The sequence below is a fragment of the Pelmatolapia mariae genome, linkage group LG18, assembly GCF_036321145.2.
Source record: "Pelmatolapia mariae isolate MD_Pm_ZW linkage group LG18, Pm_UMD_F_2, whole genome shotgun sequence".
NCBI classification, from domain to species: Eukaryota; Metazoa; Chordata; class Actinopteri; order Cichliformes; family Cichlidae; genus Pelmatolapia; species Pelmatolapia mariae.
The window spans coordinates 19,662,716-19,734,804 of NC_086243.1; the positions used below are offsets into that span (position 1 = coordinate 19,662,716).

Consider the following 72,089-nt stretch of genomic DNA (forward strand, 5'->3'; position numbering starts at 1 on the left):
TGCCTTGCAGATTTGAAAGCATTGGCAGTGCTGGACTATTCTTGATTAAAAGGAACTACACTGGGAAAAAAAATCACCAATATGGTGTTTGTCAAGTTCTCCTTTCCTACATCAGCACACCTTTTTCATGCTCGCTACGGATATCAACATTATTGCCATCATCACAACTATCCATCCATCAGGGTGATGTTCGTGGACTTTGACACCTACTCAGCTGTTTCAGTTAATTTAGGCAGAGACTCACTCTTTGTAGCATCAAAACAAAAACACGAGGCAGTTGTGTCTTTGTCCGCGGACATGTCACAGAGCTTTACAGTCTCTCTGGTCTTGCAGGTGAGAATCTGCATTTGTTCTTCAACCCAGTGAAGTCATTATGTTTTGGTGAGAAAAGACGAAAACCTCTCTATTTGCAGGTGTGCACATCGTACACCCTCACGCACTCTTGACAGCTGACATAGCAGCACCAGTGGAAAATACAGTGACACTTCTCCTTTCTTTTCTCAGTCCTCGTGTTGTGACCTCTGCCGCAGCACAAGAGGTCACACCCGTCTATGCCGTGGGACGTCAGGTTGCAGATGCGATCCCGAGTGCCAAAGGAGCCGGTCTCAGGATTGGGGTCACAGAAATTGGGTGAACTTTCATAATAAACCAGGTCGCGCTCTGTAGGGGGTTTGAAGTAGTTGTACTTGGGTCTCAGGGTCTCCACCCATCCACGGGACTCCTTATGTTTCTCAACCACCATCTCAGAAGCGCTGTCATACTTGTCCTTCATGTAGTCCCCAACAACTCGGAAGTCAGGCTGAGACCACCAGCATGTCTTGACCTCGCAGCTGCCAGAGAGTCCATGGCACTTACACTTCAGAAACATGTTGTCGTTGAGAGACTACAGATTAAAAAAATAAAGTTTAGTTAATATAACTTTTAAAAGCAGAAGAACTGCTACCACAGACATAGCAAAAACACAAATAAGAGAACTAACCATTCTCCCTGCTTCGTTGTTATGGCGGTTCATTGCTGAGCGTGCGTCAGGCCGATTCTCTCTTGCATCAGCAAACTCCCGGGACACCATGCTTCCAAACTCCAAATCCTCACTGCAGCCACCCCACTTCCAGCCCTCACCAGGGGGGCCTTTGTGACGTGTATCACATCCACAGATGTTGGCTGAACCCTCGGCGCAGGCACGGGTCACCGCAAACGCCACTCCCGCCGAGGCAATAGCGTGAACAAAAGCTGACTCTCGAGTGGCTGGAAAGACAAAGACAGACAAGGATCACTTGGATAATGTATCTCTTGAGTACTTCCAGAATTAAATTTATATTAAATTTAAATAAAAATTAATAAGAAAGATATAGCTTTAATACATAATATATAATATATACAATGTGTAAATTTAATAATATGTAACATATGCTGGCATATGTTTATTTTGATATATTCTTATATAATCTTGTCAGCAAACATCTTCAACCAAACAAAACAAGAAAGCATCAAACAAACTAAGTAGATCTTTACTCCTGTCTGCTGCTTGTATTTGGGTTGTATCTACTATATCGCAACAGTGTGTGGGTTAATTTAGCCAGACATCAATCGTCCTGTCTCTAAATAAGGCTAGCAAGGCCTCTGCGTCTCTGTCTGACATAGCTAACTGATGAGTCAGAGGGATCAGGATCTTCCAGAGAGATGAGAGGAAGAGACGGGCCTGACAGGCCTATAATTAAGAGACTCAATTAAGCTTTTGAAAGGTTAGGAAACAGCCTCACACTGAGGGGACAGCTCATAGACACAACATGGAGATGGGTCTTTAGCGATCAGATATACCATTCCAAAAAGGGAAAGACTTTCCTTCTATCCTTTCCTTGTCAGCTGCTTTAACATGAATCATTAAGACGGAGTGGTTGCTTTGAATATATGTACTTGTATGGTCTTGCAAAAACACAAGCAAAGACAAAGAAAGAGAAGAGACGGGATGAAGTGGAAACTTCAGGAGTAAACATGAACTGAACACACTAAAGAAAAAAAAAGAGTAAAAGAAATGGTTTAAGGTCAATATTGAAATCTTGCACTGTCTGCGTGAGATGTGTTTGAGTATGTGTTTGATAGAAACAGTGCACGTTTCTGTCTGAAGAACAAAAAATGATAAAGAAAGAAAGAAAGAAAAGAAAAAAAAGTAAAGGCATATAAAGCTGAGGGGAGAAGGAGCTCCTCCCTTACAGCAGGTTCCAACCAGTTCCAGGACTAAAGGGCATTAGAAACAATGATGCAAGAGAAAAGGTCTACTGGCATCCCTCACCACCCATTTCATTACCACTACTGTATACACACAAGGTTACTAATGTTCAAATACATTTGAACTAATGCTCTCCTTCCTCAAATCCCACTTTGTGAATCCAACACGTTTCTTTTTATTTGGTGTTGTTTCATTTTCATGAAAAGTCAAAGTGGCCAAAGACTGCGCCATGAAGGAACTGTCTACAGTGATTAATTGCACATTACTATGCTTCATCTAAAGCTGACTGAGCATGAGCTTTGTGTTTTCAGTTTGAGTGAATATCTAAGGTGTTTGGCTTACATTAAATCTGAAGTGACTTAGAAATCGGATTTAATTTCAAATGCCGAAAAAGGATTTTGGAACTAACATTTGTGTCTGAAAACATCTTTGAACATACTTCTGTGCTACTAAAAAAAAGGGCACAGTCATCAGCATAGATATTCTGTGAACTTGTCATAAAATTATGTGAGGGGAGTGAAATGTTGTGGTAAAATAGTAAATGGAGAAGGATTGAAGCACATGAAAAATATCCTGGCATTTCTGTGTGAAATGATAGATTTTTTATATAATGTCGACAATTTTTCACAAGCTGCTTTACAAGATCTTCACAAAGCCTGGTGTTATCAAATGAATATGCATTCAAGAAAATGGAAATATCTCAAAAATTTTGAAGACCTTTGCTGAAATTTTCCCCATTTGCTCCACCTGTAAGCTTCTGATTCATCAGATTACCTTTTTTGTTGATATTGACTATAAACATACAACACCTTTCACAAAATTGTCTTACATTCTAAATTTAGTTTCAATGGTATGGTATCACGGTTTGTGTGTGGCTCATTTATACATGACAGTAAAAACTCACTGGAAGGTACTAATGAAAACTTAATCGGCCTAGAACAATAACCCATTTTTTTAAACGCATGTTTTCATTTGGATTTAAATCCACCTGTGACCGCATTCACTGTACCTGGAAACTCCACCTGTGACATTAGCTCCACTGCTTTTCCTTAGTTTTATGACCAATTTGTGGTATTTCTTCTCAGACAATGCTTTTCCACCAAACTTTGCCAGACTCTGGCAGGCCAAGTGGTCCCTACAACCTGCTGGGGGGTTGAATCCCCTATTGTGTTGCCACTGTCACGCTGTGTTAGTCCCACAATAGCCCCAGATATTTTATATGAAATTTGCCCTGGCTAGTGATTAGTGGGGACCAAGTTAAGTCATAGCAACAGAGAACTATGCATTGGCTGGACCCTGCTTGTCGGCAGACAGGGAAATCCCTATTCAAATGGTTTAATAAAACAATCTAAAGGGCGTGTGAATGGGGAAAAGCACTTTTTCTCCTGCTTAATCTCATGGTTGCGAAGATATTGTGCTCTGAGCAGTGCCCAGCAGGGAGTGGGGCTAAGGTCCCCCCATCAACTCCATTTACCACATCCCTTCTTTCTTTCTTGCACAGAGTTAATGATATACTGGTGAGCCAGCTTCCCTCCCCCAGCATGGAGAGACATACGTCTCATGAAATGTAGGGACCTTTTGGCTCATCCTAAATAGTTACTCTTTCTCATCCTCAGGTCATAGGTCACAACCCACATCCCCTGGCCTTTTCCTGGTTAGTTTAGATGGCACTTAATAATTTAGATCAATTTATGTATCTGTATTTCCTGGCAAACAAAGCATCCTGGCCAGTGCAAACGTGCCCACAGTGAATGAAGACAAGCTAGAGCTACAATAGTGTCAAACTTTTCAGTATCCTTAACAAATTACATAATAGGAATTTCCAGTGAACTCCATTATCTTCAAAAAGAAAAGTGACGGTGCATTGACTTCCTGTACGGGTGTTAAGACTTGTGAAATGGTGCCTGTCCACTTTTTATAGCAAAGAAACCTTTACTAATTCCATCACATGAGTCATAAACTGGAGACTGATTATACCCATATAGCAGTCAGGTTTTCTGTAAATACCAAGAATGCCGAAATAGCTCTGGGATTGGCTCTGCAGACTGAGGAACACCTGTGCAGCTTTCTATTACCTTTCATCACAGGCAGATTCCAGTGGTGCATGTTTTGACACTTTAGTTAATGTAAATTAATGAGCACTGACGCAGACATAGCCTGGAGGCAGGGGTGTGGAGAAAAAAGAGGTTTAGACCATGTGTAAGGAGAGAACATGATATAAGATATGCCTTTTTCTAAAGTAATAATACTCTTAGATGAGTGTTTGTGTGGTCAACTAATGTATGCTCACATTGAGTAAGAGCATTTTTATGTGCATATAGTTTAATGTAACCCATTAAACTTATCTTCAAAATGCAAAACCTGTTCATTTCAATTGATTTTTTAGTTGTAGTTCAACTGTGTTTACTACATTGCCTTCTTTTTTGTAAAGTCTTTACTCCTTTAGTCCCTCTTAATCCACTTCTTTAAAACAAACTTCTAATGTTCTCAGTGGAGTTGAAGTGGACATGGGCAGTGATGCGCTGAACTGACAGTAACTAAGCCTCTGTAGCAAATAAAGGTGCCTACTCTTCCTTTCAAATCAGGCAACAAAAAGGAAGGAGGAAACTGACTAACAAGAATCTGAATTTCAGACAAACTGACACCAGTGAGGACAATGGCCTGGTTGCATGGACAAACACTAGCATCAATCAAATCCAATGAAATGGAAGCTCTCTCCTACTAAGCCCTATCAAAGGCCTGTGAGCCCCTGAGCTACTCTCCTCAGCCTTTGACAAAGGCACTTAATCCAGCCACTTTGACCTCTCACATTATTAAGGGCCTGAGTGACCTTAATCCAATCAAAATGATTTACTAGAGCCCAGTAGCCGCCTTCTCTTTCCAGTCAGTACCCCTGCAATTTAGGCCTGGGAGGGGATGCAAAGGGAAAGACGTGGTGGCATTTTGCACCACAATAGCAGTGGGATTGAGAACCCCTATCGTTAGCCACCTACTTCAACTCCAGCCTCTTCTATCAACTGGCTCAAGAGTTTATTAAAAGCAATTGCCCTACGTGACCCCCGGCCCCCTTGTGTTTACATCAGTCTTCCGTAAACTAGATGACGAGTTTGGATCACGACCCTCAGCCACTGGGGCCTGCATGCATTCTTGATTTTAACTCATTTCAGAAGTCAGGAAGAAGAATTCATCTATCCAATCAAAGTGTGAATCTGATGTTTTGGGAAACAGTCTCATTTGCTTTCCTGCTGGGAGATGGAATAAAGTAAAAAGATCACACTTATGTCTGCACACTAAATATTGCACTAGCCTCTCATAAATTACTAAGAAATATTTCACTCTTCAAAATTTTTATTATGATCAACTGCATTAACTATTAAATATACACATATATCATCTTTCTTTCTTTCTTGGTTTTATGGCTAGTTTTCTGGGCAATGGGGATTTCTCTTGCCTGAGCTCACGATTAGACACATGCCTGAAAGTTATCACTGCATAAGCTAAAATGTATTTTGGAAAACCTCTATGCTTCAGTTCAGTTCATCTCTTGGGTAAAGTACATCAGAAGAAAATACCAGCAATCACAGGGGATCCCCTCCTAAAGAAAACTCCAACAAGACAGAACTCACTCGACTTAGGCTAATCGTGTACATCGTTGCATGCACGCAGACCCCCGAGACTTGTTCAGTCTAAAGTCTATTTAAACAAGGATTTGAATCAGCATAATGAATGATGCATGCTGGGAGTGCAGCTCTTCTAATGCAAATATAAGACAAAGGGAATATAGACTTGTTAATGGGAGAGTTAATCAGGAGAGAGACATAATAAGTCACTTTTATTGCTCTTTTTTTCAGTCGGTTTAAAGAGCTAAATACTACCAAGAACTTTGCAGAGATTAAGACATTCTCAAATACATATTCAAAGGCAGTGGAGTCATCATAAGCTAATAATACTACTTTACTCTAGTCATCTTTTCCTGTCAAAGAACGGCATAGTTTGGTTTTCTTTCTGCAAAAACTGTTGCCTACTTTTTACTGATAAGTGGCATTTCTTCAAGAAAATATCTTTATAGACTTAAGGACTCTACAAATTGTTGTTTTTTTGTCAGAAAAGTAGCAGGAAAGAAAACTCTGTGTGCTTTGTAACATTACCTTTATCTAACACTGGACCAAAAATGGCCAGACTGTCATTGATCGTGGTGCAGTTCCAGCGTCGGCCTCTGAACTGGTGCTGACACTCCTGGATCCCAATCTTCACCCCCTCAGCCACACTCGGCATGATTTCCACATAGTTCCGGCAGAAACGCAGCTGCTTGGGCACCAGGCCTGGTATGCTGCCACAAAGGATAGGTTGAGTGCCCAGTGATGAGTACTGGTGGCCGACTGCTAGTGACCTACAAGCAGAAAGGAAGTCGTGTTGTCAGTGCATTTGGATAATTATATCTTATCTACCTATCTGTCTGCATCTTTATCTACTGATATAACACCACTCAAGTGGGGGACTAATTTCCCTCCTGGTGCAGTGTAATTTTACGTCTGAGTACGTTTGATTGTGTGTGTTTATTTTTCTGTATCAGATGCTACCATTAGACGTCCATTCTTTATCCCTTCAACTACCCTCTCTGCAGGCACCTGGCCTTTGTGTGTATTGAAATTGCAGCCCTGCAGTCTCAGAAGCAGGCAGTGTTTCTGTTTAAGATGAAAGTCCGTTATGCATCCAGAGGTCTTCATAGACCTTAAGCTGACAACTTGGAAAACTGCACCTTGTTATTAACTGTCCGCACACTTAACAGGCCTTCAGCTTAGGGTAATAAGAGTGCAAACCCTACGCTGAAACTTCAGAGAGTGTATTAAGAGTAACGCTGAACCTCCCCTCCTTTTTTCTTTTGAGGAAGGTATTCTGGGATACAACAAGTGCAAACTTGGTTCACTGATTACATCTCTCTCTCTCTCGCTCTCTCTTGCTCTCTTTGTGCCTGTATTGCTTTCTCTTTGTCTTTATTTTCTGTGTCCTCTCAATTAAGACTTTTAGCAGGTAGTAATCATAGATATTGGATATCCATTTTATGAATGACCCATTTTTAAGAAGGACTTAAAAAGATGCTGCAGGGTGCTTGTATGGCCATGTTTTGGAATTTCCACATCGCACAAAAGGCATACTGATTTATGCCATTTTGTTTAAAGTTTTATATACTTTTCTTAGGATTCTAATCAAGCAGTGCAAAAAGTGTGGGAGGCTGATTCGATTTGTCTTTAGCCTAAAAACAGCAAAGCTCTGCCCCTCAATGACTTAAAAAACAGCTGAAAGCACTATTTTCTTTTCCAAAGCAAATCAAATATTTACTTCTGGCTTTTAATACTTCTCTTCTACCAATATAAAAGCAGTTAACAGGTTTGAATTTGGATTCTGAACTCTCCATTCAAATACATTTGATTATATATATCTATATAAATTAATAAATTGGCTGCAGAGTGGTGCAGAAGTCAGCCGGGATAAGCTGGATAGAAGCATGGATGGAAAACAGATGGATGAAAATGACATTTTTTCTTTTAATGCATGAATAACTGGCCTGCAGTAATTGCCTTCTATGGTAAATTATCAAATCAGCACTTTGACTCTTTCATAATGGCACAGAACAGCCAAATTATTGAATAGCACAGTTCCTGTTATCTTTGGCAAATACCTTTTGGAGTAGCTACAAAGTAGCTTGCTGGCAATCAAGACAAGCCCTTAATTTACATCAACTGTCTATTAAGGACTGAACGCTGGAAGGAGTGTTCAGTTTGTCATCCCCTGGGCGATGCTGGAGTCATAATGGTTAATGTAGATTCTCTATAAATGCAGCTTAAGAGCAGGTGTGCAGTGTTTTGCTTTGCAGTTAGCTCACTATCTGCCGACCTGTTCACTGCTGTTCAAGGACTAATCGCTGATCAAAACAAGATTACCAAATTCCTGACTTTGGCCCTCAGGCAGTGTTTTTTTTTAACCTGAAGAAAAGAAAGAGCCTCACAGTCAAATGACCCCACATGCTGACGGTTTCTGATGGCTTTCATCGTACTGACCTTTAATACCTCAATTAGGTTTTACATTCAAAGGTTGATTTTCAGTTCTCTGTAATTATTAAGGATGTCTGCCAGGTGTCAAAGGTGCTCCTGAGCCATGAGCTGACCCAATGAGTTACTCCTGTTATTTCTCCCAAGAAAACATCAAAGCAATGAGTCACATTGGTTTCAACAGAATTTCTTGCCTAATTTCTACAGACTAGACCAGCCTAATTCATCATAAATGAGACAGCCAGTAAGTGAGCAATGGCACGCTAAAAACCTCTTCAGAACATATCGCATTTGTCTGCCTTTTGTCTGCTACAAACAACAATACATAAGGCAGTTTCCTACTACATTTGTCCCCTTTTTTACTGGTGAAAGTTCATCAGCCAAAAAGCAGAGTTCTCTTTTTTTAATGGATATGAAGGGAGTTGTCAGTTGTAGTTCTTTCTCTGTCTCTTCTTGAACCTGCATTCAATTTTTTTTGCAAGTGTGCATCTCAACAGCAGGTAATCATGAAGGTCAGTGGCAATATCATCTTGGGAAAACCAGCAACTTTAAGGGTCCTTGTACTCACACCTATGAGGGTCAGCTTAGAGGTATTTCTGCCCTGTCACTGTCTTGAACTGTACCCCACAAGTTCAGTGTGAGTCAGTGTGCTTAGGCTGCTCGGCTCAAGAGTCTCCATGCCTGTCTCATTGGGGCTGAGTAATCCCTGCCACCTCTTTTCTGTGTTAGGAAATGGCCCGTGAGAGGCGGCGGGGCATGTTTCACCATGGATGATTTATGATTTTTTAAGAAGTTATTGCACAAAAGACTGTGTTGTTGGATACTAATTCCAACAACTATTTTAAAATACCTGCTGTATTATTTAGATTTTAGGTATTTATTGAGTCTTGGCAACTTTAATCTCTTTAATTCTTTCTAAAAAAAAGAAATCCACTGATTTTCTCAGTGTGCCTGCTTTGCAGAGATGTTGCACATGTGATGTTTAGTGCAACTAATGAGGAAACACAGGATTCACTCATGCTGTTAAGGCTGATGTTTTCAAAGGAGCACCTTAGTGATAACTGTTACACATAAATGCTTAAGCAAAATATATATGATGTATATGACTTTTTGCCTCAGTACAAAGTTTCCCCCACTCATCTAAGTTTATCCAGTACAGGTTTAATGCATATTTCAGCAAGCCCAAGCAGGGTGCCTTAGAATTACCACTTTACTTGTGGGCCCTGAGGCCTTGGAGCCGACTTTGACATCAAGAGAATATGTTTGGGAAAAGGAATGTGCGGCAAGCTTTCACCTCCAGGTATTTATCTTCTAAGGTGGGGTGGACTAGTGAAGAAGGTGGTGGGGTGGCGGGTGCAGCCAGGCTATGTCATGGCAGGTCGAGAAGAGACAGACATGAACCTGTCTTAGTGCAGAGCTGTATCCCCAAGAACGACTGCGGTGCAGGGGTTGAGAGTGATGCAGCTCCCATGGCTGCTTGAAGGCAAGCTTCTGTCAGCAAAACATCGTAAGCTGCTTTTCACAGAAGGTCTAGATCATAGATGACTGGCATGCTGTTAGCAAACGGAAAGACAATGCAGGCATACTGAGTGCAATTCCAAAGGAACCACATTATTTGACTTGGGATGAGTTGCCATGAGACAGAAAAATCACTCAAGTAATCTTTCAAGTTAAAAAAAAGTTCAGCATTGTGTCAGGAATGAAAGAACTGAAAAGTGATTTCATGAGTTACTTTTGCAGTTAGACATTATTTGTATAGGCGGGAGTGATGCAGCAAAATTTGCTTCCATTATGTTTACCTCTGTTGTTAGACCCTTCAATCACTGGCACCATCCAAAATCAAACAATCAACACAGAAGTTAGCTCTGGGCTTGCTGCAGGGTTTCAGCTATGACAGAATGGAAAACTGTTCTTCCATTGTGTCATTCATAACAAGCTCCACAAAAAAAGAAGAAAGAAAACTCTTATGAAGGGTGAATTTCAAGGTTTTCCCTGGCTGTGTTTGCCAAAGTACCAAGAAAAAAAAGGCAAAACTTTATCTTGCACTGGCATCAAATAAATAAAGTAAACTAAACATTCAATTACGCTGGAAAATAAAAATAATAATAAAAATGTAGTTTGTGCAGCCCCCCCCATCTCTCCATCCCGAGGGCCCACTTTTATATCAGGATTTCCTTCCAGCTGAGCATGTAATTAGTTTCTCATCAGTCTTACCACCAGGGGACCCATTAAGAAAAGTAGATTAAGCGTCCTCCAAATATTGAATGATTTATTAGAAATCAGGCAGAAATATATATATATCTATATATCTATATATATAGATATATATATAAGTATCTTATATATATATAAGATATATATATAAGTGCTTTGATAACAGCTAAGACTGATGGATGAAGCTGGAATATTACAAAACAGCACAACATACCAAAATACAATCATCCTGTAGTTTTTTTTGTTTTTTGTTTTTTTTACTACAAACTAATTACGCTATCGTAATTTTAACGCAGCTCTGCTCTGCTTCATTAATGTCAGCGTCACGCATTTGGTTCTTTTTGGCATTTACAAGGCAGAAAGACTGAAAAAACGAAGTCGGGAGGTAAGTGCAAAAATGACAACACATGGCAGCATACAATGACAACATCACCACGCGCGCGCGCGCACACACACACACACACACACACACACACACACACACACACACACACACACACACACACACACATACACACACACAGGACGCACGCGCACATAGACACACGCTTGCAAGCACATCAAGTTTGCACCTGCTGCATTCTGGAGATCAAAATCGCTCCCGATTTGCAAAGTTGCACGTTTCATTCATCTCTTGCATTTACAATTCAGCCCATCCTTTCGCCTGTATACTTTCGGTTTCCATGGGTTACTAAATGTCATTTTAATGACCTGATTAGAAAGTCACACTGTGCATGTCTTATAATATTTTAAAAAGTAACGTTAAAAGATCACCGTCACCACACGCTAAAGCTCTGCAGCTGACAGACAAGCAATCACAACTATAACAACTCAAAATTACAGGTCATCTACAATCCCCGCATGTTTTTTAATTTGCCACTATTTGTCCGGGAAATAATGAAAATTAAACTTACCACCAGATAGGATAGCTTGCCATGACATGCGTAAGCCCACAGAGCAACAGGAAACATCCAAGGTATATCATCCTTAAAGTTTCGTAAAACATCTCCAGCAGAATGCCTACATGCGCACTCATCCGCGTACGGATTTTAACCGAAGTGCTAAGAAAAAAAAAGAAAAACAAAAGAAGAAAACGAAGCTGCACTGGCACTTTTTTTTATTTCTCTTCTCCAAAAGAAAAAAAAAGAAAGAAGAAAAATCAGAGGCAACTCTCTCTTTCGCGAGTGCTCGTGGCAGAACTCTCGGAGCCAAATATTAAAAGTTAAAAGCCGCTTGCTTTTTTTTTTTTTTTTTTTTTTTAAGGACCCAATCAGCAGGTATTGCCAAAGGGGGAATTCTGATGATATGTTCCCTCTGTTGCCTTGTCAGGCAGCTTGAACTCAAACACCAGAATGAGCTAATTTTAAGATGTGTTTTAGTGCTCACTGAGAATTGCTCGGCATTAGCATGCAGCGTGTGTGTGATATATAATGTTGTTTAAAGGAGAGAGGGAGGGTCTGAAGGATTTTAAATAGACATCGGAACCCCTGTGGATTGCGTAGCTATAACAACCTGTCCGGATTTCACTCCCTGGCTTGAAGCTTCTAAAATGCAGAAATAAATATGTGTGAATTGCTTCAGACCATAATTAAGCCTCTCCAGTCCTTTATGTGCGCCTCTTTGTCATGAATGTAAAATTAGAGGTTTGGAAGTGCTTCTAACAAGCTGAAGGGTTGGCTTAATTTAATAAATCTGGTCATAATAAAAAAAAAAAAAAATAATAATAGCAAAAACAAATGTTTTTTTTTAATTCCCTACAAATAAACAGCTAATATCTTTTTTTATATAGTTTAAAATCTGAAAAATATATAAAACCTCAGGATTTCTGTCAGCAGCCTATAGTTTCTGAAATTGTAAAATGTGAAAACGATGCTCTAATTTTATTATTTTCTTCATCAGCCGGTAAATTAGGCGCATCTTGGCGTTTAAAAGCCACTAATTAGCAAAGTTTTGTTTTCTTTTATTCTCAAAAGGTATTACCTCATCCACTTCTAAGGCTACACACTTAAGGATATTACTATCTGCATGATGAGCTGTCAGACTGCCATTCCAACGAAAATATCCGATAAAATTGGCCGCAACACTGACTCTAAAAAGCTGACTGTCGGTTTTTCCCTTCTCAGTGTCAAGTGACTGTTGATAGCTGATATGAGGTGGACCGGTCTTTTATCTACAGGCAGTGATGCTTGTCGTTGGAGTTAAAAAAGAAAGAAAGGAAAAAGCTGCCTGTTGTGCAATATCAGAGACTGATGACGCGATACAGAGGGGGGAACAAATTCACTACTTCAAGTTTTAGTTAAGTTCAGTCACTTCAGTGTTTTAGTCAGCACCTGTCCTTGCTATGAAGATGACCTTAACTACGAGAGTAGTGAGTTCAGTTTCAGTAAACATCCACATGCATTATTATCGCTTTTTTTGGAATTTGGGGGGAATTTGTTCAACAACAGGAAAAATTAAAAAAACTGGATTAATGTACGGCAGCTTCAGCTGCAGCAGCATCAACACATGCCCAGTCATGGATTGTTTGATAGCTGTGACTACCCTGTACAGAAAATACGCTTGCACAAAGTGAAGGTTTTATTTGCTTTACTGCACAAATGCAGCTGTTCCATGTGCCTCTTGCACACTTTCTTACAGTCTCCACACCGTCATACTTGGTCTGCTGCAAAATACGGCGTTCATTTTGCCGTTCCCTGGCCGGTTCAGTGACTCGTTAATTGGCTACACAGTGGCCACTCAGCCTTGCCTGCCATTATTTTCTAATTTCCTCACGTTGCTGGCAAATCGAAGGCGCAGAAGGCTGAAGGCCAGCGCAGAACGAAAAAAACACTTTAATGGGGTCAAAGACTAGATGTTACCGCCATCTAGTTGACATCGTTGTACATTGCAAGTCAAGCAAAGGGTAATCGCATCTTTTCAAATAAAACTAACTTTACAACATCTACTGCAATACCATTATCACGGAGCACTGAGATTCAGTACAAATTTTAAAGCTCTTACTCACCACTGCACGTTAGGTTGGATTGTCTGCATTGTCGCGTCATAGACTCAACCACTGGTTTATTCCTATTTAGAAGGCTATTCTTGATTTACTCCCATCTTATTTACAGACTTATATTCAATAAGTGTGGGAAGTTATTGTCTTATATACCCAAGAGTTATTCCTTCTATCTGCTCCAATGAATTTGGAAAAATAGCCTTAAGATTTGCAGCTCCTTCCTCCTGGAATCAACTAAAACTAAAGGAGCTAGTCTCACTTGATGAATGTAAGGCAGCTTTAAATGACTTGAATGGTTTTTCATGGTTAAAATAAAGGTCATATAAAAGCAAATTGAAAATTACTAAACAAAACAAAGTAAGGTCATTTTTACATGTTATACTGACCTGTCTCCAAGATACCCTTTAATGTAAACATGCTGCTCAGATGTATTCATTTTTAGTAATATGCTGAAATATAACATTTAATAACAAAGTTAAAACAGCAATGATGCCACAGAAGAAGTAATTGTTTTTTTTTTGTTATTTTAAGTACCGCATGTACTTGCTAACAACACATGTACTACAGGAGAACTTTCTCATGTTAAGTAAAAATCTTAAACAAGAGCAGAGGATATATTTCACCACAGTAACTGAAGATTGCTATTTCTTTGGACATTAATCAAAATTGTATTATTACTATTATCATGTTGTTATCATGTAGTATTAGTCATAATAGTAGCAGCATTAGTCTACAGTATGTATTCACTAGTCACTTTGTTATGTTCAACCACTCATTAATGCAACTTTGCAAGCAACTGTGTGCATGTAGACACGGGCAAGTTGACCTGCTGAAGATCAAACCTAGCATCAAAATGGTGAAGAAAGGTGATTTTACTGATTTTGAACGTTGCATCGTTGTTGTTGCCAGGCTGCCTGGTTTCAGTATTTCTGAAACTGGTGATCTACTGGGATTTTTCACAAACACAGTTGGCATAAACGCCAAGACAGCACAGATAAATCCAGCCTTGTATCAAGGGTTCAGGCTGGTCGTGGCGGTGCAATGGTCTTTAGGATATTTTCTTGGCAAACTTTGAGCCCCTTAGTACAAAGTGAACACAGTTTAAACACCACAGCCTCAAATGACCTCCACAGTCTCCAGATGTCAGTCCAATAAAGCACCTCTGGAAAGTGGTGGAAAATGAAATTCATGTCATGGATGTACAGCCAACAATCTGCAGCAACTGTGTGATGTCATCACATCAATATAGAAAATCTCTGAAGTATGTTTGCAGCACCTTATTGAATCTATGCCATGAAGAATTAAAGCAGTTCTTAAAGCAAAACGATGGCAAACTGTCGGATAAATGTTGCCAATCCTACTGTCGTTGTTGCTGCTTTAAATAACTCATCTACTATTACTATAAAGATAAATGTTCACTGTGGCCACTAGATGATCATAAACATGATTAGCATTTACATATTTGTTTGCTAATAAATAAATAAAACCAAAAACTAAATAAAAATGGGAAATGCACAGTAAAGTCAGTGGGTTTTAGGCAACCGCAGAGGTGGAAATCTGGAATTTGGAGCAGCTATGGACTGAGTCAGTAGCTGTCAGCACTGGTACTGAGGCCAAGCCAGTGAATGTTAAATACATGAGAAAAATGTGATGCCTGCTAAACTTATGGCACCTGAATATACTTTGTAGAAGACTTACCAGGAAGTGGAAATAGCTCCTTAAAGATTTGAGTGCAAACATGTTGTTATTTCTACATATAACTAGTCACACGATCAACATGTCTTCTTATAATAACCGGCTCACTAACAAAATGTAAATGAGCTTGTGTTCAGTTTCTTTTCTCCATCTTTCACAGCTCTACTTCATTCCCTTTAGCCCATCTAGTCAGGTTTTCCCCCGGAGCGAGCAGAAGGACATCAGGGCACCTCTGTGTGCCCATGGTGACCTCACTCTGATGGTGATGACATTTAGAAAAGCACCCTTAGCAGGGAGTCGTGTCTGACAAGTGAGTCTTGTCATTGCTCTGCATCATCGGCCTCCCCCTGTTTGACAAAACACAGCCACGCTAACATCATGCCATAGAAAAATATCTGAACTAATCACATTTTCATTACTTCACTCAATTTTCCACAAATATTTTCCTGGTGTAACATGAAGCTGTTAATGCTAATTCTTACACTAAAGTGTCTACATAAGATGTAACAAATATACAACAAGGATTTAAAGGATTTTAAGGATTTAAAGCAGCTACTGCACTCAACTACCGAAGGTCTGTGCTACGTGAAAATGCAAAAGCACCACTAGATGTCACCACTGTAGTGGAATTGTGATCCGCTCTTCTGTCACTGCTGAGCTTTTAATAGAAAAAAAAAAAATCTAAATTTGAAGCGTGTATGCACACATTTTGGTTGCTTTTGTAAAGATCTGAAATGTAAAAAAGGCGAGCACTTTTATAGCTCTAAGGAAGGGAGGTTGATGTCAAGCAATATAAAAGAAGATAAAATCAAAGATAAAACTATTCAATAAAGTTAGATTAAAAAAAACCCTCAATTGGTTGGAAATGCAGTAACAGATAACAAATACATGTTAAACGTCAGGAAATAATGAGCTATGTAGCTGCGTCGTTGACATTATTGAATATTTCTATCAAAGCAGACTTGATCTGTGGTGGTTCACTTTGATAATGTTTTCTGATTGTTCTGGCGAGCACAGAAGAAAACAAACAAAACAGATGTAAGCTGAGCATTTGGGACGGCCTGCACTGATCTCTCTCATCATCATCTGCGTCCTCATCTGTTCTGCTGTGTTGCAACCACAAATGCTCTTTCCTGTAAATGATCATTAAAAACAATACCACATGTTTGCTGTGTGCTGCCTCAATAAGATGTGACACGCCCCACGAGCTCACACCTGGAAACAACTCATCACTTTCCCTTGTGCTTCTCTGACGATCTCCAGACATGGGAAACAAAGCTAAGGCTCTGCCCCTGCTTTGACTTTATCTTCAGGATGGGCATTACCACAGGCGTTGACGTTTCTATCTGCCCTGCTTGCCTCTTGGCAATACAGGGTGTAAAAAGCCTCCTGATAAGGGAAATCAGGAACTTCAAACTCACGTTGACGTCACATTTGCTGTGTTTAACTACACACCTAAAGCACGTCATTTATTGTAATATGGCATCTTAGTCGATCAGTAGAATGGAGGGCCAAGCAGATGCAACGAAAAGATTAAAGACATTTTTGAAAGGATAAAGTAACAGAAGGAAACATGAGTGAGAATACTGTGTGTTATAGCCTTCAGTCACCAGATCTCAACCTAGAAGCCAGTTAGAAATATAGTGAGGGAGGAATCTGCTTTGCAAATTGGAGAAAAATTGGACAAGTACCTTCAAATGAATTAAAATTACTCTAGTTATCAGATGTCACCCAGAAAGTTCATGCTGCAAAGTTTGAGGATTTTGACTGAGTGTAGAGTCACAAATCTAAAACTAACTGCTTAGTTTGTCTAAAAGACATTATTAGAGCTTCAAAGAGAAGTGCTTTTGAGAAGTATTAGCATAAAAGGGAAACATATGTAATACTTTCTGAAATACTGGATTAAAATCGCCAGAACAATAAAAGACAAAAACACATCGGTGAAAGGGGTACTACAGGATATACAGGGTTCTGTTACACACATATGTATACATAGAGTTAAAGTCAAACCGAAGGAGATCTAAATGTAATAAAACAACTCCCTAGGAGGTCATGATCTGAAACCTTGAGAACCAAATAGATGATTGTCTCTCTGTGTGGGTCAAAGCAAGTCTAAAACAGTCTTTGGTGGAGGTCTTTGGTCATAAGATTTTTCCTCAGAGTGACTCAGATAATTGTCTGAGTGGTGAAGTCACACATTAGGGCAGTGAGATGAAGCTCTGGGGGCCAGAAAGCTTGAAGAGACAAAACAGCTTTCGTTACAGGAACAGCCTTGCATGTCATATCAGGGAGCAGTGTTTTTTATCAGCTGCTGAGAAAACGACAAAGTCTTCATTTCTCCTCTGTCTTCTTGATCTTCTTCACTCATCTTTTCCCACACATTTACACTTTTTCCTGGGGTCATCCCAGGTCGCAATCAGCAGAGGGGGAGACTTGCGCCGGCTGCAGCTGCTCGGCTGGACTCTGTCTTGTTTCATTAATGCTAAGCAAAGCAGATCATACCGTTCCATCAACAACACCTGCCGGTCAGGACCGCGACCCATTCACTATACATTTACCATCCCGTCTGTCTATGTACAGCAACCTGTAGTTTCCTGGCACAGAACTGCTGACATGTCTTGGCTTTTACTGTTGAGACTGCTTTGTGTCATTCTAGGTGCTCTCTTCAGTCGAATGAAGTCAACCTGGATGAATAGCAATGCTTGTTCAAGGGCAAATAGAAAACTGCAATTCTGCAAACACCTCTCAGGCTGGGTGTTTCACACGTGGCTGGAAAACCATGAGGTGGATTGTTTCAAGCTGCTTGGGCAATAGCAGCCTGCGGTCTGATATTAATGTCATTGTTTACAAGAAAGCATAATGTAGGCTTGCGTGAGCAAAACTGTTTTAATACAGCTGTTACATAACAAATTTGTTATACAATGAAACAATCCAAAATATGCCTTTTGGAAGGAAAGTATCCATTATGCAGTTGCATGGCAGCAGTGGCTTAGATGTGCATACTTAAACATTTTCAGGAGAGGACAGGCCACCACACGCTCGCATACAATTTGGTTCAGGTGTGTCATAACACTTCACTAGAAAATGTGCATGGATGATAGGTTAACTGCCACAAATGAAGGACCGGGATTAAGTTCCACAACAGAGAGAGCAGCTACTGTTTTGTTTTTGCACAAGAAATCCAAGAGTGAGAATTAGACAACAATCATGGTGTCTCCTAAATTAAGAGCGGCGTGTTTTTTAGTGGGGCTTTTTGCTCCTTTATTTTTTAACTTGCAAAAAAAAAAAAAAAAAATCTTGTTAAATGTATTGATCAGTAATCCCCAAACTGTTGCTGTCTCAGATGCGATTGGAGGTTTCCAGAGCTCTCGTGATAGCCCACAAAGACGGACTCTTCCTGTATGTATCCTGAATGCTGAGAACTGCTGCAGATGGTGCGCCGGTTGTCTGAAACAGCAGAGTGGCGCAGACGCACCGTCAGCCTCCAAACCTAAGCCACAAATTATGTCTGGTACATGGAAAAGATCATGTGGCCCTGCAGCGGAGTAGAGGTGGTGAGAACGAGGAGTTTGGTGGTAACTGGGTTGGGATTGGACGGATACGATTTACATTCCTCTCCAGGGATGTGATATCAAGACAAGGTCAGACCAAGGCTAATACACAAGTCTCCGAGGAGAGGGAGGAGGAATCTAATCTTTGCTCTTTACTCAAAATGACATTTTATATAGAATGCAAAACCATATTTCTGCATGAACTTTGCATACCTTTTTCGAGATGCAATCTGCCTTGAATTAAGCTAATTGCCTTCATCTTTCTAGATCACCTCCTATTGTCTAATTTGCCTTGTATACCGCGTTTCTTAAAATATGTGCCGTAACGCTGAGATGTTTTGAACGCATTTGCCTTCTCAAGGAAATACCCCAGACTCGATTTACATCCTACAGTACATTCCAACTCATTTCAATAGTCAGACTAACCTCAAAGCCCAAAGGGAACCTCATTGTAATTGCAAAGAAATGTAACACTGCAGTCTAACACTCTAATCTGAAATGAGTATTCTGGTCACACTTGGAGCTGAAACAAAGTTGACGGAATTTTTTTGTGTGCTTTTGATTCTTTTTCTACATTGTATTACTTGTCTTAATCTATTAAAAAAATGCATTTAGTTCCCTTATATCCATGTTTTCCTCTGAGAGAGGGTCTGTGAAGCAGGAGGAGGCCTAGCTACGGGATCTGCAACAGCAAAGAGAGGAATGCTCCAGACAACCTGAAGAGATTAGGGTCCATTATCAAACAAATTTCTACTACCACCTACAACACTTATGACAGCCTTCAGTTCAACTCTCATAGGAGCTTTAGGGGAAAAAAAGAAAGTAAGAAAGAAAAAGAAAAAAAAAAGCACACGCTTTTGTCCTCATGGCGGTGTTCCCTCGACGCCAGAATGAAACAAGCTCTGTTTTCTCGGTTGCTCGGTCTGAGAAGAGGGGGCGAGCATGTTTTAAGAAGGGTGTGGGAATCAATTATCCCACTCAAGAGACATGCAGGACCAGTGGGTATTGCTTGGGATTAGTGTCCATTCTTGTCATGTACTGACAAACCGTCCCGCTGATCTCCTTAACACCAGGTGTTATTAAGAAGCAAGGCCCTTACAGGGGGCCTATAGGCTTTTGAATAACTGCCCTTTAGGAAGGACTGACAAGCTTATAATGATGAAAAAAAAAAGCGCATTCCTGTGCTTTCATGTGCTCACCTGTGCGAATTTTCAGATTATATTGAGCACTGTCCAAACTGAAAGGGAAATCATGCAAAAAATAAACTTGTAAGAACTACATCTTGAGCTGTCTTGATTAACCTGCTTTGACAAAGTGACTAGAAATATGCATTCTGATGGGCAGTAAGATGAGAAGATCAATGCTCCACGCCTTTTTTTTTTATCTTTATATTCAGCATCGCCTAAATAAAAAGGGTGGAAACAGGGAGGTATATTTTAAATATAACACAATCTCCTTCTCTTTCTGAAGCTTTAGCTGATTGCAAAAACTAGAGTGTAAAAACATCAACACGCAGTTTTAATGTGGACTGTGGTGGTGTTCTTCCAACACATAAATCAATGTAAAATGTCAAACTACCTTGATTTTTCTATGGATTGTTAAACCAATATGTGATATTTAGAGGTGCTGGTAGGTGGATTTAAGAATTTTTTTTTTTACCTTTGGTCAGCCAAATGTAAGCTAAGCTTGTATTCTGTTCAGCTAAGGTAACCAGCTGCATATTCTCCTAGAAAGCTAATAAGCATTTAACCCAAAATACCAAAGTTTTGCTCATAAATACTTTTCCACACTAGTTCAGTCAGTGCTTGAAACCTCTGAACGAAAAATTAATTACGCAAAAAATTTGAAAGATTAATAACTGCTGATGTGTCTTTTTGGGGAGTGATCAGCACAGATCCAATATCACCCAGAGCGTGCAACGATAATTTTAAAACTTGCTGGCTTTAATCTTTAATTTGAGGTGCTGTTGTGTTTACACACAGTAAGTAGAAAGTTGGCTCGGTGAAGTCACTTGGCCCATCTGCGCTGAATGCGCTGGATATTGTTTGAGATTGGGAATGAATAGACTTCATCTTGAATGCTGGCAGGAGTGCTCCCCAGGTGTAGCTGAGCAAAACCTGGACTCGTCCCAAGTTCAGATCCCTCTCTCTGTTTACGTGCCAAAAATCAAGGTGTGTGTGGACACAAAAGATGTTAGTTGGTAGCTGAGCGATTGAAAGGTGTTTACACAGGAGTTAAGGAGGGTTGTCCCTGCCTAAAGACATTCTCAGCTGGCAAACAGTAAGTGGATATAATTTACAAATCAAGAGGTCAGCTATGTCAACCAGTGCTGCTTCTCACTCCCACTGTAATTGCACTGATTGTGTAGAAATCTATGAACGCTATTGTCTTACCAGCCGGGTGTTTCTGGGAAAAATAAATAACAACCCAATCGTGTACCGTCAGAGGATAAAATGTGCATTCATTAAATAAAGCTTTGCAATTGTATATGTTTATGGACCATATATGTTCTACAAGCATACATGTTTCAAACATCAGTGAGGCAGGGGGGATCGCATGTTAAAGAAGGCATTCTGTGACAATAACCAAAACTTTTGGTAATCTCAAAATCTTGAGCAATCAGTGCGTAGGAAGAGTAAATATTTTTCAGGAGCAGGCCTGCCAAAAGGTTCACATTACTTCCTTGAATGATTGATAGCTTGCCAATTGATTTATGATGCTCAATATGATATTTTGCAAAGCGATTAAAGGTTTCATCTTCTGCTTTCAGATTTCTTGTGAAATCGCCTACAGTTATATTTGCGGACAAATTTACTTCATTGTGAACTGCGGGTGAACTTACCTCAGCGCAGCTGGTTTAGGAGAACTGATCACCGCGTCTTGCAAAAAGGCAAGACCTGACGGATATTTAACTTCAGTAGACACTCTTTAGCCAAGATCTACAAAACAGGAAGCTGTATATGTGTGAACTACCCCAAAATCCTGATTCCAGAACCAAGGTATGACACACTTTGGAGGATAGAAATGTCTACAGAGGGATGCACACAATCTTTTTCTTATACAAAAAAGAACAAAACAACAACAACAACAACAACAGTAGTATAATTGATTGTTATTGTAAGTAATAATCTGAGTAAAATTATACTTGTAAAGTATCAGAAATGAGTGTGAGTGACTGTGAATGCTGATGCATTACAACGAATTGCCTGTAACAACAATATAAAACTTCTAACCTAAACAAATCAAACATGAGTTTATAACACAATTGCCATGCAAAGTAAACTTGTAATAATAATAATAACAATAATAATAATAATAATAATAATAATAATAATAATAATAATAATAATAATAAAAACACTACTCCAGAAGCTGCTCTGGTGCTTTCAGTAAAATCACATGATCTTCTCTGCCCTTGTAGTAAGGGTTTTTCATCAGCTGTGCATACTTAAGTATACTTATAGTATTTGAGTATCTGAGTAGAGTACTTGTAACAATAACCCTCAGCTAGTTTCCAACACGTGCATATGTAAGACATTTTAAAACACTAAATCCAAAACAAAAACACACCTGGACTTCTATGTAGGGCAGTGTATAGACTACAATAACACTGATGCGATATTTCAGTGCTGCTTGTGCTGCACTCAAACCAATTCTTGGTTTGCCATTCTGGAAATAAACAGTCACTGAGTGCAGGTATTTTATCACACCGTCCAGTCCGGCTCAGAGCGACTTCAATCTGCACAAACACCGACTGCGTGGTGCTTAAAACGCCCACAGAGGAGAAGCTGTCACACCAATCATAAATTAAGACGCACTGAGATGAATAATCTTTCTGAAACATGAGAGGGGAATTGTGAATCAGTTGGGTTGTATGTATCGCGGTGCTGCGCGCTCCCTCTCTCTCTCTCTCTCTCTCTCCCCCCTCTCTCTCTCTCTGCTGATGGGAGGAGCGCAGAGCAGCTCCTCTCTGTATAAGAAGTGTTGAACGTTCAACAAGGGATTTTACACAGCTACTCAGGAGAAACGAAATGATCTGCCCTGGAGCCGCAGCAAAATGCTGGATGGACACCTACTCCTGGGATGGTTATCGTTCACAGTTATAGTGTATCTTCTCAACTTGCCTGGACCCACCATAGCATATTTCGGGTAAGAGATGACAGACACACTGTTAAGTCCATGATGCTACTTTTCATTGATTTGATTGGTTCAAAGCAGGTAATTTTTTTTAAATGTCGTAAGTCACTGAAAACTCTTTAGTGAGTTTAGAAAGTGGAATAAGGAAGTTTATTTTTTTAAAGCACTGACTTCGGGTCAGCGAGGTATCACCTGGAGGCCTCACAGCTGGTGTGTGCAGCAGGTTGTCTGCTCAAGAATTTACCTCAGTGAAGGTGCTGGTAATTAAAAAAAAAGTAGCAGTGTGGGGGTTATCTTAGAATGAAATTAAATCAAATATAATCTAATATAATATAGGTGGAAGTATGTACCCGCGGAATGATTTTGACCGGTGAGAGCCCCCTCCTCTCCATTCTTTCCCTGACAATTGAGCCAGCGCCCACTGTACAGTGAGCGCGGCACGTTTGAGTGGCAGGTAGCGGTCAAGGGGTTATTTTGCTGAAACACTTGTAAAATCATATCCTTAGTCGACTCTGAAAACAGCCGTGGAGCCGAAAGGTGAGTGTATATGCCTCAGACTCAACAGCTGGTAACAATAAAGCGATCTGACTGACTGAACTGGTGGCCGAAACGTCTGCTCAGCTTGCACAGAAAAAATCCCCCCATCCAGCAAAAACATCACACAACTCTGGCAGTTTTTTTTCTTCTGCTACCTCCATCAGATAAAAACGGGAGAAACGAAAACAGCTGGAACACGTGTCAGGAAATTAATCTGAAAAATTTAGCGTTTCGTGAATCGTGTCCCGCACTTAACATTGTTTCATTTAGAAAGCGCACACGGGTGTATATTTCAAAGTAAGTCATTCCCAGGGAACGCCTTGGATTTTAGGTGTAGCCCACTATGACCTCCACTTCAGAGTGGCTACTCATGCTGCACTTTGCTTGCTCATACGCTCTGCACTCTCAGCTTCCTTTTCTGTCTTAGTTACAGAAGAACATTAACAGTGCTGGGAAGCCAAGGTCATTCAAATGAGGTCAGCATGTCAGGTGGGACCGCAGCCATATTTCACCTGGAGCTGGAGAGCTTTAATCCGAAAAGAAACCCACAGACTGGAATGTACCTGTGCAAGTGGAAATGCACATTAAACACAGTTAAGATCTTGGTGCTTTTCTGTATTATCTACAAATATCTCTGTTGATGGGTGCTGTTAGTGCTCCCCTACAGGGTAGACACACACACGGACACACAGAGACAAACGGTTGTAGACTGCAGAGTGATGACACTTGAAGCTTTGCCAGCAGAGTCAAATTTATGGTAGGTATGGGTGTTGTGCAGGATCCAGGAGTGTTAGGCGATCTGGGAACTGATGTGAATCTGCAAGAGAGCACAAGAACTGTCCCCTAAGGGCCCATTAGCCTAGTATGTCAGACCTGCCGACCTGTTGAAGTGGGTTTTACATTCTCCTGGAGGCAAATGTTATCTGAATAGTATGTATTCGCTACTGAGTCAAGGCAAAAGAAGTTTTGGAAGTAGTAAAATGCTATGTATCTCACAGTAACTGTTTTTCAGATCTCTGGGTAATATTTTTTTTCTTTGTTGGGGGGTGGGGGTGGAGTGTTGCACAAAGTGTTGGCACTAATTTTGGAAACTGGGTGATGCAAGCAAGTTGTATGACACCTGCAGTAGTTCCGTGTGATGGAAATATCTCAGCCCCTTCTGAGCAAAGCATCATCATGTCTAATACTCATGCACGTATCAAGTAGTTTCTCTCTCTGCCTCTTGGTCTTTGGTTTCAATTCATTTCTAAAATTGCATTAGAAGGACAAATGTATCACTGCTCTCTGTTTCTGTCTCCCCTCCTGTTGCAGTGTCGCCCTTTGGCAGGCACTTGTATTAAAGATGACGTGCCAAATTGGCACCAAAATCAGCCCTAATGGTTCTAATGGTAATGCATATTTACTTATTCAGTTAGCACTTGCTTTCAATTACCTCTGTCAGTCTGTTCTCTATCTGTGGCATGTGTAGTGCAGAGAGACATGTGGTATTACAATACTCCAGATTTATTATTCTGTGGCCCAGGGAGAAAGGAATATGAATGAGTGTCAGTGAATGATTTAGCCTTGCTGCTGAGGAACATGAAACATACTGAAAGAGCCTGCGCAGGTGACACAGATACAAAATGTGACTGCCCCGTGGCTGGCTTCCCAGAAACTCGACACCGGTGACACTCCAGCACAGTCTTGCTCAGCTTTGACCGGGGGACATACTAACACAAACCTGTTCAAATAAATATTCCATGAGCACGAGGCATCTTAGGGCCCCCTGGGTACTGATTTACTCAAAATAGAGGGTCAATGTTGCATACCCAATTTCCAAAGTGCGGTGGAGCATAAGTGTAACATAAACACAATCTCTCCTGCCTGTAGTCTGCTGTAGCTGAGGGTGGGGTGGGATTCCTGGCGTAGCCAAGCACCCGCTTAAATTGTCATCCTTTGCCACAAGAATGTGAACACTCATTTTCTTTCCCTCAGCCTGTTGTGGCAGGTGCTGGTTCTGCTAAATCCGTTATCATTAGAGCTTGAATTGGAGATGCTCGCTGAGCTCGCCTTACTTACCTTAAGGTTACAGCACCTTGATCAGATATGGCGTTAACTGTCAGCAAAGGGGATGATTTGTTTGCTCAGGTGACCCCGCGAGGGCTTAGAGTGCTCTCTGAGACGACTCTGTTGGTTTAAATTTAAGTTTTGGTAAAAGGCTTGTCATTCTGCGGTCTTGTAAACTGTGCTGGATGTGAGTCCTTACACTGAGTCAAGGGTTTGTTTTTCTTTAGCACACATGCGACATATACAGGAAGGCTGCCCACAGTCATGCAACTGGGATTCACTAATCACAGACGCGCCGCAGCATCCGGAAGAAGCAAATATAGCGGTTGCTATTTAATTGCTGCAATATCCTTAAAATCTCTATCATCGGTTTGATCCTGAAGAGTAGAGCTCCTTTCAGATGCAATTATTGTTTTCAGCGCTCCATTAAGTGAGGCAGTAAGCCAAGAGCAACAGGATAACAAATGGGATGTGTGTAAATTTATTGAGGAGGAGTGATGTTTCTTTTCTTTTTTTTTCAGTGTGCAGCCCGTCTGAGGATTTTATCATTTTGCTGACTTAGTTCCTGGCATGTATCAAACAGCATTTTTTTTAAAGTTTCAAAGGAGCCTTACTTCTTGAGCACAGTGCAAAAATGTTAAAATTTGTTTTTTAAGCAGCTCCATCTAACCATTTCCTTTGGTTCCCTCCTCCCCCCCATCCCTCCTGTCTTCTGGCTTGCCTGCCTTATGTGCGTGCTGGCATCCCTGCAGTGGTTTGTGGGGAGCTTCTGGGTGATTACCACTCATTAGAAGGAGCAGAGTTAGTGCGGGCTCAGGCTGGCGTTGCCTGGCAGACAGTGGTGGCAAGCGTCTCATTACCAGGCCTTAAGGACTGATTAGCCCTGACGTGCAGCAGGGCGGGGAGCACCGTTGATAGAGGGATTTCCCAACTACATAGGATATCCTGTGGCTATAGCCACACCTCAAAGGGTATCACTTTAGCATGAGCCAAGAAGATAGGATTCTCTTGACAGTGTAGTGTAGTGAGATCACGCGAACCTGGAAGCTTAGATAGCTGACCGCTTGTCCCTCTTAAAAGAGAGTTTTGTTTTCTTTATATTTCTGTTTGATACATCCAGATTTGAGCTAAGCCAGGCTTTGCTTTGAGCTCTGTACCCTGTTACATCCTTCTGGAGTCCTGCTATGTTAGTGGGTACCACATGGTGGTGCAGTACTGTCTGAGAGTGCAGGATGGTCTTCCATCAGCTCTTTCTTGTGTATAAATAGGAGACAAAATGTGAAAACATTAAATGTAAATGTAGTGCAAAATTTACTTGGCTTATGCCCACTTGTGGTCATCCTGCATGATGGGTTCAAAATGTCTTTGAACTTAAGCTTATAGAGCAAAGTTGTACTTTTTTTTTTGCACAAATTTACATGTCTTTAAACTGGAAGATGCATAGTGTAGCTGCTGATTTTATGGGTTGAACCATCAGTAATTACAGAGCTTGGTACTCACCTTTGTTAAGAAGAGCTCGGTGGCCCCTGATGTGGGCTGTTATGGGGCTCATACTGTGTAATAACATGGTTGTGATGGATATTTTTGAAGATTGAATGGTTTGGAGAGGCTTTTAAAATGCGTTTGGCGTGCTCACATTTGAAGGAGGTACAGTTCTTGTGTCATCAGGATGCCAAACAGACCACAATTAAGAGACGCTTGATTATAAAAGGGCAGCAGGTCCAGGCGTACATTTCATTGATGGATAGCTCGAAGATACGGAGAGGAAAATCTTCTTGGTTAAAATGCAAACATATGATGATCTTTGCAGATGGAGCTGGAGACATGGGCAATTTGCAAAACAGGAAAACTAATATAGACTCAAGATACTTTTAGTGGTCAGGCATTGATGAGATGATGCTAGTTAGTGTGACCACTATGTCCTGTGTTTTCCATCCTTGACCACAGGCGAGTTTTCTCTGCCTAGTTTGTGGGAATAGAAGAGACATGGCACCTCACACGTGCCAAGATTAGCAGACTGTCAAAACCCTCACTTAAAACTTTGGCCTTCCAGAGAATATCTGCTTTTATCACATCCAAGAAAAATAGATTTTGATACATTTAGTGTCTTTTTAAAAAAAAAATCAAAAAGATTATTTCTGCAGCAGTCAGCATAAAACCCTTTTTTCAGTATCATCCACCTGTTTGCAGGGTAACCTGAGTTTATCTTGCATAAACACGATCATATAGAAGACTAAGCTGATGTGCACTCAGATGCTTCACTAGGATGGGTGTGCTTATATACTCTAAGCTTCTCCCAAAAGGCTTATTTATCCATAAAGCCAGAATATTAGTTTGAGAATGGACACAGTGAGACACACACTGACGTGAACAGGCCAAGGCACGGAAGACGTTCTGCGATTCACCCTGGGGCAGATTTCATTTCACGTTGAAAATGGCCCATTTGCATGACGTTCAGCTGCTTTTTTAATCATCAAGCACTTGTCAAGAGTCAAACTTTTCTCACTCCCGTTGATATACGAGTCGCGAGTCAGCACAGCCGAAAAAATCTTTGTCAGACGCGGTCAATCAACACTTTGCGTCTTTAACTTTGGAAAATGCTTTGACAAAAGGTATTTGGGCTTTAATATTTGAAATGAGAATTAAAGGAATAACATGTTATATGTGGGTAAAAAAGTACTGTGTTTGTATCTGCTTTGCTGAATTTCTCTGACCTTAAAGTCTCACCAAATAGCCACAGTGTGGTTCAGCACGTGGAATCGGTGAGAGCCGAGTACAGTATGTGTGCCTGAGTGTGTTTGGTGTGTCGGTGCGCTGGTACAGGGCTACTCTGTGCCATGGTGTGGGCTAGAACTGGGGAGTCATGCGGACACTGCTGCACGCCCAATCTGTGCCAGTCACACAGTGACTATAACTGAGCTGCTGACCTTAGAAGCCTCGAGTTCTCACATAGCAGTTAAACCTCTTACCATGCCCCGCACTCCCATTCCCAGGGCCAGATCCTATAGTGCTGCCACTCGGCTACCAGTTTTCACATTCACAGTCGTGGATTAAAAAGTTAGGCTGGACACTAGATTTTTTTCCCCCCTTTTCCTACTTTTTTGACCTGTAAAACAAAAGTATTTTCTAGTGAAACTTATTACCCATGCGTAGTATCATATACATTTAAAATATTAGAGTCCTGTCTCCTTCAGCTACTTTATGGGAGTAGTCTGACATACCCTCTGTGGGTTGTAAATGACCAGAAACGACAGCAGATGACATAACTTTGGGTCATATCCTGTTAAGTCATACAAGATAGTGGACTTCCCCCCTAGCTTTGTGAACAGCAGTACTTCTAGACATTGCACGACATTCCCACTACGCAGAAAGGGTCATTACTCAACTAATAATGACTTACTTAAGTCCCAGGCCAGTACCACTTTGTTTTGTCGTGTTACTGCACTGTGTCAGTCACAGCTTGTTAGAAGCAATCACAACACCCAGCGCCTTCAACTAGGGACTTATCTTATCTTAGCCATATACACAATCGTTTACTCTTTCCCCCATTTTTTTTGTTTTTGTTTTAATGATTCGGGGAATTAACAGTTTCTTTCACCATGGAGAAAATGCCTGAGCTCAGTGCAGGATTTCTTCTCTTACACTTCTTCTTGGAGGTGGACAACAGCAACCAGAGAGTCATTCGACACTGATTCATGGTTTCTCCAATTATTCATGTCTAAGCTGTGGAGCACATTGTCAGCAATGGTTAGAGAGGGCCAGTGGGAAAACACTACACACGCTCACATTCCTACTACCTCTGGCATGGCCTGGGATACACCAGATGGGACTTGGGCAGGGTGGTCTGAAGTTCATCCAACATTTCTGAGAAAAGCACACAACTTTCTCCCCCCGAAAAGGAGCATTTTTAAACGCTGTTATGGCAGCAGGAAAAAGTGAAAGGAAAAGAAAAAAGGGATCGCCGATGGTAAGCCTAATTTACTGCAAAAACTCAGAGTTTCAGAGTAATATGTTTTCTTACGTTGCACATATTAATATCAGGTGAGCACAGCAGTTTGTCTTCATCACAGTTAAACTTTTCCAGGACACATGTTCACGTCTATCATTGTCTTGTGTAGGTTAAGGTCGTAGACGGCAATAGTTTTGTCTAGAGACCGTTTTGTTTTGAGCCAACAGCTGGGTTGGAATGATTGACATTCGTTTAGAGTAATTGACCAGTGGGAATAGGGGAAGTTTGGAGAAAAGGGGAAAAAAGGAGGAGAAGAAGGAGGGGGGTTGGTTGTGATCTAGGAGACAGTAGACCACACAACCTGCAAGTAGAGGCTGATGGAGAAATTGTGGCTTTTGTGCTTTTTTTTTCCTGTCTGGGCGCATTTAGCCACAACTTGTAGGTGTTGACTTAAGGTTGTAAGACTCCACGTGCGTGTGCACATTGATCCATGCGTGTAGCCGCGTACGCCATTGTGTCCAACGCTACGGCGGCTGATAAACAAACGCTGGCTGGAAATTACCAAAACACTTCCTCCTCTGTGTTTGAATTCTTGCCACAAAAAACAGAAAACTGAAAGTTTTTTTGTTTGTTTTACTGTATTAACTCGTTGTTTTAATTAAGAAAACATGTTTTCAATGATATTGCTCAACAGGTGGTTTTCTTATCTCCAGGGGGTGATTACACAGTAGGTCAGCAATCTGTAATATCACATGTTTACTGAATATGGATATCTCCTACAGAGGCTGCAGATTCTAACATAGAAAGCATCCACACAGAGCCGCAGCTCGAGCCCTGTACATTCTCTTAATTCTTTAAGACTCATCCCTTCTTATGTATTGTCAGCAAAAATTTCTGTTTGACCGCCAACTATTCAAAATTCAAACGCACATTAACAAAAAGGAGAAAATAACCTCTTATTTAACAACCAGATGTTTGGCGTGTTTGCTTGATTTAGATTTACTTTTTCTAAGGTTTTCAACTTTAGACTCTCGAGATTAATGTCTATACAGAGACTGTTAATATATGTCTCTGTGGGCACATGAGCACCACGAGTAATTAACAAGCTGCGTTTGTAGTCTGAGAAAGAATTTGTTTAGGCCTAGCACATTTAAGTAATAGGCTTTTTTTCTGACTATGACAGATAGTAGGTATCCTTAGCTGTCTACATACCTTACTAATAAAGAAAGAGCAGAATTACCAGCTGAGGGTCACTTCCAGGAGTGCAATGTAAAGTCAGAGAGCGAGTGATGATGGCAAAGTTTAGAGTTAGTCAATGATTTCCTTGAGGGATTGACTGTCGTGCTCCGCCGCGTGAAATGAGCCGTTTTCGCTGAACCCGCTGCATTGGAAAATGTATATAAAGTAAATGTCACGGGCAATGGGAGGTGCTGACAGGTGGAGAGAAAGGACTAAACAAACTGCACTGTTACTAAGTGAAAGACAGTGGAGGAGGTGCAGCGTGAGAGTAGATCAGTGATGTCTGCACAGTGTGTAGAGGCAAGAGTGTGAATGGAAAAAGCAAAGCTGAGCAAACATCAGCAGGAATCCCACCTCACATGGGATAATAATGAGTTTTATATGTTGGTGTTATATTCCGTGTGTAATTGGTGTTGCTGTGCCAACACCTCAAACAAAAACACGACAGAAAATGGACCGTGATGTGAAAACACATGTTCGTGCTTTCTTATTCACTGTGGGGAAGATACTGCGAAGATGCATGCGCATTGCTTTAAAGCGCGCACGTTTTGTGATTATCACGTGGATTCAGGATGGATGCTTTTAATGGACGTGATATAAACGACATGTAGGAGTGAAAACTGTTGGATGTGTTGATGTGAACACGAATCAGACAAGGTTAATTATACGTAACTTTAAAAATTGGATATCTACACGGTATATTAGCAGCTGTCTTTGCGTTGTTCACCTTTGAGCTTTTCTGTGAATTAAATTTATTCTAGAAAAAGTGGTCCCATATTTTTTAAAAAACGCTCTCATGGAGCGAGCGATTGTTGTCACCGTTGCAGGAAGACTCCAGTTATTCCTTTTTGTCCGAGTCTCAGAGTCGACTTTATGATTGACCCAGGGAACTCTTATCCAATTCTTTTCCTCTTAGCGAGTTGAATGAGTTCATTCTTCAGCAAACAGCAGTGTGATTTATTTATTTATTTTTTTTCTCCGATCATCTTATTGGAATGTGTGCGACCCTTTTGTGTGATAGCAGGGGTCACTGTCCTTCATCCAGGGAAAATATTATCTTGAATCCAGCGAATTTGAATCGGATTAAAATGAACAACTCCTCTCCTCAAGTATTAAAAAGTGCATCCATTTGTAAACATTTTTTTTAAATATAGAAGAAAATAAAGCACGGTACATCTGTGATACTATTTGACTGCGTTCTCGTCTGCCACAGAGTGGAAACATTGCACAAGAGTGAGCTTTGGCCAGTAGTTTCTTCTCCAGAGATGTGAAGAAGTATTTCTCTGCTCGAATGTCCCTCTCCTCCTCGCTTTGCCCTCAGGCTTTCTTTGCAACTAGCTAGAAAAAAACCCCACCTTTCTTTGAAAAAGAGACAGCGGTGCTGAGATCAGTGTCGTGTCATCTTTGGCTTCCCTCCAGCTTCAAGCAGAGCATCGTTTTTGTCTCAGACAAGTAGACGTTACCGAGGCATCTGAGGCCTGTCGTTCTAATACTTGCAGGCATGTGGGGGTTTGGGGAGGTCTGAGCTGATACGTGTTACTGCGCATGTCTTTCTGAGGAATGTCCACAGCATATTGGTATTCGTATAGTTCAGCTACCATTAGCAGTTGGCTATCTTTCCAAAGCAGTACACTTAATCGATGTCTCTGTGTTCATTTGCAGACATTTGCATGAGCAAAATGTTGTGTGCATTAAAAAAAAAAGTCTTACATGTTCTTTAACATGACAGGTTCTTTGCTCCGCAGCGTCATTCAATCCCTGACATTCGCTTGCAAGAGAAGTGCTGAGGAAAGGTTGGCAGTCGTACGCGACATGCCGGGCCCGTTGGATTTGTTTGTTTTGAGACTTTATGTTTGTTTCCTTGACATTGCAATCAGAGTGTCTTAACAAAGCGTGAAACAATTTAGAGGAAAATGTCAGTTGTTCAGAGAAAGACACCCTTTGCCTTGCTGCGTACACCTCAAACCATACATTTTTCTTATTCTCCAAGTGTGTTGGGAGGGCGATCTCTGTCAAGACACAGCTTGCCAGGTTTCCATTTGAACTTGCTGTCAGACAAGTTAAGAATAGGCAAACACACTTTGCAAAAAGAAAACCGTTCGACCCATTCTGAAAGCAAACCCCGAGGACTCCTTTTTTGATTTGACTACACGGATTCTCAACCAGACTATGAATTTATTGTAAAGAAAAATATCAAATAACATCTGTGAACTATTAAGTTCACTGATATTAAATTGAGCACTCGAGGGGAAACATTTCAGTCGGTTATTGGACTTAATAAAACAAATCTTGTGTTGAATAAATCCTGTGACCTTCTGTTCGTGACTCAAGTGATCATGAGTGGTGACAGAATATTCTCTGAAAAATAATAAAGAAGTCTAAAATGTGAGTAATGCGAATCAGCGATCATCGCTTCTGGTACATTAACTAACCAGGTGTAGACAGTGAGCAGGTGCTCTGCATCTTTACAAAAATATTGCAGAATTTATTTCCATCTTCTTTTCAGACTGCTTGGCTGTAGTAAACTGTGAGGCAACGTTCCCATTTTCTGCGGTTACGCTTCACAGTTATAAAGTTGGACTTCTTTTAATTGGTTTGGCTGTATGCATACTTTTAGCAACCAGGAACGGATGGACAACAATTTATGACTGTTGGTATATTAGTGCTGTGATAGTGGAAATATGAAGGATTAAAGTGTTAATCTTAAATGCTAAATGTGTTTTGTCATTACAGCTGAAAGCAGCAAACATTGGCCCAAAAAGTAAATGCAGTTCTGATTGCTCTCTTTTCAAAATAAAATAATTCTTCACTGTCTCTCAAGTACGCTTTTTCAGATGTTGTACCTTGGTGTTGACATGTGCAAGCTGTAATCCTTAGTGCCTTAGTGCACTGGGAAATTCAGCCTACACTGAATGCCAGGAGTCCAGATCATTGATAAATAATCTCATTGATAAATACTGTGTCGCTCCTTGCACGAGTATCCTTCAAAAGTCTGAAGTCCGGCTGCAAAAAGCACACAGGCCAGAGAGCTTGTGCATTTTGTGAGTTCAGTAAATCCATTTATTCTTCAGTTTCACTTTAACAGTGTAAAGGAGGCCAGAAATTACACATAATGAACAACTAGGGTGCCAGTCCTGTCAGTTGGTGTGACCAAAATGGTCACAGGCTGACAGTCATGTCCCCCGTGTGTGTTTATGAAAGTAATGCCCTGCGCTCTCCATCACAACCTCAGAACGCTGGTTATAGGTTTTGCCAGCTATGTGGCAGTCCCCGCTTTGTGTGTTTTATATATGCATCCCTTAAATAAACTGACGAAAGGAGTGCAAGTCTGCCACATGTTCTCCATACCATGTTTAGAATCGAAATTCTTACTTGCTGTATTTAAAGTACTTTGCAGCCGTAGGATGAATACAGGTGCCTCGTTTATGCAGTTGTTCTTAGAGTCTTAAGCTCATTCCTGATGGTCTGCCTTTGTCTGATTCATAAATGTTGCTGAGCGTAATAATAAACAACAAATTTTGTTTAAGCATTATTTAAAAATATAATTTCTAACTTGTACTCGCTTCATCAAGAGCACTGGGATTAACTTTAACCATTGGCTGTCTGGAGCACCGTGTCATTTCCCAGTAGCCTAAGGGCCACTTTGGGCTACTGTGAACAGTCATCTTGACTGTTTGCTACAGGAGTGAGTTGACAGACCTCTCAGACACCCTTGACTCCCGCAGACTGCATGCATCTCCACAGCATGCTTAGCATCAGAGTTCACACCCCAAAGACTTGCACAGATGTGCACTTGAATCTGCTCATTCTCGCTTTCTGCAAGGGAGTGCTTCTTAACAGGTGTTACCTGTTAAGAAGACCGTCAATATAAAAGGTTTAAAAAAAGGTCTGGGTCTGGGTGGACTGTAGCTTAAACACACACATTTCTTGTGGCGGTGTATCTTAAGTTCAGTTTCGGGGGGTTTTGTTTGATACTTTTGTTTGTCAAAAAATAAAGCTGCAGAGTTTAAGGTTTTCTTTGTGGGCATTTTGAGCACTGTTAGCATACCTGAAAACCTCAGTGTTGAGATTGGCTGGTTGGTCCCATTGTGTTTATAATGTTGTTAACATTTATTCCAGATAAGTGGCCCAGTTTCAGTGACGAGGTTTTGCTACATACCATAATTAATGATAACCGTGACATTATGTCAAATCAGATAACGATATTATGTCAACATCACATAATACAAAAGAGCACATGAATTAACTAGTTGTTCTTTTGTAGCGTTTATTTTATTTCATTTGTTTCTTTGTAGATACCGACACTTTCACCACCAACATTCTTTCCAGTTTCCAAAGTGGATGTCCAATAATCTTTTGACATAATAATTATGTAGTAAAAAGCCTGATCACCAGGTAGTACTTGATTACAATTTGCATGAACAGAGTGGCGTGGGATGGAGTCAAATTGTTGTTCCAGTCTGCCCCTAAGTGAAACCCCTCGATGACATCATAAATCAGAGTTTATCCCAGAGTGAGGTGGAACAGAAACACAGAACTAAAAAGATCACCACGTTTTATGTCCCCTACAGAAAGTCTAGATTTTCAGATGTAAAGACTTTTATACGATATTTAAGACTTTTTATAATGACAGCAGCAATAATGTGTGCCATGTTTAAATCTGTACAGCGAGGTACAACCTGCCACCCATCTGAAGGATCTGGTATAAATATTTAACCAACCATTTGCTGGCTACTGTTTTACGTCACGTAACACGACAGACACGATCACAGAATACAAATGTTTAAAATGTCCCCACACTAACTGAATGCCTTGTTATCTGCACATTACAACCTCGTACTGCAGTATTAAAGTGGTCAGTATGCAGCTGATGCTGTAAGTTTATTGCTGTAAAACGGAAAAAAATTGATTTCAGGAACTTTTGGTAGAACTTCAATATACAGCCCATAACCTACGGTCCAGTTGCCCATGTAAATCTTTGTGAATAGGTTGCAATTTTCAGTACAAAGACTTGTGTTCCTACTGGTACTTGTCACTACAGTAAAATAACATAGTAACTAACCTTTTTTCAGTTTTAAAGGAGAGGAGAAACTAATTACAACTACAGGTATTTTTAAATAAAGGAGGTCTGAATAATCTATAATACAGCCCACACCACTAATAATACTGTGTACTTACATTGTAAGGGGCAGAGATATTGATTTCCCTCCTTCTGAAATAACCTAAAGTTACTGAGTACATTTTCTTTTTTGAAAGTACTCCAAAGGCACTCTTACATTAAGTGCCCCGTTTCTTTTAAATTTCCCCGTGGATAAAAACTACTCACAAAAATGCTAACAAAATTCAAAAGAATTACATGGTAAACCTGACTTTTCCACCACTGCAGAGAATTTGCTCTTTACTCAGACACACCTGCACCGAGATGTGATCTCAATCTCCAGCAAATGTTGAATTCCCCTGAACATTAACCACTGAACAGCTGAATTCATTTGAACATTAACCAAACTTTTGAGCATTATATGAGCAGCTGTGCTTCCTGTGCTGTTTATGCAGTATAGCTTTGCTACTTTTATTGTTTATTCAGGAAGGTCAGTATCCTGTTGTTCTGGCTGAATACTTTATCAAGACAATCCCAGTATCTTTCTGTTTCCAAATGGCTTGTGATGTTTTCTTCCAGGTTGACAGGTAATGAACCGTTGTCTGTCCTGCCACTGAACTCTTTACCAGAGGAGAGCATAGGCAGGGCCCACTTCAAGCTGTGTGACCGGCTCAAACTGGAAAAGAAGCAGCGCAGGATGTGCAGACGAGACCCGGGCGTGGCGGAGACTCTAAGAGAGGCCATCACCATGAGCGCCCTAGAATGCCAGTACCAATTCCGCTTTGAGAGGTGGAACTGCACCTTAGAGGGGCGCCACCGAGCCAACATATTAAAAAGAGGTGATTATTACTACTTTTCTTCCCATTTGAATATGCATTTTATTCTTGTGCACTTAAAACTTAATGTCTGAGTGAGCCAACTCTTTAGAAAACCCTTTATTTTCCTGTCTCCCAATTGCCACTCTCCATCGGGCTTCTCTAGGATTTAAAGAGACGGCCTTCTTGTACGCCATCTCCTCAGCGGGTCTAACTCATGCCATGGCCAAAGCTTGCAGCGCAGGACGCATGGAGCGCTGTACATGCGACGAGGCCCCCGACCTGGAGAACCGTAAGGCGTGGCAGTGGGGAGGCTGCGGAGACAACCTCAAATACGCAAACAAGTTTGTCAAGGACTTCCTGGGCAAACGCTCGAACAAGGATCTACGTGCACGTGTGGACATGCACAATACGAACGTGGGCATGAAGGTAAGTGCGTCAAATGGTCATGACGTACCGACCGATAGCACTATTTACTTACTTGGTCTAACCAAAGACACGATCTAGCTGCACCATGGGAAATGGGGGATTCATTCGTTCTGGAGCTTGACCCGTGCTTCGAGCCAAAAGTCAGCTGACGCAACAAAAGCAAATATCTCAACATCTGCTGCTTTGATCTCAGATCTCCAACTCCTTCTACGACATTGTTGCCTCTTAGAGGTGTATGATGGGCTGTGACAGCAACAATATTAGCTAATAATTTATTGAAAACATTAAATTCGACTTCATTTTAATTTGGGACAGTTATTCATCTACATGTCAGCGATGTTGGAAAACTTTTAAGGAGTAACAGTCAAAGAAAAAGAAAGATTTATCAAACTGTAATTTCATAGCAGTATATTTACCCAAAGTGTCAGCTTCACTCGCCTTTTATTAACGCTGCAATTTCTACAGACTTTGAGTTATTCCATACACATGAATCTAACTAGGAAACACACTTCAGTTTGAAGAGGGTCAGAGTTCATATGGCGAGACAGACATTATGTAAACAGAAAGGTTTGCTAATTGCTTGTATGAATCATTTAAACGATGGGAAAATAGCATTAATACAATATACTCTGAGTTCTTTTTGTCGGCAAACATCAATGTGAAGTACCGATTCATTTTGCGCCATATCCCGGATACACTGCATTTCCATATCTTGGCTTTTGCTTTGTACTGGAGTTTAAACATTAGAGCACTGCTGTTTGACTCAAAGGGCTCCATCTTAACTGTCTCCAAATATGTAATTAGGATCACCAGATGGGACGTGAACTTCCCTACACCTGGATGATGTTAACTGGGGCATTTTGGGAGAGCAAAATCAATTGAAAATTGTGAAGTGTTTCAAAAATCCAACACACAAGTTTAAAAGAAACCCAGAGTAATGCTGCTGTAAATTTTAGTGAAATCTGAAAGTGTTCATTAGTCAATATTTGGTTTTCTCTCTCAGATTAGATAGGCTAAGAGTCTCATTTGTGCTCTGGTAGAATTCAGTGATTGTTTGTGGTGAGCAAGTACGGGTTTTTCATCTTGGAAGTGTTTTTAATAGCAGAATAAATGCTCCTAATATGTCAAGCCAAAGCAAACTAATGGTCTGGAATATATTTCTTTTACTGTGCTTTGTGCCTATTGTGGCCTTTTTCATTTTGGTTTCAAAATGAATTACGGCTAAAGCACACTTCCCAAATATTAACAGATATAAAACTCTCCCCCAAACGAATGCGAGCTCTTCCTTTTCAACTTGGCTCTCCTAAATCCAGTCTCCTTGGAGATTTTATTTGTGATAAAAGATTTACAACATTGTTTTGGCTCTTTCTTTGTTTTTTTCTTTTCGTAATTTGCACATGTAGCGAGGTGTATCGCATTCGCTCAGGATGAATTCCCACGCCGAGGACAAAATTGGAATGTGCTAGCCTCTGCATCCCCCCGACATTTTAAAGGCTGACCTATCAAATTTTCTTGACCTGCTGGTGTGATGAATATGCACTTCCTGCTCCCCGATCTCTCTCACAGTCTGAGAAAAGATTTGTAAATTGTTTCCAAACCCCGTATAAGACAATATGTTATTGTCATTGATTCTCGCGCACACACTCTGCTTTACACAATGTGGTGGATGCAGAAATGAACTCTGGCTGACTGCTAGGGGGTCAAGTGATATTAAAGTAACGTGTTGTGGTCTCTTTAGCTGATAATTCCTCTGTTTCACTTGCAATTATATGTGATTTTGTGTAAGACAAAAAACGGCTACTTCGGTATTCTTTCTCTTCCCAAACGTTTGCGTGACTTTGCTCTGGGTTATGCCAAAATTACCGCACTATAGCGCTGGGTTGATCAACTCTGGGCTTAAAAAACACATTTTAGTAAAGTACCCAGTATAGGAGGAGGTATGAAGGGTTCCCATAGTTGACTGAATGGATTGTTTTGTGGCTTCTTCTTACCCATAACCTCCCCACACTTATCATAATAACCACAACTGTTTAATCAAAATTTCATCTGTGGTTATTATAACAAAATCAATCCTCCCACAAACTATAATTCACTTTTTCTTTTATACAAGAAGCCTCAGACGCCATTGCTCTCCTTTAGTTCACAAGCAATAAGTGAAGTTTTTCCCCTTTAATTATGATATGAAAGAGAGCAATGAATGTAAAATATATGTCTATAACCTTCCCAAGCTGCAGTACTCCACCCAGTTCATCTAGTTGTGAGAATACTTTAATGAATTGGCTCTTTTAAGTTCTGTTTGCTAAACAAAAGCTTGTTAAATTGCATACCTTTCATTATGTGCCTTCAATGGTTCTCAGTGGCTAACAGTATTGCTCTGTCTCTGGTCCAGGTAATCAAGGCTGGAGTGGAGACCACTTGCAAATGCCACGGCGTCTCTGGCTCCTGCACCGTCCAGACCTGTTGGAGGCAGCTCCAGCCCTTCCATGAGATCGGCAAGCAGCTGAAGCAGCGTTACGAGACCTCCGTCAAGGTCGGCAGCTCCACCAACGAGGCCACCGGGGAGGGAGAGATCTCCACGGGCCGCAACCAGCAGCAGCAGCAGCAGCAACAACAACAACAGCCCCTGCCCGGCCTGAACGATCAAATCCCCCGCACTATGGACTTGCTCCACATCGAGGACTCACCCAGTTTCTGTAGACCCACCAAATATTCACCGGGCACCGCAGCCCGCAAATGCTACAAGGACAAAAACTGTGATGCTATCTGTTGCGGGCGAGGCCACAACACTCAAAGCAGGGAGGTGACCAGGCCTTGCCAATGCCAGGTGCGCTGGTGCTGCTACGTTGAATGCAAGCAGTGCACACAGAGAGAGGAGGTCTACACCTGCAAGGGGTAAACCGGGCACCGCTCAGCCTTTTCAGTCAGAGGAAGGTGGTTGTGTTGAAGAGGAGCATTTTTTTTCTCATGCAGAGTTTTGCTTTCTGTGTCGGAGCAGCGTTCTGCAAGCAAAAAAGGAGCGAGCCAAGAAGCAATAAGCACTTTGAGGGATTTCTGTGGGTTGGGTTTCAGAGGTCCTGCAGAATAAAAACTTTCTCAGACAACTGGGTCAACATCTCAAGCTCTTTATCACAGCGTTACCTTGAAGAGAGACGCTTTCACTTTCCTTTAAGAAAAACAAAAATCTTTGTCATCAATTCACAAGAAAACCGATTAACGCCCAGTTAATGAGGATACAACACAAGGACAGTTACACCAACAGACTGATTTCTGGGGCTTTGCCCAAAGAGGAATGATGTGTGTGTGTTTGTCAATTTTTACGTGTGTACAGTATTTGTAAGCATGTGAACATGAGGTAGATAGCGAGGGGGGGAGCGGAAAAATTAAGTGACGACTTTTTATGGCGATTAAAAACCATATACGGAAACTGAAAAAAAAAGACAGGGTGTAAGAATTACTCTACACGCACATATTTACACTCACACACATTGTGTGTTTGCATATATATGTACATAAATTCAGTTATATTGTAATGATATTATATAAGCCACTTATCTAACTATGTTAAAACAAACCACTAACCACACAAATGTTTTGTTGTTTGTGTGCTCTTGCTCATTTTTCTTTTCGATTCATGTTGACAAGGCCCTTTGGAAAGCAGCACGCTTGTGTCTGACGTCTTTCTGTGGATAATTTATAGATCCTTTGGGACTACTCCTTCATGGGGAGGAACAAAAATATCTTTAATTTTTTCTTTTTTTGTAATATTGTAATATGAAGCTGTTAGTACATACATTAACAGAAGATAACTAAACCAGTCAGTTTAGGCTATTCTCGGCCAGTGTTCAGGGAATAACTTAAACCACTATATGTGTTTGACTAAACCAGAAAGAACATACGAATCCAAGGTGGAGATGACAGCGGCCTTGTTATTACAGTCAAAAGCATAGCAACAGGTGATCTCTTGATCAGCAGAAGGCCCACGTGAGACTCGGATCAAAAATTGTAGAGCTTTGTGAAGCTTAAATCTACTTTGAAGGTCTAAAGAAAACTGTGGAGAACTGGAGGAATTTAACATGCCATTTCGTATTCTTCCTTCCTATTCTGGTTCCACAAATTTGATTGAGCCATATGAAATACACTGACACGCAGTGTGTACAGTGGAAGTTCAAACAGTATGGGGCGACTGACTTTTTGTTCAAGTGAAGATGAAAGCATAAGCCTCTTAGCTAATATAAAGATCTATTATAAAACTAATATTTGTGTAATTGTTCCGCAAATTTATGTCTATGTTTTACTAATCGGCTGTCTTCTTTCTGAAGTCAGTGAAGTTGTTTTTATAAGTTAACTTTACCTTTTCATCTTGTTGCTGAGCACCTTTGGACACAGTTAACACAATGCAGCATGCTGACCCCACCATACAAGAGTGACGGTTTGACACTGCAGGAAGTACTGCGTGGTATGAAATAATAAACTTCAGTCTGGTTTTTTCTTAGCCTATCATAAAGAAACAGAGGAAACTGCTACTTTTAACAAAATTAGCCCATCAGCACCTCTAAACTCACTGTTTGGCCTCCTATATCTTGTTTGTTTAATCCAGGAAGTTAAACTACGCCTCGTCTTTGTTACGCTTTTTTATACATATTAAACAGACAGGATGTAACTTGTTAATCAGTGAACCTTAAAGGTACTGAAAGGTGGCTTTTGATACCTTAGGGCACATTTCAGTCTCGCTGTGTCCAAGTTTGCGGCGTTTATGCAAAGCTAACTAGCTGACTGATAACTTTAGTTTCTGTTCTCGTGACCTAGAAGAACATGCAAATTGTTTCCATTACAGTTTTATGAGAAATGCCTCTGTGCACACAAACAATGCAGACAAAATTTTGTCATATTCTCAGCACTTAGTGCTTAGAAACATTATATTTTATCAAATACAGGACCTTATAGGCCATATTTTAGATTGGTGTGAATTAACTACTGAGTGAGGGACCCAGCTTTGTATTATAGCACCATTCACGCACTGACGCCCAAAAGCCCTTTAAAGTATTTAAAGATCTGTATTTATGGATACAGTGCAGTGCAGAATCTTTTTTTTCTTGTTTTTTATTAAAAAATGTAAATAGCAAAGGTTTCTTCTCCTGTGGTATATAGACAAAAGTGAGGCACATGTTCAACTCTCACAAGCATCTGAAACACAAATTGAAATTAAATAAATGAGTGAAGCATTTGCTGAAGCGGCATACAGCTGCTGAAACGAGATCGTTATGGATTTCAATCATCAATGCTGCACAGTGCATTTTTAAAAAGGAGTTTCACAGTGATTTAAATCAAAGCTCCCTCTGATAGGAAGAGAACCGTGCATGGCTTATTTGTCTAAAGGAGATGAATTCCAAGCATTTTGATATGAGATGGCATGCCAAATAAAGACTGGTCAAAACATATACATAGAACTTTGCACGCTACATGGAAACCATAATAGCTATGCAGAGACGCAAAGCACAAATGCCTGCTCGCCACAGCTTCTGGTGTGTGTTTGCGCCACACACTCCGCCTCGGCCCAAACACGGTGAGGTTCTCTACTATTGAATGGATTCAAAACAGACACGACAGGAAATGCAGACAGATTGCATTTTTGTTTGTTTATAGATTGTACATAGGCGTAGAAATTTATTCCAGAAAAGAGGAGCATGATGCAGCAGTCCGCCGGGTTTTTAGATGTCACAGTCATCCACGCTCTCAAATCCAAAACTCTGCACTGTTTAGTCATCAGTGGATCATGTACAAAATTCTATGTTGTAGAGAAAAAGAAAGATAAATTATTTTTTAAATATATTAAGAGCATGTGTTTAGTGTAAATAACTTCAAAGTCTAAATTGATTTTATATCCTGTATTTTTTACTCTGTTTTCTTTTTGGGTGTTTGTTCCTTTTGGGGTGGAGGCTTCGAGAAGCAGTGTATACTATCAACATATTTCATTTTATATCTCAAGATTGTTATCTAAGCACTAACAAATCCTAACAAAATTCAAATCAGCTCACTTTTAGTTGGTTTAATTCACTCACGGTAATGCAGTTTCTGAAAGCATGCAAAGAAAATCACAGTTATCAAGAATATTTTATAGAACTTAATCTTGTATAATCAGCGGTTTTGTGAAAGGACTGATGATCAGTATGGACTTGTTCACCTTTGGGTCACTTTACATGTACATGTACTTTTTGTTAGGATTTGTGCTGTGCTTGTAAAACAAAGATAAAATACACCAGCTATGTATTGTCCTTTGTGATAATATTACACCAACAAAGCTTTGTCCATGTTCACTTATTCATGTCTTATGGGAACTCTAAATTATTTTCCTCTACCTCATGTGTATAGCTTGTAGGTTTAAACAGATCACAAATGACTGGTAAGAATGTATTTAAGTTATTTAACATCTTTGTATAACAAAGGCGGAAAAAATCTGAAATAATAAATGGATTTTTAAATTATTTAATATGTACTTGCATTATTTGGTAGCATTGATTAATTTTAATTAGTATATCATGCCTTGAATTTAAAGTTCTTCCATTATTGATGACACGTATTTGCTGGATTCAGCCTCTGAAAATATGAAATTAATATGTTCATTCCTGGCTCCTTTCTTAGGTACACCTGTTCAACTGCTCATGAATGCAAATATGTAACCAGCCAATCACATGGCAGCAGCTCAATGCATTTAGGCATGTAACAAGTCAAGACAATGTGCTGAAGTTGAAACCTGGGGAAGAAAGGTGACTTTGAGTGTGACATGGTTGTGACATGGTGCCAGACCGGCTGGTCTGACTATTTCATAAACTGCTGATTAACTGGGATTTACCCACACAACCATGTCTAGGGTTTACAGAGAATGGCCCAAAATAGACCTGGGTTCAAATCCACCATCTAGCAGTAGAGTTTGCATGTTCTCCCCGTGTCTGCATGGGTTCTCTTCATGTACCCCACTTCCTGCCGGAGTTCAAAGACATGCAGTTAGTAGGGTTAATTGGTTATTCTAAATTGTCTACATGGTTGTCTGTCTCTCTGCGTTGGCTGTCCAGGGTGTACCCCACCTCTTGCCTTATGGTAGCCGGGTCAGGCTCCAGCCCTGCGCGACCTTGATAAGGATAAGCGGAAGCGAATGGATGGATGGATAATTCAAAATAGAGAAAACTTCCGGTAGTTGATCATGATCAGCAGTCCTCCAGAGGCCAAAGGAGAATGGCAGTAGAAAGCCAGTACTAACCCAAATAACCACTTATTACAGAACAGCATCTGTGAATGCATGTCAAAACATGTCGAACTTTGAAGCCTGTCTACAGCAGCAGAAGACCACACTGGGTGTTACTCTTGTAAGCTAGGGACAGGAAACTTAAGCTACAATTTGCACACAACCACCAACATTTAACAATAGAAGATTGAAAAAACATTGCTTGTTCTGATGAGCCTCAATTCCTTCTATGCCATTTAGATGGTAGTGTTAAGATATGGCATAAATAAAATGAACACATGGATCTATCCTGCCTTCTGTCTCCTTTCAGGCTGCTGATGGTGGTGTAATGGTATGGTGTATATTTTACATGCACATTTTGGGCCCCTTATTATCAAATGAACATTCACATCATCAGTGGTGTGACACTATCATGTTAATATGGACCAAAATCTCTGCGCAATGTTTCTAGTACCTCACTGATATTATGACGCAAAGAATTAAGGCAGTTCTCATTGCCTAGGAAGGTGAGTGCAATTTTTAATTTTAAATGTTCAGTTACATTTGAGTGGGTGGCTTTTCTCGGGCATTAAATTGTAGCAATTTCAATAAAGATTTCTTTAAATGAATGGTATTGGCTTAAATTTCCAAAAATGGAGAAAAAAGAGAAAAAAGAAATAAAGATGCAATTAATTGTTTGCTTTTTTTTGGTATAAATATTATCTGTGAGTAGTCAAAATCAAGCCCGTATTGAGAGCTTTTCCTCTGTTCTACAACAGCAAATAACATGTGAGACCCAGAAGGTCTCCATCTGGGAACTGTTGGGAAAATAAAATCTCTGAGACCAACCTTTTAAATAAGAAAAGTGCTTTTGCCACGTAATAAGACGTCACGGTTGAGGTTAGGTGTTTTTGGGAATCTGATACAAACCTTGCTGGATCGTCACTGTTTCATGCTGTATCCCCCCTTTGCTATGACATTTTATATTGATTTAGGGTAAACTGATTATCAAAGCCTCTGACATATTACACTGTATATTACCGTAACACTGATGTTTTTACATCAACTCCAAACAATGTAACCATTAAAACTATTGAATGCAAGACATAAACATTTCTGTTTTGGATTTACCGTGTTCGGACATTTGCTATGAGCTGGGGAATCACCGTGTCGAACTCATATTATTTCAACAGGCTCTATCCCCCGAGCAGAGTGGAGATTTCAGCGTTTTCTCTTTCAACAATCTTTCAAATATGTGGAGGCCTCATCATGTAAGTCTTAAAGCTCAATTAATCCAAGAGGAAAGTGGTTCTGTGATCTTAGGCTAATAGAAGCTTCACATACAGTAGTGAAAACAAAACACAATTACGAGAGTATCTGCTCTAACACCTAAAACATCAGCGCAAAAGCCTTTGATATGTCTGACATGTGTACCTAAATTAGCTGCGTGGGAGCAGCACCTTCTTGGTGTTAGCAATTCGTCCCCTGGGTCCTAGCTGCTTTGCTTTGAGAAACTAGGAAGCTTTAATGTGCCCCGCTTGCTGGACTCCTCCAAACTTCCTGCCCTGCACCAGCCTCTAATATGAACTGCAACTCTGCGGTCTGCTGTAATAAAAAAAAACGTTTTGACAGCTGTTAGCATGAAGGAAGAGGGTGCAACTAAAGCACAAGGTGGAAAAAAAGTAGAAAAGAGCGTCATTCCCCACCTCCTCCTGACAACCTACCATTCCCACTGTCATCCTCCTAGTCTGCTCTGGTTGTGGCTGTCAAGCAGAAAGGCAGAGACTATTTTTGAACTGCTGAAAGTGGCAGATGAGTTGTTTTTCCAGCATCACCTCTCTGCGCACGGTGCATTTATGCTGCCTTGAAGGGGCGTAACTAAAAGGTGTTGATTGTGGAGTGGTTTTAATGGATAAAGAAATAGGATCAATAAATACGAACGTCACAAATAGTGATGTGTGATAATGCAAATTTTGGTATCGATCCGATACCAAATAAGTACAGGGCCAGTATTGCCAATAATCTATAAGGGCAACTTTTATAAGGGAGAGAACACTTCTTGTCATCAGTTTGCAAATTCTACTTTCCACTTTCCATTTTACTTTCCACAATAATTAGTTAATGCAACAAAAAACACCTTTCAGCTCTTTATGTATTTTAAAACTGGGTTTTTAGAGACCTTAAATATAAATACGCCTGCCTCTGAAGTACTTTGGGTCAACCTCTGTTGTTTAAATGTGATATAGGCTATAAATAAAAAACCACAAAACTTCAGGATAGAAATAAAGTAACAATCCTATAGTGATGTATCAATCCAATACCAATAAGAGCATTGATATCAATACTGTTGAGATTTGGATGTAAATAGTATTAACATCAATAGTGACCCTTAGTCACAATATTAAGAGCCCGTTCTCCACAAAGTTGTATCCATATGCAACTAATTTGCAACACCAAGTACATTAATTTTTTTCAATTTTTAATTTTTTTTAATAGTTAATTTTAAGTTGACGTTAAAAATATTATTAAAGTGTTTGACCCTTAGACAAGGGTCAACTGTATTGGCTACAAAGTCATACTCTGAACAGTTTCATTGTACTTTAAAAGGTAAAGGCACTCGAAATCAGTGCATAAAGGAATATGAGATTTACTATAATTAGTTAATATTCAAGCATTAGCTTTATAAACATCAAAACATTGCTTTAACATATGTGCTGAGCACTGTGAAAACACCTTAGCTCACAGCTCCGGTCTGAGCAACTCACAGATTTCTGTTTTTTTTCTTTTCAGTAAGTTGGGAAAAAGCGAGTTCCTCTCTGGAAAGTGTGATAGGGGTCTAAAGAGTATGTGCCTCTTGCCTTCTTCCTGCACCCTGCCCAATAGCATACCCTGTTTATAACTGTTTTTGATTGTTGTTAAGTACCTGTCAAAGCTCCTGCTTGTTCCTCATGCTGGAAAAACATGTGAGCTCAGAATCTCTCAAAACATTTGCTTTTTTTAAAAAAAAGCACCATAATATGGAAAAATACTCAGTATAATGTGTACTGAACATCTTGTGGTGTAGATCTGTTGTTTGTACAAGGATGATTTTGGTTGAATTGCTTGAAGAATTTCAGTTGAGACAAGTGAAAAGGTTTAGAGAGGCTGTGTCCTCAAGCAAGGCAGCTTACATAAAGATTAACACTCCATATAAAATGAACCAAGTCTGATAAAAGATTTCAACTCACCCTTTACAATCAGCAGTACATTTAACAAACCTGTGCAACCACAGGAAAATTTTCTTCACTGGAAGTTGAGGTCAGTTGAAATTTTGTGGGTTTTTTTTAAACTCTTTTCAGCATTTTGTTGATCCCCCCTAACTTCGCAAATACAGAAGATATCTACATGAATACAACAAGTTTAAAAAAACCCCACAGATCTGAGCTCTACAGTAAAAACTGTAGCCAAACTATGGCAACTATGAGGTTGTCAAGTCATGAAACTGTGGATTTGCTACCTGAGTAAAGGATGAGTTCTTGCCTGAAGTGGAGGAATTCAAATCCTGCACGAGAGTGCAGCACTGGTGAAATTGTGGTTGTGGTGAAGACGTGACCTTGAAGGTGAAGCTTTTATTTTACCCATGGATTTATGTTCCTACCTTCACCTGTGGCCGTAAGCTGCGGACACTGAAAGAGTAGGACTGTGGATACAAGCTGCAGAAATTAGTTTTCTCTGAGGGGTGTCTGGCCTAAACCTTGGAGACAGGGTGAGGATTTGGGATTAGGTATTCGGGAGGAACCAAAAGTAGTGCTCCTGCCTTTCCACATCCAGAAGCCAGGTGAGATAGTTTGGGTATCTGTCTGTGAAGCTTCATCGTATGGTTTTTAGGGCAGGACCAACCGGAATAGACCCCGGACAGACACGCTGGAGATATCGCTCTGCTGGCCTGGGACCACCTCAGTATCCCCTCCGGAAGCAGCTGTGACTCAGATTCAGATAAACATTAAAAAAAAAAAAAACCATTGAAAATGAACCGGCTGTACAAATGACTAAGCACCATCATGACCGCTGACATGTAATATATCTTTAATATGTCTTGTGATACTATTTGCTGTAAAAACTATCAGTGTTGTTTTTTTCACTGGAATGAATCACTCTGTACTGGAGGTCCCCATGCTTTTTTTTTTCAAACCTCTGAGTAGGGGGAAAGCTCATAGACCATGACTGAGGCCTCTCCACAAACTGCGATGGATAATGATGATAACTGGCTCGGGAGGTTTTCAACACTTGCTCACAATCATAAAAATGTCAGCTTCACATGACTAAGCTCATTTGTCAAAAAACACTCCTTCTGTTATAACATGCTCCACTCCTACCTCTGCACAAATGAAGAATTTAATATGGCACATAAATTGTAAATAATAAAAAAAAAAGAAAAAAAGAAAAAGTGAGCAGACCTGAGTTGACATTCACCTTCTGGAAAAAATAGAATACTAAACAAACAAATAGTTCTATAAATAATAATGGAGCATATGTTTCTTACATTGGCAAACATACTTGAAGACCAGGGAAAGCCCCAGAGACCCCATAGCAGGGTTTCTAGGGGGATGGGATAAACATAGATCTGTTGAGATGCCTGTTTTTTTTTGTGTGTGTGTGTGTGTGTGGGGGGGGGGGGGGGGGGGGGGGTTGGCCATCTTTCCTGCTTGCTGTTGCACCAGGAGAATTGTATTGCTAGCCAGGAGAGGTGCAGGGTTAGAAACATTTTATTCTTGAGGAAATTCCTCCTATTACTCCATTATTCATCATAATCTCGGAGGAGATGGATGCGCTAACTGCTCTAACAGAGACTGTTTTCAGGAAAACAGTTCATCAAAGTAGATATCCTAGACAGGACAGTGTTCTGATGTATTACCAGTAGGATGTATGCGATGGATATATACTCCTCAGTCCATCAATTCACCTAGACAGTAAGTACTTTGGAGATCAGTGAATGGATATTCAATACCATAACTACATAACATTAAATGTCAGAATAGAACAGTCATTTACAATTGTGAAGGAGAAATTTCTTTTAACCAGGTCACCACCTGTTTTGTGCATCAGGGATGTATGAAATATTAACAACTGGGACAAATTCTGTTTAGTTTTTCCCCCCAAAATGTTGATGTTATATAAGCACATAAGGGAAAGTTGTACAACTGCAATTTGAAGAAGACCTGGAAGTTTCTATCAGCAGCTGCGCTGACCTTCGAAACACTCATTTGTGCGTGTGTGTGGGGCGATGTTAGGGAAATTAGGTGTAGTTGCGGTGACTATGTGTGTGTTGGTGGATGGAGGGTTAAAATGGCAGGCCGATGAAAGCGTGGGGGTTTACAGAGATGGGCCATGAAGCTGCTGTCCAGCTCATGCTTCAATTGTGCAGTAAAGATTCCCCAGCTGTCCTAAGGATTAGCCTGTGCGCTTATGTGATTAGGATACATGGCACCGTGGCTAGACCAGGCGCCTCTGACCCGGAGAATGCAGAATGAGATGAGATGGGAGGAAAAAGGATGGACGGGTGATGCTGTGGAGGCCAAAAACATCCAACGTAAAACATGGGTTTGTTGCTACCTTTAGGTATTAAAGGCTTAGATATTGCACCATTGCAACACAACACGAACATGTGCTAAATTACCAGAAGGGTTGAGTGATGATGATTAAAACAAAGGTTTCCTGATAACCCAGTGCATAATGCTGATACTGGATAACTGCAAAGTCAGCGGTTGGATTCTGATGACTTACATTACATGCTGCCCCCATCTTTCTTCATTTTACTTGCTTACCTCTATAACACAATCAGGCCTCCATCTTTCGGGTCATATGTAGCTGTGGTCTTAAATAACCAGTAATAATAGTATTCCTGAAATGACTTATGGAAAGGTTTCCTCTTCAAAAGACAGAAAACAACCAACCCAGGAGGCATAGTGGTGATGGCAAAACAAACATGACTTAAGGTTTTAGCACTCAGTGTTTGCTTTCATTTTCAGTCTCATTCTTCCAGAAGTCTCTTCCTGTTAAAAGAGAGTTCTTGATTCCCACTGTTGCCAGGTGCTACCTCATAGGGGATTGACTGATTGTTGGGGGTTTCTCTGTGATATTGTAGGGCTTAAAGGATTTAAAGCACCTTGAGGTGACTGTTGTTGTGAATCGGCTGGTTGTACAGTTGAGATTGTATGTGTTATTTTTTTCAATTAGAACAGCACTTCACACTTAATAGAACAAATATGACAATTTAACAAGGAAGCAGGACTTTATTTACTCATCTTGATGTTTCATTCACTTTGTGCTATAGAGTGTTGGCTTAATTGGCATCATTATCCACAGCTGCTGAATGGATAGAAACTTCATGTTTAGCTTTAGCTTTCTAGGATGTTTTTTTCTTATCAGGGATGGATTACAAAGTACGAGTGAGCTTCAGTTTCCTATTAATTTTTCTAGCTTCATGCATCGTCCTCTAATTACAAGATTATTTACAAGACCACTTTAATAAAGCAGACTAATTATGCTCATTAGTATTATATGGAGATGTTCTGTAATGAAAATTGCTATTGTATACTTTGAAATCATATTGCTTCATTGCAAAGTTAAAGAAAGACCCGTCAGAATCAGAGAATTAAGAACCATACAGTCACCTTGCTATAATGGATTGGACCCCCTTTTGGCTGCAGAACTGCCTTAATTCTTTAAGGCACAGATTCAACAAGGTGTTGGAAACATCCCTCAGAGATTTTGTTCCATAATTACATGATAGCGGCACACAGTTGCTACTGATTTGTCAGCTGCACATCCATGATAAGACTCTCCTGTTCCACCACATCCCATTGGATTGAAATCAGATGACTGTGAAGGTCATGTGTAGGGATGGGTATCGTTTAGGTTTTATCCGATACCGGTGCCAAACCGGTACTTTTGAAACGGTGCCGGTGCTTAAACGGTGCTCGAACCGGTGCTTAAAGAATGAAGAACACACACTTTGGCCAAAAACCTCTCATGTTTAGCTGTTTTTTGTAAAAAGATAACAATGTTAGCCTTTTCTGCAGTTATAGGGCATATATGGTATCACTCTTGGCTGGAAGCAGTGCTTAAACAATGGAAAAAACACAAACTTTGTCCAAAAACCTCTCATGTTTAGCTGTTTCCCACTTTTTCTTTGGTCATTTTAGCCTTTTTGGCCAGAGTGAAGGGAGTATCTGCCATCAAACAAGAAGACAGCCGCATGTAACTACGACGATGTTTGCTAGTTCACCTTACATGCATTAATTTAATAACGTGGTTAGCCTACTTAACGTAAATTACACACGAACAACATTAAGCTACTCACGCAGAGAAGAACAGCTGCTGCTGCCATCATCATCGTCATCATTTCTGCTACACTGGCAGGGCTAGGGGCCAGGACTCTACTCTTCAGGTACTTGGGGGATGTTGCTAACTCCGGGTCCGATAACAGGCACCACACCCGCAGTAGATGTGCTGGTGTGAGGTCTCGCAGCAAGCTATCAAATACGGTGCATTTCTTGGCTTTTAACAAAATGCTATACGTCGCCAGGTTCGTCGTCAGATTCGAGGTGTTACCTCCTTTGCACAGTATCAGCTTAAAGCACTTGTTGCAGGCTGCTGAGTTTGCATCTTTTGCTGTGAAGTACAGCCAGACTTCTGACCGCTTCGCCTTGGGCATTTTTAATCTGTAGCTCTGCTCTAAAAGAACGTACGTACCTGGGCCCGCCTACTATCCTTGCAAAGGTAAAATGATTGGCTAGAATCCAAAGTGTATGACATCTCAGGAAAAAAAAAGCACCGAAATAAAGCACTGAAATGTGCGCTGCTTTTCGGTCTGGTTACTACCTTTTATGTAGGAACCGGTGCCATACCGGTACCCATCCCTAGCCATGTGAGTGCAGTGTACTTACTGTCATGTTAAAGAAACAACTTTGAGTTGATTTTACCTTTGCCACATGGTATGTTGTCCTGTTGGAAGCAGCCATAAGAAGATGGGTACGCTTTGGTTATAAACAGACTTACTTACAATACTCAGGTAGGCTGTGGAGTTCAAGCCTACATGTTCAAGCAATTGGTACTTCAAGCCATTAGTAGCTTAATTGCTACTAATGTGTACCAATCACAGCACTACTTCAGGTTAATTATAGCACACCTCAGTTGTAATAATTCTTTATTTGAGCTACTGTTGCTTTTCTATCACCTAAGTGTACCTAATAAAGTGATCAGTGACTGTGTGTTATAGCATGCATTTTTACGTGTGCTATAATTGCTTATTTGTTTATTTATTAAAAAGCCTAACCAACCGCATGTATTCTGTGTCATTAGGGTAGGTCTTGGAGTATTTGCCTGTGGGAAACACTGATGCAGACACAGGAAGACTCAGTGCTTCTCCTTTTGCATCATCTTACTAAAATGTGTTCCTGTTGGCTTCAGAGACCTCAGTATGACAGACATGTGGAATGACAAACAGTGTGACAGCATGGTGTGTGTGAGTGGCCCTCCAGCCCAGAGTCCTACACAGCTGCACATTGCCCGCTTGACTGTACCAGACGCTGTGGCACGGGTTCAACAGTAACGCTGACCTCATGGGTCACAACCAGCGTAGCTTGCTAACAGGAGGCGGTGAAACCGCTGCTATTGGATATAAATTAAGACAGAGTAGCACAAATAGGGTAAAAGCGTGAGGCATATGGAAAGGCTGCTCATTCATTCAGTCATCGCCTCAACTGTTATGCCACAAACGACAAATTTGGTGTGGGAATATGAGCTAAGGAGATAGTAATCCCGTCTATAAATGCAAGATAGTTTGCTTTAGTTGGATTCCCACCCTTGCTGTTTTTGTGACAAGCATTTGCCAACTAAATTGAATCCCAAAGGATAGTGGGGTTTCGTTTAAGAGTGAGGCACTTGAGGATCTGTCACCACAATCTCAACAAGTGTGGTTGGCTGCTTCAATAGGAGCCTCTCATAAGGACAGAAGAAAGGAAAGACCACATTGTTGACGGGGGCGGGTCTTCATTTTGTGTGAATTTGGTCATTTGTTGGCTGAGGTCAGCTCCTTAAGATTAGTATTGGTGGTGCTGAAGGTGCGTGCGTGTGTGTGTGTGTGTGTGTGTGTGTGTGTGTGTGTGTGTGTGTGTGTGGTGAGGTTGGACTAAACTGTTAATCCACTGATTTAGCTGGAGTTAACATGCTGGCCAGGGTCCAACAGAGACTTAAGTCACAATTGGAGCGGGGCAGATATATTGAGAGGAGATGGTGGGAAAGTTGAAATACTGCTTTTCTTTGACAAAAAGAGGGAATTTGAAGAGGAAATTGAAGCAACAGTCTGCGGTAGGTTTCTTGAAAAGTCATTTACTATTTTTCTACACTAAACTTTGTAATTTGCTTTTAGTAATATTTTGATATTTCACAACAGAAATACAAAACAGCCAGCCCCATTTGGAAGTATATGTACATTTTTTAGGCAGACTTATTGAAAAGACAAATTGCAAAAACTTCACAATCAACGCCAAAAATCTTACACAAATGTTTTGCTTTATATCGCACTGACAGGCCAGTATTTCGTTGGCAATGCAAACATGAGACACATTGTCATCATGCATGAAAATAGTGATGAATAATTTCATTTTAAAGATAATGGAACAAGGGCTGCATTGTCAAATATATTGACCTGTAGACAGATTCAGAGATTCTTGGAACATGTTAAAACAGGACAGTCAACGCACAACCATTCAGGACAAAGAAACATTCCTGGTGTCAGTGATACTTGTGTTTTTTTCACGTGTGTGTTTTCAATTATCTTAGCAGTCTTGTTGAGAGAGACAAGCAAGATTACCATGGAAAAAAAACACCCATCATACTAGACAGCTATTTCTGGAGCTGCTGTAGCCTCTCAGGAATGGTCCTCCACCTTGACTTATTGAATTATGGAGAAGCTGTCGACAGGTTGAGCAACTGTCTCCTTCTCTCTGTGTTTCCTTGCATACACTTTATTCAACACTGTGCTGCAGCTGTCAGTGTGTGCTCCATTACTTGGCTGCAGCTAGCAAGGGTAGAAGATTGCACCTTGCAGTCTCAAATCACATTGACCCCAAGTCTTTATCGTTCACCCCTCTCCTCCTGACCAGCTGAATGACACAAGAAACATGCCCACGTATCTTTTTGTAATTTGGCACCTATGATATAATTCCAACACCAACACCATAAAGAGTAGCAGACTCTTTATGTAGGTAGTGGTTAGAAATATTTGTATGAATCTTGTTGGACGGCAGACCCGGGAACCAGTGGTGGATACTCATTTTAAAGTTTTAAACAGTGTAGTAAATGTGCAAGAAATCCATGTAAGCAGAAGGCTCGGGCTGCTTTAAATCTCTTGATTAACGGAGATCTCATGTGCTTTCAGTTGTGGGTCAGACCCCAACATGGCTATCCACCTGCTGACACAAATAATTGATCGATTTAAAAAAGTTTTTTTTGGTTGGCCAAAAACAAAAAGATTGCTTACAAAGTTTAATTTACTCCAGCCACTTGATTTTTTTTTCTAGACTGTTGTGTGACAAAAGCAAAGTTGTTTGTTTGCTCAAGCCATGTAACATGAACCTGAATAGTTCGTCTAAATTACTGTTGAAAGATGAGGTGTTCGTCTTTAAAATTACATCAATGAAATATATTGTATTAAATTACACATTACTATGTTTTGAGTGAATGCAGTGGACATTTTTACAGTGCAGCTAAAACGCAGTCTATCAAATCTTAGAAGATCTGATTTTATGGGTAAAAGCAGTTATAAGGAATAGTGCAGGAAAATATAGAGTACTGTGCAAAAGTCTTGCACCACCACTCATTACTTTATGTTTTGCTTCCAAGGAGCCAGGCTTTGTTGTAAGCAGTCTTGAGCAATAGTTCCCCAGGCATTTGGAAGGTCTTTGGACATTGGCTGTTACACTCATTTTTAGTCATGTTCTTGTAACTGACTATTTTCAAAGGAATTTCTTTTTGCTTTCTTTTTGCTTGTTAAACCACTTAACGCTGACCCATGAGTCATTCAAGCATAAAAAAGGCACCTAACTCAACACTGCAAAATCTCCAGTGTTAAATTGACACTAGAAAGTGTCTATATGTGTCCACTCTTTTGAGTGTGAAATTAACACTTTTGAGTGTGAAATTAACAGTGTTATATTTCTAACAGTAACCTAGTCAGTGTTAAAGATTAACAATGACTAACACTGAGCAGTGCTGATTTTCTATCACTGGAAAATAACTAAAAATGCTAGTAATGTTTCAGTGTTAGAAAAACAACACTGCTAATGTTAGTCATTGTTAATCTTTAACACTGACTAGGTTACTGTTAGAAATATAACACTGTCAAAAGTGTTAATTTAACACTCAAAAGAGTGGACACATATAGACACTTTCTAGTGTCAATTTAACACTGGAGATTTTGCAGTGAAGGGATAAACCAGCATTGTTTCTACACATAACTGACAACTGTGAAACTTTAAACTGTGAATTTTAAATTGTATCTTTAGCAGTGTTGGTCAAGTTACTTGAAAAAAGTAATTAATAACTAATTCAGAAGTAATCAGTAACTAATTACTGATAAAGTAATCCCGATTCTTTACTGATTACTAATTTTCAAAAGTAATTAGTTACTTAGTTGCTTTTTAAAAACATAATACACAACCTGAATAGGTAATAAAGCAATAGACCTTTCAGCCCAATTCTATTTTTTTGCATAATCCATCATATAAAATGTAATCAAGTGAAAAAGTCTCTTTTTTAAAATTGTTTTATGAGTTTTAATCTTTTAACTTCATGCACATTGCGTCAAGCAAAAATTGAATTATATGCAAGAGTCTTTGATTTGAAGAAATTTGTTCAACATTTAAACCTATTTTCTGCATATTCTGGCATATACAATTTAATATTTTTTTGTGTTTATACTCACTCAAATAGATGCAAGTAAAACACAGCAGAAAGTAGTAATCTCTTACATTACTTGTTACTTGAAAAAAGTAATCGGACTACAGTAACACGTTACTTGTAACTGCCCATCTCTGATCTTTAGTCAATTTATTCTTGCACCAGCAAGCAGATTTTGAAAGAGCTATTAGCCAGAAATTTGACATTTCTCAACATGGTGTGCAGTGTGTGCTTAAAATATCTGTGGAAAGTGAAGGACAAAAGAGAAAGTAGTAACCTGGAAAACTGCAGGAGATGAACAGTTCTTTACAAAAAAAGGGGGAAAGACCTCACACAGGACCTGAGAGATATTTGTGACCTTTTAGCTGGTCCATCTCCTGTTTGAGAAAATCTCATCAGAAATGATCTCAGTGGAAGGGCGGCTATCAAGAAGTCACTTTTAAAGAAGAGAAACAGGGAGGAAAGCCAGAGGAATGCCAAATTATGCAAGAACAGGACTTAAAATCAGTGCCATCATGAATAAATGTGTATTCACCCAAATGGTTTGGCAAGCAGTTGCTGGCAGTTACTATGTGTAATTGGTTGCAAAGAGATACACAGTGGTGTACCAAAACCTTTCTGTGATTGCTTTGGTTGCTGGCAAATTGCTAGCTGGTGCCCAAACTTTGGTTCAAAGTTTCAGAGAACTTTCAATGTTCTCTGTTTCTCATTTGTGTTACATTTTTACAAGTTTCCCTACTGGTCAGTGGTAAGTTAGCAAGTCAGACAAGTCAGTGTCTACCATGCAAACTATGGGCGACCATGGCAATCTGCGAGCAATATATACAATCACAAGGAGGTTTTTGGTACAGAGCATTCTTTGCAACTGATTTCACTCAGCAACAGCCAGCAATTGCTCCCAGACCTATGTGATCAGGGTCTTATGTTTACATACATGGAGGAGGAAAATGCATGAGAACTCTACAACTTTTGAGATGTGCAGATGTAAGTGTTTCTTTCATTTTTACTGCCTCAAAAGACAACTGCTGCTAACACAACAATGACTCTTTGCAAGCATCTGCTAATACAGCATACTAACACCAAGCTAAGAGTGAAGAACCCGTAATAATTTTAAAGCTGAGTGTATGCAGACCCAAGCAAAGCAGCCAGAGTCTGATTCCAGGTAACAAAAACAGCAATCAGGCTGTTTCTATAGTAGAATCACTTTAGTGATTACTGTGACACACTCTTTGGACTGTTTTTTGACTTTAATGCCAGTTTTGTGTTACTACTTACACACTAAATTAAAGAGGCTGTTCGTCCTTTCCCTCTGTAGAACTGTACCCTAAGATATTTTTAAATGGCAGCACACCGAAGGCTATGTAAAAAATGCAAAAGTAACGTAATGAGAAGTGCAACACATTTATTTCTCATGGGAGTAATTAAGTGAAGTGATACATTATTTTCTTTTTATTTTTTTGAAAAGTAACTTAGATAGTTTAATTAATTGCTTTTGTGAGTAATGATCCCAACTCTGGTTTTGCTGTCAGTGCTGCAGATGTTCATGCCAGTCACTCTCATTTTCTGTGCGGCGTTAGAGAGCCAACATTATACTATGTCAAGAACGAACAAGTCTATATGTTGAGCTTTATCACTTTCTGTTAAGCCCATTGTACTGAACAACTATTATATTTACATTTATTTCATAGGAAAAAAGCAAACCATTTATTTTTTATTCATAATAATATAATTTATTTTCAGAAAAATAGCACTGATACTGTCCTTTTCTATGTCAAGCCAATGTGGTCAAGCCAATTTTCCCCATTAAAGGCACACATTTCCAAATGATAATTATAAGAGACCATTTCAGCTTTTGCTTGTTCTGTGGCCTCTTCTGGTCAGCTCAGTCAGGCTCATAGCTCATGTGATATTTCACCTCTCTTGTACTGGTTGTTTGTTTTGGGCCTGCTGTCCTACATAATGATGCAATGTAACCGGGTGAGTTTTTATTAATTTGACCGAATTCTTCTGTGTAGATCTGCATTCACCCTTTTGCTTTCATCATTAGTGATATCATCTATTTGTCATTTCCTTGTGCTGCCACACACACCCAAGCTATAGCAAGGTCACCACTGTGTTTAACAGACTGGGTGGCACTTTGGGTAATGAGCTGTTCATTGTTTTTTCTCCACAGCTTCCTCTTTGTGTAATTTTAATAAAATTAGATTTTTAGTTTCATCAGCTCATAAAACATTTTTTCATTTTCTTTTTATTCTGGTTTTGAGACTTACCACAGGTATGCATCTTTTGAGATACCATCGAACTCCCCCCAAAATTATTTCTGCTCAAAATGCATAAATATTAAAATTATCTGATTATATGTAAATTTTCCATGTAATTTTGTTACACAAGTACAATGCAAAATGTTAACGTTAATGGTATCTAGTCAAAATTATATTTGCCTTATTGATTATTTATTTGAATAAATAAACATTTTATTTAATACATTTCAGATGCGCTTTACTCAAAATTATTGCGTCATGTTTGTGAGTCTAAGGAATCATTTTGACGTGTTGATCTTGGAATTGACAAGAAGCCATGGACGCCTACATTATAAAGAGCGATCTTCACTTGCTCTACAGTATTTATGCTTAAAATGCAAGTCATTTGATGGTTAAGCACTCCACTGCAACTCGCCATTTTTTAGCCTTGTGGTGGAAATCAAATGCAATGGTTTAATTGGCTGTTGTCTTATTCACTTGTACGATGACCTCTTTAAACTTTTCTTACTGACAACTCCACCTTACTCTAAAGGGCAACTTTCATGTCTCAGTCAGCTCTGAGACACATGAGCTCTGTTGTGCATGAGCCAAGGCTACGTCCAAGGCTATATTTCCCACAAAATTCTTTCAATAGTGGCACAAACCTTCTCAAATGAAAGCTGAGACTTGGAACTTTAATATAGTCGGATCGATTAGTATTCTGCTAGTTTAGTTCAGTGTGCATGTGTATATTTGTGTATTAGTGCATTCTCTCAGACATTACAACTGCGATTCAGGGAAGTGAAACGTTCATCTAACGGAATAATTTACTGTCAGGAGTCAGACATTTTTTTTTTAAAAGCTATTAAACATTTCGCTGATGCTGCAAGATTCGGGCACTCCACTTGTTCATGTGGCCAAAAAATACAATTAATTATAAAGCAGGTGTATTTTCTGTAAAGTGACCTATGACATTTGGGTAAAATGCTCATACAAGTCGCATAGAGTAATGTGTTGATTCCTGTAAAAGTGCACAGCTGTTCACTTGAGATCTTGCTGAGCTTTACGTTCTTCAGCAGTGTGCTGTTCTAAGTTTGTTTTCTTCCTTTTTTTAAAATCTAACTCTGTATCCCCGCAGAGTTTTTGTGCCTTTAAAACAAGAAGTTAAACAAGAAGCTTGCCATGTCAGTACATATATATATGTGTGTGTGTGTGTGTCTGTATATAATCATATATATTATATATATAGATCAGCTTTATATCTAAATCTAAACTTCACTTGCTTGGAACCGCTAATGTGAATTATATGAGCAAAACCTGAATACCTGCTGAGTTTAGTGATATTTAAAAATTGAAGGTCATTAAAATATGAGTATGCAGTTCCGATTGTGATTGCTTTTAATTTGTAGCCAGCTCTCGGTTTTGCCTACAGGGAATAATGACATCACTGTGTGGATGGTGAAGAAGGTGGCTGGCGAGGACCAGACCCATGGATCGCTTCCAGAAACACTGTAACCTTCCAGTGAATCTGGATGGAGGTGTTCGGTTTCATTCAAGCTGACGATCCTGCTGCCAAAAAGGCAAATTCACGTGAAGCGGATCTGCCACCTTCCTGGCTTTTCCCCTCAGAGCCCCGAACCACACGCTCTGTGATGAGTATCAGTTGGTTAAGCTGAGCATGTGGCCCTTTAAAGAGCAGCGTGGTCCTGAGGGGCAGGTGGGAAAGGTGTGGCAATCAAATGCTGTCTTGTTAACTGGAAATATCCGTCAGTGGAGACCATTACAGATTAATGTGCAGCAGGTGTCTAGACTAGCAGGGAGAAGTGTACTCGATGAGTAATTGACAATGCAGGTGCATCTTGGGCCACTGCCAGCATGTGTGGCTGCTGTAATGTTTTTTAGCTGCATGACATCTCTGTTTAAGGGCTTGAGCTATTACATAAAATGCTTCTGAGCTATGATAAAAACACGGTGCCTGAGAAATGCCGGATTTGCTGTAAAACATCCCTCAACTCTTACGGGCTTTTGTTTCTTTTACATTGACAGCTATTAATGTAATTTCATATGTTCAGTTTTTGGCTTGTTTTACTGATATAAAATGACTTGGCAACCTTTCTGGAATAAAACCCTCCTGACTTTGTCCACTTAATCGTAAAAACCTGGTGGGTTTGGCTTCCTTTGTTGACTCAGAGATGCCTGAGCCAAGAAATACAATCAAATGGTCTTGAAAAAGCCAGTCATGGTGGGCAATGCAGACAGGATAATGTCACTTGATATTCGGTGATATTCGGATAATGGTTTGATGTTACTCGCTGATACTAATGGTCTTACTGTTGTGGTAGTGTAACCTTACAAGGGGCAGGGTGGGGCTCATATGTACGAGTAAATACTAGAAAAATACTTTTTGCAGCATGTATGCTTCTGCTTTAAATTTAAAGTCCCACTGCTAACTTCTAACTGAGCATTTTTACCGCTTTCATAAATCCAAGCGCTATTATTGAACGCAAAAGTCCAATCCTCACTTTCTTACTGTAAGAGGGAGGTATTTACAGTACACGGGGCTGAAAATGAATCTGTTTGGCTTTTTAACGCAACTTTTCAATAGATCAACAAGTGAGCAATATCTGATCTGTGTTAAATTTACTGTTGCCGTAACAGCGATGCCAGTTTTATTCCCTGATCTGTGTGGCTGCTCCTGGCTCGAGGCCCTCGCTGGCTATCAGTCTCCGGGGCTAAGAGGATAATGTGTTAGCTGATATCTTAGCTCAGTGTGGTGCTGAAATGGGAAAAGGGGGAGTGTGGAGGCAGTAATGATGGACCACTTTGGTTTCTCCTGAGAACAAGGAATTCAGACCCAATCTCAGAGGGTCAGTTTATGCGCAGAACCCAGTGCGTTGGTTTCCTGAACAACAACTGTGTTTATTTCATATCTCTGCAAATTTGCTATTCAGGTGCAACAGAGCGTTACAAGTACTTTTTTTTCTTTTACCATCATATCAAGAGATAAAATTGCTTTTAAATTATGTTGGAAATTTAAAGCTATGTTTATTTGTGCAATCAGATAAAAAAATATGTAACCGAAACCATGTTTTTATGACTTAGATAAGCCACGAAACGTGACTTCAGCAAAGTGGCTGCATGGTGAAACAAGTGCAGAGGCCGTGCCAAGCGAGGGTCCTCTTTCTCTCCTCACACTGAGCCTCTCCAGTCATGGATCACAGCGCTGGAGAAGCAGCTAATAGGTCTCTCTAGCTGGGTCTGTGCTAAATACTCCCTCCACTAAAATTATTCCTCTGAGAATCAATGGGCCCATTCTTTTGTGAGCTGTAGTTTGCTTGATGGTCCCAACCTCAATGTGAAACATTAGACAGCAATGGGGAAAACATAAAACATAATACTTGTGTGACCAGCTTGTCATTGGCTGTGTTAAGAATTTTGCCCAAGATAGTAGGTTCAGTGAGGGAGAGAGCAGCGAGGGTAATAGGCTCTCCGCAGATCAAATCACAGCACTGATGCACAGAAAAGGAGGGACTTTTGATGGGTATCACTGTAAATATTTTGGCTGCCTTTTTTTGCAGGAAGACAAACATGCAATATTTGATTGCAAAGTGATGCTGGGCTGGCTACCTGCTTGCTGGTCCGGCCTTTTGATGCAGATTTCCGTGCTTTAGATGCAAAAGTATCGAATCTAGCTTTTACCTTGAATGCCGTGACCAGGCCAAAGTTTTAACTTGCCCTGGGAAATTTATTTTAATATCTACTGTACTTGATGTCAGGTTCTTGGTATGAAACACACCCTTTTGGGTTAATTTTATAAGTTTGCCTTGTGGTCAAAGCAAGCACCTTGAGACCAGGGGTTAAAGATGAACCACAGTCTTCTCGTCTGCATCCTCGTTTTTGATCAAGCTCCACAAAAATGTCTAAAATCTAAAAACGGGGCAGAGGATTCAGTGGAAAAACAAACATCTCTATTTCAGCTCTTTATAATGCTGATCATGTTTTCTCTTGAAGGCCTTTTTAATCTTCCAGTAATTGTTCTTTCAGTCAACCGCAAGGATCACTGCTTTTCACCCAGAGAGCCTGGCCTAGCCCTGGACCGCAACATCTCCGCTGTCTCACCACAATAACCTGGTATTGGATACTTACCCACCCAGAACTCGCAACTGCCAGCATTTCTAGGGTCTCTGCTTCCCAAATCTATGATCACAAATCTGCTCTGACTTTCCCATTCGATGAAGGAAGCCTTTCTTTCTATTCAGAGGCTCGAAAAACACCAGATCAAATTCTACGCAAATGTCGTCAATCATTAAGTCTCACAACATCGAGTAATTTCTTCTTAAATAAGTAGAAACGCGTTATGACATAACTGGAAAATCTGCATTCATATTATCTCAGGAGAATGTAAAACTTGCGCGGAGTGGCACAGAACAAATTAAGCTGATTTATACTCAAGTGTTCACAGCAGACCAGCAGAGTAAAGTACCAAAATCAGCTTAATGTGACTAAGCCTAAATATTTATAAAATCAGTTGTAATGGGCTACTCCCCTGGCAGTACCATCCTCTCCTGAGTTACTGTGGAAAGTTGTGACTTTTGGCATCAAATGTGATCAGAGTGTACCCTCAAAAAAAGAAAAGAAAAGGTAGCTTTTAATGAAAAATATCAAATTAGTGATCCTAAAAGACCCCAAATACTTGCCATGGGCTTGGTTATAATTATAATATAAAGTTTGGATTCACCTCGTGTTCATGTTCCCCAGCCCATGCCAGACTTCTGCTCAGTTTGTCTATTTGGTTACTATTACTGAGCCTTTGTTTGTAATTCAATGGAAGCTGATATGTGTTGTAAGAGGAGCCTGTTGCTACAAGAGTCTCTGCAAAGGTCAAACATGGTGGTTTGTTTTTCTAGGTTCCCTTTGGGATTCAGAGTGAATAACTTTAAGACTTTTTACCTGTCGCCAATAAGGAGCAACAGCACCCCTGCCAGTCGGTCGGTTAGAAACAAACGTCTTTATGGGCCAAGTAAAAAGACTGAGTTAAGACAAGAGCTATAATTTTAAATTGAAAAACATAGCGAGCTTAAAGAAGTTGAATTTCCATTCCTCCTTAAGCTCACTGTGACAAACATCTCTGACTGTTTCAACAAATATTTTATCTTTAAAACTCACTTTGACTTCATTTATTTATTTAAATGTTTTATTCTATATATTAACGTCCTGATTTTGGCGATTTTAAGAAGAGTGCAGGCTGCTCAGTTTAAATTAAATCAAACAAAAGTATTATAGATTTCTCAAAGAGCAAAAAGGAGTTTTCTTGCACCAGATAACTGAACATTTGTCATTTGGTCCATTATATTCTGTAAGTGTTGCTGCATATGAGCTGCCCAAGGCAAGAGCACTCTGACCCTAACTAAGTTGGCTTCATGCTTCAAGAAACATCACCAAATGGAAACTTGATCTACATGGTGTGCTGGCACGGGCCCAAGAATGCATGCCTTTTCCTTATTTTGCTCGGCATTTAGATAAGCACGTGGTACCTGGGATATAACTTATTCGCCAGTCACGTCAGGCTGGAGAGTGGCGAGAAATACATGTGGAATGTTAAGTGCGGTGTATCAGAAAACATCAAAGAAGGCACAGAGCCCCGAGGAGCCTGTAAAATTAATGATCCAGACTGACTTCTGCGCAAAACAAAGAGAGGAGAGAAAAGACTACTGTATGTGGAAAGGTTGCAGTTCAAGTTCCTTTGTGTTTTATGGTCTGCTGAACCAAAATATTTCACCTATTTAAAAACGGGCAGGCTCTACATCCTGGATGTGGCAACAGCTTGGGAAGAGTCTGGGCAAGTTCCAAATAATAGAAAAGGCTTTGATTTTTTATTGGCTTACAAAGATAATAATTAAAGTGCATATTGCAAATCCATTTACTAGAATCATGCTCTTTTTCCTGCTTTTAACCCCATACACCTCTAAAGGTAGGTCAAAACATGTCCCTATTATTTTGAAACATTTTATATTCTTTTGTTTTATAATATCAATCCATTAATTTTCTAATTTGCTCATCTAAAAAGTTGAGGAGGGTCTGGATTGGGGTATGTCCTGGAGAGGTTCGGATCAACGTGACTGATTTTGAGTGACTACACAGAGAAAACCGGTTCAGGTTCATTCAACTCCACACACATGGGTCCCAAGCCCGGGGAAGTGACAGCACTAATTACTGTGACAGTGTGCTACCTGTGAAATTATTTCTGTTGCTAAAAACGAAGCCACTTGAATTTGGAAAAACATCAAAATCCACCCAGCTGGCCAGATCTCTCTGATGGTGCCAGAGCAGTGAGTGCTTATGTCCGTGGCAGCAATCTCTGCCCACTAAGCAAGAGAGAAAAGCCAGAAAAGCTGCTTCCTAGGGGAGCTGTAGCGCCACTGGCGCCTGTATGAGAGTGATATAAATCCCAGCTGCTTTGAAAATAATTAGCGCAGGGATCAAGACCAGTAGAGCAGTCTCCCCGGCCTGGCGCTGAAGAGGAGACAGGTGCCACCAGTGGCCTAAGCCACTGGAGCTGCACCCTTGTAGTACAGAGCAGGTCCACGCTGGGAGAAAGAATGCCAGACTCAATTAAACGAAAGAAAGAGCCTCACTGGTCAGGCAACTCTCTTTCCCCTTTTTGTGCTTCTGCATTACACATTTTGGGCCTGTGGTGGTGGTTGGGCTTCTGGGTGTGGGATTTGTATTGGTCCAAGGGGAGAGAAGAAGAACTGGATTTAAGAGGTGGGATTTTTGTATCCACCCTTATGACCCGACCATTGAAATGATCTCTGATATGATGAAAGTTTTGCTTATATTTGGCTAATATCTACAGACAAGTGCAATCCAAATAAGTCCAATACAAATTGATGGCGAGAAGATTAGACAGATGGAAAACTTTATATCCATTAGTGAGGTAGGTGACAATGAAACAAAGAACACACCAGTAAGTAATAAATATATATTTCCTAACAAGGTTACAAAGGCAGAAGCTAAAAATAAAGGCCTCGTTTTGGGCAAAAGAGTGTGTTAGATCATCTAACACCGTCCACACACCCCCTTGTTTAGAAATCATGAGGGGCTGCTTCCTTTTCAAAATAGACAATCCAAACACATACCCAGTTCATGCAGCTGTTGGGAAGGTGAGTAAAGGCATGAATTTGGCTACTAATTTTAACTACTGCAGCCATATTGTATACATAAATCCAGTGGAAATATTTAATGTAACTTTGAGTAAAAAACTAAAATAAGATCAACTAATAGCACATTTCATCAGTTATGCTACAGACATGAATGAAAATTACTTAAATGCTGTACTGACACGATACTTTTTAGAAGTCAAGGGCAGGATGGTGTTAAATACAGAATGCTAGTTGCATAATAACACTTTTATATCACTACTGACTTAATAAATAAGTCATGACACTCATGAATTCAAATTTTCCTACAGAGATGTTTTGAAGGAGTCAGCACCTCAGAAGTGAGCTTACATGACCACGTCTTCACATTTGGTTCAGTCTTGTAACAGAGCTTTCCACGTCCATTTACCCTGATGGAAACTCCTTTGGCCCCACTGCTTAGCAGTATCCTGAGAGACTGTCAATCACTCTCCACACAAACGGTCATTTTCCACTTTCAAGAATTGTGGGGAATCCTGCCCGTGGGCACCCACAGCACCGGAAGGAAAAACAGGATAAGAGATTGTTCCCACAACTAACTAAAGGCTCCCAGGTTGGAACTGGGGATCCCCTTCCCGGTCTGACTTGTGGTGTTCAGTGTTGGAAAACCTGACAATTGAGACGTTCCCACGTCATATTTTCTATTGTCTTTTACACAAGGGTCAGGAATGGTCTTTCCGTCCCATGTGGAGTGCTGTGGTTAGAAAGGATAACAGAAGGAGCAAGGAGACAGTTGTCCTTGAACTGGAGGAGTCCGGTCCAAACCCAGATTTTGGCAAATATCCACCCTGACACTTTATCACACTTTAGAATGACAGTATCATCTGCACTAACCTCCCGTGAAGAGAGCCAAGAACTAAAACAAATGTCGGAGACTAATTTTTGAATTTGTTGAACATTTGCGATTTATACTGGATAGGTAAAATTGTGACCGAATGCAATAAAATGTAACATTCCTAGGGGAAGAACTGGCATAATGTTATTGAAATTTAACAATTACTTATACCGACTTGCTTTAAACAGTCTAACATAGTGTCATTTCACCGAGTGGCATAAAGTTTTATCGCTCAGATATCTTGCATGTGTAACAAGACCTCCGCAGGCTTTATTTAGCCTGTTGAGGTGACATCAGTCACAGGGACGTGAAAGGCATTTCTCTGGCCCATGCCAACAGCCTCATACCTTTGCTGTTGTCGTGGTTGACTTTTACCTCCATTCACGCCTGTGTAGCTGACTCTAGGAAGGACGATACATCTGTGTCATGATGGAAAAACTCAATTGATGAGGTTTGCATAAAACATTCTTTACCTCATGCACCAATATTTAGTCAGTGACTTCAGAACGATGACCACACGGTCAGGTCTGGGTCAAAGTCTATTATAACCCAGAAAAAAGGCTCTCACGCTCTCTTGCTAAGTGTCAAGTAAAATTATGACTAGCCTGGTTTATGCCAGAACAGCTCAGTTACAGATTGGCAGCACCTGGCATATCATTGTTTCGTGCATGTGCCAAACACACTTCTCTCATTAGTTGTTGAGGGACAGTAGTACATTTTGTTTATTGAAATAATGAGCTGGGATTTATTATTTCCTGTTGTAGAGGAAATGTGGACACTTATTAAAACACCTCACACTCTGGACACTTGTACGACGAAAAGAAGCCGGAAAAAAGCAATAAAGAGGGGAACCCAGAGAAGAATGGGGAAAGTAAGTGTGCCAGTCTTTTAGGAAGTTTAATCTGGAGGCAACACCCTGCATTGGTCAAAGGCTTTACCTAGGGTCATGAAGCAGACTTGATGACGTGCTCAGGTACTCCTCATGCTCAGCTGAAGCAGCAAGGCTTCTCTTTTCTTCCATGAGGCTCAGCCATAGCAAACGCAGTAAAGGCAGATTTCATGAGCCGAGACTCAGAGATGACTAAGGGAGACAGATGTGCATGCTTACAAAAAAAAAATACAGGTATTGATTTTATTTTAAATGAATGCCAGTGTCCACATTTGTTTCCCTGTCTGCTGCTCTCAGCTCAAGAACAGTCATGGGAACATTTGAGCTTTATACAAATAATTAACACCAAGGGAAAAAAATCAGATACATTTTTAGCAGACGTCCCATTTCCAGTTTAAAAAATACTTTGGTGAAAGTTGCTCAGTGATTGTTTGCCCAATTGGTCTGTGACCACAATTTGTCAGGACAAATCATATGACTGAGATACTTCCTTTCAAAATAGTGTTTAAGGAACCACTGAAATGGGAAAATCAGCCCTTATTTTCAAATTAAAGGGCAAGCACAGTTACAGTCCACATTACAGAGATTCTTGATCAGTTTTAAACTTTCAAGTCGTTTTATATCATCGCAACCGCAGATGTTTAATTTTTTTGGTTGTTTGAAGTACTCCAGGCTTAGCATAATGATTGAACATTGTATTTACTGGAAACGTTCCACACTTTTATAATGTGGGATATCTGCAGTAGCAGCCTTTTCACTGGCTTTCCTTAGTGAATTTAAGAGTAGGAAAGAGGATGGCCGTTAACTTTGTGTGTATACTGACATCAGCCACTGACCAAGGCTGTCAAATAGACATCAAAACATGCACTTAGGCATACTGCACACTCCCTTTTCCCACATCCCATCCCAGCGCCCTTTATGTTGTCCACACAATGGAAATCCAAGCACACAAGAAAGATTTTTTCCATGCAAATGTGAAATCCATACAGGAAAAAGAAAAATATGCAGTTGGAGATCCACCATGTGCCCAAAGAAAACAACACTCTGTAAAGTGCTTGTGCAGCCAGCCAGACAACCTCGTGCCTTTCAATTATGCAGCCAGCAGTATATCAACTTGACAAATACTGAAGGATGTGACCTCCTGATCCAGGTTGAACCCAGCCTTACCTCAAAATCCTGGACAGGCAGAGCTGACGAACAACGCCGAAATGCTTCAAAAAGGAAAAGGTAAATCATCAAAGCCACACGCAGTAGCTCCAAACAAAGAGCTTGTTTGCAAATTCTGATTTTTAACTTTAGTCAAAATGTGATGCAACAGCTGCTTGAGTGAATGAGTTGTCAGGAAGGCCATCTGTAATTAAATTCAATCACAGGGTGGGCCAGTGTTTGGATTAGCTCCACTTGTATCAGTTTGTAGATAGTACGGACTTGTGTAGAATCTGCTGTCTACAATTAATTTTGAAAACTCGATCATCTGATAATTTGCAGATGACACATAATCGTGTCATCATGGCACAGTGTCATTTTTTCAAAATTTTATGTCATCTGCCTTATTAAATCTTCTTGATGTTTTTCTTTTAACATTTTAGGTAAACACATTTGGCAGTAGATAGCATCAGCAGTCCCCCGTGGGATGGGGACAGGCTGTGGGAAAGTATATAAAAGTACTCAAATGATGATCACCCTTCAGATGGGACTCTAATTGTCGCTGTCTGAACACCTCCTCCCAGTCTTAGAGACATTGTCGTCTGAAATTCGCTGACGCTGTTAACAATCGTCTGCTGATGTGCGCAGCAGTGCCTCAGCTCCAGACATTCGCTGCAGTTGGTAGGCTGACAAACCTGATTAGGGTGTCGGAGTGCTCCAAGTTCCTTGGCTGATGCAGTAACTACATGTTTCTCAGACGAAGTACTGTAGATGCAGACAGATAAATGCGGCTATGACGAACAAGTCAGAATGAAAAAGATAACTAAAGATTAGCTTGAAGATTTACTGTCACAAGAAAGTACACCCTCGGTTAACTGTAAGTCAGGATATAAAAAACGATCCAGTCCTTACCAGGTCTGAAAACTAGGTAAATACAGCTTGAGATGAAAAACAGTACATGACTGTTACACTGTGGCATTATTTAGAAACAGTGTATAAACTAGGTACACCATTCAGTATCATTAGGTAGCTTATATAACCACTTTTATCATTTAACCTAATTTTAACTCAAAGTCTCTGACATTAAATTCTGGCCTACTCTTTTTTTTACAACGTTGCATCAGTTCATGGATGGATGGATGGATCAGTTCATTTTTTAAGGTTCAACAACAGTATTTCTGTCAGGCTGAGGTCTGGACATTAAGTGGGCCATTGCAGCACCTTGATTTTTTTTTTGCAAACCTGCTTTATAGATGTGCTCACTCTGGCTAATGATCAATTAATCAAGTGCATGTGATTATCAACATCTGACTTCTACTTAACCTCCTCTTAATTCATATGGAAGCAGTAGAGGCACACTTAGTTTTTCACACATTGCTTCTGTATTTTAACTTCACTTTTTAAAAAAATACATAATGAATGTGTAAAATGTCATGTTTTGTATATCATCTAAGTTCACATTTAGGTAATTTTTTAAGAATAGCTAAGCACCAGATGATTTTTATTATGTCCTAACATGCAAAACCTTAGACTTTAAAGAGACTGTACTTTGTCATTACTCTATATTGACCTTTATGAAGTTTAATATTTAATTGTTTACCTGTTTCTTCTCAAAATCTGAAACACTATCAGACATGGATTGTTCTCCCCAAAAATCAAAATATTAAATTATAAATTAAAATAAAAGTTGTATTTTAAGACCATATCAATCAGTTGCATATTAGCTTATCTGGCTTAAAATTATGCACAATTCACAGATTCTTGTAATGAAGTGATATACAGATAGAATGATTTTTATGAATTATAAATGGATAAGCGAACAACGAACGGATTGGATACCTTTTATCCGTCCTTCAGGCTACTGAACTATCAAAATCCACATATTATTCCTTTAACACCCAACAGCACTGTCTCTTTAAAAGTCCAGGCCCAACACAGCTGTTAAAAGGTACTGCTTTGAGCAAAATCAGCATGCCAACATGCTCATGATTACAAAGTTCACATGGTGATGCTTGCCATCTTATTCACGACATGTTAACGTGCCATCGTTTGCAGATTAACACTTCAGACAAACTACAGCAGACTTTGATCAATGGTTTAAATTCATTTTGACTTGAGGCAACAGAAATTCAGTCCATGAGCAAAACACACGCATCAGTTCCACTGTTGTCTATTTACTGCATCCAAGGGTTTGCAGATGTGGTTCATCACTGCACACAGAAGAATATAGAAAAAAGAAATCAACATGCAAGATTGGTAACATATTGTTCCGGGATCCATCCAAATCCCTCGAAAATGCTGAGGAAATTTTGGGAAAGGTAAGATTTTTAGAAAAGTGCAGGTGATCACAGCTCTTCCCTGTACACTTGATTGGCACTGTCAGACATTTAGAACAACCTATTAGCACAGCTGACCCCTTTGAACATTTAAATATGTTACGCATGCTAAGCACGTGAAGCATAAAATTAGCACAGAGACCCTGGAGAAAGTCTCTTCCATTTTGTTTTAGAAAACTGGAATCTCTAGAATGCAAATCACACCAGACTCTTTTTCCCTGTGAAATAAACACATCAGAGTGGATCAAAACAGTTTAGCTTGAGTCAGTGTTAAATAAGTCCCACATTTTGGCACTCGTGTGCTCATCTACAATCAGGCAAATGGAGTAAGACATTTTGCACCTGCTGATGAAAATTGTACAGCATGTTTCATGAAGTTTAATAAGGCAAAACCACATATACAGCATGTAGAGTCAGCAGGTCAGCATGTACTCAACCAGTCATTTCAAAAGAGCAACTAGTGCTACCATGTTTAGGTCCCTTAGAAGAGCTGTAAAGAAGAGAATAGGGGCCACTAAAAAAAGTATTTTTGGGCCATTACTTTTTGTGTTTGTCAGAGATCTGAATTCATTAATGTTAGGATTCTGAGTTTAAATCAGAAATGTGAGATCTTAACTCAGGATTTGGACTTTTTCTCAGATTTCTGTTATATGTGCTTTTATTTATTTATTTATTTATCTCAAAATTGTAATTTTTTCATCATTCTGAGAAAAAAAAGGCCCAAATCCTCTTCCATAGAGGTGAGCTGCCGCACATACTTATATGAAAGCGTCTATGAAAATGTGCCTGTAACTACATTATAAATCTGGCCTCTGATTCTGCCAGTACTGAGTTTCTGAGTGAAGCCATGAAAATAAGTAACATAAAAGTTTAAATTAATCCAAGTCTGCTGACATTCATTAAAATTCTCTCTTTAAAAGAATTAGTTCTTATAGAAAGAATAAGAATCACGAAAAAAAATTTTTTTTATCCTTTATGCCACACACAGGCCACACACGGGATATTTATAGTATAATATACATGTCCCAGTAAATATAGTGGATGTGAAATGTACCAGAATAATCCAGGGGAGGAAAATGAGCCACTTTCTCTACCAACAAACTGGAGAGATTTAGGAACGTGGCCTCAGACTTGGCACAAATATGGAAGAGAGTCACGAAGTTGAATGTGGGCAATAAACAACAAGTCACGCAAATGTACAATTCACATGCAACACAGTTGGTGATTCACTTAACCGTCTGGCTGAAATCTTATTCCGTTTGGCTTCGGTTACATATGCCATCATTTCTTATTACAG

The 72,089-nt window shown here is 40.1% G+C and overlaps 2 protein-coding genes across 2 annotated transcripts; one reads left to right on the top strand and one right to left on the bottom strand.

Moving 5' to 3' along the window:
- Positions 1-403: 403 nt before the first annotated feature.
- On the bottom strand, positions 404-11,527 carry wnt3a (wingless-type MMTV integration site family, member 3A). The gene is made up of 4 exons (XM_063461581.1): positions 11,406-11,527; positions 6,376-6,617; positions 980-1,245; positions 404-883 (listed from the first exon to the last, which is right to left on the bottom strand). The coding sequence occupies exons 1-4, from the start codon at positions 11,525-11,527 to the stop codon at positions 404-406; spliced, it is 1,110 nt and encodes a 369-aa protein (XP_063317651.1).
- Positions 11,528-22,678: 11,151 nt separating this feature from the next.
- On the top strand, positions 22,679-40,460 carry wnt9a (wingless-type MMTV integration site family, member 9A). The gene is given in 4 exon segments (XM_063462405.1): positions 22,679-22,884; positions 36,321-36,580; positions 36,723-36,985; positions 39,375-40,460. Coding segments are annotated over 4 exon segments (1,236 nt in total). The 3' UTR covers positions 39,882-40,460.
- Positions 40,461-72,089: the final 31,629 nt, after the last annotated feature.

Bases quoted from the DNA above. Each gene is read 5' to 3' on its own strand.
- wnt3a (XM_063461581.1), bottom strand. From the start codon at position 11,527: ATGAGTGCGCATGTAGGCATTCTGCTGGAGATGTTTTACGAAACTTTA. The intron at 6,618-11,405 runs GTAAGTTTAATT...TTCTGCTTGTAG, and splicing joins GCAAGCTATCCTATCTGGTG to GTCACTAGCAGTCGGCCACC. The intron at 884-979 runs GTTAGTTCTCTT...TTTAATCTGTAG, and splicing joins ACAACGAAGCAGGGAGAATG to TCTCTCAACGACAACATGTT.